This window comes from Heloderma suspectum, chromosome 6 (assembly GCF_057233095.1).
Source record: "Heloderma suspectum isolate Gila_16-S chromosome 6, 16-S_ref, whole genome shotgun sequence".
In the NCBI taxonomy this organism is placed as follows: Eukaryota; Metazoa; Chordata; class Lepidosauria; order Squamata; family Helodermatidae; genus Heloderma; species Heloderma suspectum.
Window position 1 is genome coordinate 40,367,713 of NC_139463.1, and position 64,304 is coordinate 40,432,016.

A 64,304-nucleotide genomic window follows, 5' to 3' on the forward strand; every position below is an offset into this window, starting at 1 on the left:
GATCGTTTTATTTCATATGGGGCTTTGGGGCATGGGAAGAAGCTGCTGCAAGATCTAGCTGGAGAGACGGCTTCTGCAGCCAAGTTTCTGTCCTGGGAACGCGCTTTTTCTTCTTTTTTTTTGGCAAGCGCTCATCGCCCGGGTCGCTGCCGTCCTCTCTCTCTGCTTCTGAGTCGAGGCGCGCTCCCAACGCAGCCGCAACCACGTTAACTTCCCAGAGGTCCAGCCTCTGTCCAGCCTCGTCTTGAACGCCTCCAGTGTGGGAGAGCCCACCACCTCCCTAGGTAATTGGTTCCATTGTCGTATTGCTCTTACAGTCAGGAAGTTTTTCCTGACGTTCAGCCAGAATCTGGCTTCCTGTCAGTTGAGCCCATTATTCCGTGTCCTGCACTCTGGGATGATGGGGAAGAGATCCCGGCCTTCCTCTCTGTGACAGCCTTTCAAGTACTTGAAGAGCGCTATCCTGTCTCCCCTCAGTCTTCTCTTCTCAGGGCTAAACATGCCCAGTTCTTCCGGAGTTCCAGCCCAACAGTCTAACTACTACGTCACACTGGCTCTGTTAAATATATATTATCCTTTTCTCCCAAAAAATGATGCTCTCCCCCCCCCCCCGCCCCACACACAGGTAAATGTATTTAGGCTCAGGGCAGCAGAATCTGACTACATTTTATTCCTGTCGTCATGACAGCGTTGTGATGTAAGTGAGTTTAAAATGCAAAACTGCACATGCCCAAGAGTATTTTTTTAATTATCAGGATAGGCAAACAGATTTTCCCTGCCCTCCCTCCCTCCCTCTCTCTCTCTCTCTCTCTCTCTCATATCAGGCATGTAGAACCAGTTGCGAAGCATGGAATGGCGGGGCGGGGAGAAATGTTAGTTGTGGGCTCCACGCGTGGCCGTCTAAAGGGCACCCCCATAACGTCATTAAGGGCGCAGCGAGGGTCTCGAGCGACCTCGCCGCACCACCGCACACAGCTCCCCGCTGCGCTCGCTGTGCCTTGGTTCGCCTTGACAACCTGTCCGTGCCGCAGCCTCCACCTCTTCTGGACCGCCAGGACATCATCTGAATCAGATCCGGACTAGCTGCGCGCCCGCCCTCCTCCTCTTCAGATCTCGCTCTGGGACGGCGGCAGCAGCAGCAGCAGCAGCAGCAGCAGGCGGCTCTCCCACGAAGAAGGGGCTGCGGGGAGCCGCGCTCCGTCCGCTGCCGCGGTACCTGCGCGGCGCCAGCCGCCCTTCCGCGCGGCCGCCGCCAGGGGCAGAAGGGGCGCTGCGGCTGCACGTTGTTGGGCGGCCCCGGCGGTGCCATCGGGGAACGTGGTTGCCATTGGCTCATCCCCTGATGCTTTGCAGACCCTGAACTGATTGGCCGAGAGGAGCCGGGATGGTTTTTCCCTGCTCTCCTCCTCCTCCTCGCGTGTTGCTCCGGTCATTATGATTGTCACGATCGTTTCCCCCTCTCCGACGCCGTCCTCTCTTGGGTGCCTGCTGGTTTCGTAGCGTCCTCGGGAAACAGAGGAGCAGGGACCCGGCTCGCTGCTGCGTGTCTTTTATGTTCTGATCGTTTTATTTCATATGGGGCTTTGGGGCATGGGAAGAAGCTGCTGCAAGATCTAGCTGGAGAGACGGCTTCTGCAGCCAAGTTTCTGTCCCGGGAACGCGCTTTTTCTTCTTTTTTTTTGGCAAGCGCTCATCGCCCGGGTCGCTGCCGTCCTCTCTCTCTGCTTCTGAGTCGAGGCGCGCTCCCAACGCAGCCGCAACCACGTTAACTTCCCAGAGGTCCGGGGTCTCCTGCGGAGCCAGGTAAAGCGATTTTCTTCTTGGGGAGAAGGAGAGAGCTTGCTTTTTGGAATTAGGCGAGGAAGGGAACCCAACCAAAAACCTGTTGGGTGTATAGCACCATCGCTATGGTGTTAACAACGTAGAGAGACAGTGTGGTATAGTGGTTAGAGTGTCGGGCTATTACCGGGGAAACCCAGGTTCAGGTCTCCACTCTGGATGGAGTGACCTTTGGCCAAGCCACTGAGCCTTAGCCTACCTCGCAGGGTTGTTGTGCAGATGATAGTGTGGAAAAGAGAAAATCATATATGGCACCTTGAGCTCTTTGGAAGAAAGCCAGTATAGAAACAAATTAATAATAATTACGTTTATATACGATTGTTGTTATTATTAGTGAAAGCTTCCTGCCCCAAGGAGCTTACAGCAGTCTGAATTTCAAGACTGCAGGGAAGCAAGGAAGGAAGAGCCAAGGGTAAACTTCCTCTTAAGTCTTGAACGGGCCTCTCTGACAAGGACTCCCTTAATAGCCTTAAGCAACTCACTTCATCCCCTGCGAGGGCATATTCTCTCAAACCCTGGTGGCCTTTTCCTTTCCAGTGAAGGCCAAGGGTGCCTCACGTAGGCAAGCAGGCTATGGTAATTTTCTTATCTGCAGAACTGGATTGGAGGGGAAACCTTTTTCCAAGGACAGTTAATAGATCTGTGTGGTAGGAGTGAGGCACTGCTGCAGTACAGAGCTCATCCCGCCCCCACTGTAAAACATTGCAGGACAGGCATAAAGAATCTGGTCCAAACATGAATCAAGATGGGCAAGACACAGTCAACCAATTCCTGCTCACTTTGCAATCTGCTTAAAGAAGGTGATGGGACCTGGCAGGCTGAATTCCACTGTCCACAAGGGAATGACCTTGCCTTCCTCCTGCAGTTCCTCCAAACAGAAAAAGGCCAAGAACTTCAGCTGGGTTCTTGCAAATGAGGACAGAACATGTTGCAAAACCCACAAAGCTGAGGGACTGGTGAAAGAGGGAGGGACAGAGAAAGATAACAGGGTGGAGGGCATAGAGACAACATTGATGTCTTTGAGTGGGATGGAAACACTGCGTATGGGTACGCCTGGGTGACTATATGAACTGGTACAAGCATGTGGCTTTATGAATGTGAAAGTGTATATTTGAGCACATTTTGGCATGTGCAACGTCATGTGTGTGTACCTGCACATGCCTGCAGCTGGTGCCTGAAAGCATGAGCACAGATCTTTGCGTATAGGCAAAGTGTCATAATAACAATGTGAACAAAATTATTCTATACAGTCAGATAAGAATGCATGACATACTGGCATATGCATTTTATAACTGTCGGACTGTGCGCAGAGGTTTTAGAAGTATGTCTCTTGAGAGCCAGTATGGTGTTATGATTAGAGGACCAATCTAGGATTTGACCTTGGGCCAGTCACTGTCTCTCAGCTGAACCAGTTTCACAGGGTTGTTGTGAGGTTAAATGGGGGAAGGGGAGAACCTAGTATGCCACCCTGAACCCCTTGAAGGAAAGGTGGGATAGAACTGTAATAATAGATAAATAATAAAATGCAAGGGTGGTGTGCAGGGAAGGGGTGATGTACAAAGTCATTTTGGGGATGGGTGAAGGGGCATGTAAAACATTATGAGCTGATGAGTATATGTTATTCATTTGGATGTCCACTCTGTCAAAAAGTTCAAAACTGGTATAAGAGAATTTAGCAGAGGAGAAATATAAAAACTGTATTTTTAAGTATCCTGTTTCTCTAATTAGATATGCTAGTGCTTATTTAGATCTTGTGTATGTGGGTTGATTCTAATGTGTGTGCCTGGCTACAAGAGCACATGGGAATGGTCTTGTGGGTACACACAGGATTGCATGTGACTTGCTCATACTGTTCATGAATTCACAAGTCCTATGAGAGAGTATATGCTCAGCTAAGAGCGGAGGCGTCAGTATGTGGCTATGAAGGTATGCATGCATAATATATATAGTATGTCCTTGCAACTGGGTGATTGTGAATGGGTTTGAAAGCATGGAGGTGTACAGCTCTGGAGATTAACATGTGCATATTTAGGGCTGCATGTATGTGCATGACTTAGCTCAAAGAGGCATGGGGTTGTATATTCCTTTGGCTGCAGGGGATTCAACTGTGCATGGAATATGGGTACAGACATACATTTCATAATAAGGGTGTGAATGTGCAGAGGTGTTTATATTCAGAATAAGTTAGGAATGCAGAGCCAGTATGGCAATGTAGACAGTGTTAGTGGAATCAAAATTTCAGGGCCAGACTAGACAAATAGCCAGTGCATGTCCCACCCGTCCCTGATTCCAGTTGGGAGTCTGACAGAGCAAAGGGTTAAAGCCCACCCCCATGCCACGGTCAAGATCTGATCCCCTTGCATATGCACCAGCTATTTAGTAAACAAAAGTCAGCTACCCAAGGCTGAACTACATGGCAAATGTGTAGTTTTGCCCTGAGATTTATGTGAGCATAGGCAAAGAGGAGTTCATGTGTGTGTGTGAGAGAGAGGGGAGTGGGAGAAGAGATTCAACAATGTCTGAAAGTTCACGTTTGGATATATTCAAGGTTTGGTCAGTGTATTTGAAGAGCATTCCTTGGGGTTACTCATGTTATACTTCACTATAGCTGTTGCAGTATTGTCGACACAGTGCCAAGTCACCCTTTTTATTTAGTCTTTATACACACTTTCCCCCTCTTTCTCTCTCTCACCCCCTTCCCCGTACACACCATCCATTCTTCCACACACAAGCACACACCCCATTCATCCATCTTCTATAAAGAGTACATAAGCCCATATAATTGTTCATTAGGATAGCCACTCAGTAGACTAGCCAGAAATAAAGGTCTGTTTGAAGAACAATCACGTGTAATTTGAAACATGTGGAGAGGGAAACGCACGATATATTGCCCCCTAAATAGTGCTCCTGAAAAGTTCAAGGTATGAGCAACAGTGACCCAGGTTTAAATCTCTGCTTCACCACGCAGCACACTTTATGTTCTTTGGTAAAACACTGTCTTCAATTTACTTCGCAGGTTGTTTCTGAGGTTGTGAGATAAGACCTCTCAAATAATATTTTGTGCACTAAAATGAGAAATAAGGAAGCAGACAATTGCAAGATTTGGAGTGTGTATGTAGAAGTGTTTTCATCCCACAAAAAAAGAACACAGACATCTGCCTTATTGTTCATTGGCCCATATAGCTCTAGTTTACTCTGATTGGCAGCCCACCTCCAGCATTTCAGGCAGAAGTCTTTCTCAGCCCAACCTCTGAGCCTGGGATTGAACCTTCTGTATGTAAAGCATGTGCTTTACCACTGAGGTATGGACCTTCCTTATAAGATGGATATGAATATGTTTATCAATGCATCATTTTGCACAGTTGGAACCTCATTGCTAAATACATTACAGTGGCTGTGCTGTTGGCCACTCTCCTGGGGTGAATAGCAGTTTGCCCCCAAGTGATCAGCTAACTGACAAATTGTTCCCTCCTCCTTCTGCACTTGCCCTTTAAGCCTGGGAAAGAGGAAGGAAGTGCCTGCAGTTGCTCAGAGAGAAAGAGAGAGAGAGAAGTGAGTGGCTCTCTAGGCTGCCTCTCTTGGCTTTAAAGGAATGGGACAGCCCACTGGTATAACACCATGTGGCAGGGGTGGGTGGCAAGAAGAAGAAAGAGGAGTGGAGGAAAATGGAGTTTGGGGGGTTAGGTAAATGCCCTCTCTGAATTTCGTTGGCGTGTGTTTTTTGTGTATGTTGTTATTCCTTCAGAGCAGCATACTTGGGGTTTTTCCACTGTGGCTGCAGTCCTATGCACACTTACCTGGGAGTAAGCCACACTAAACCCTGGGGGGGGGGGACTTACTTCCAAGCAAACATGCTGAAACTTGCACTCTTAGCCTCACAACAATCTTGGGGAGTAGAGATTATGTTGAGAGAGAGGGACTGACCCAAGGTTAGGAAGTTTCACAACTAAGCACGGGGTCTGAAACCAGGCCTCCACCACCCAAGGGTGATTTCAGACATGTCTTTTATGATGCAGTTGACCTGCCTCCTACATGGAATTTTACGGGGGGTGGTCCTGATGTTGCCATCTTCCATTTGTAACCCTCCTCTGTTTTTCCACCACTTCTTGCATCTTTTTTCTTAACCACAGAGAATCCCTTAAGGAGGAAAGATGGAACATCTATACAATGTCTTTTGAAGGGTAGTGCTAAGAGCTGTCTGTCTGGAAGTACCCTATCACTCTGTCCCCCTCAACGCACCGGCTTAAGTGCCTGAAGGGACACCAGTGGCATTTATGTCCACATCACACACTCAGGATCGGAGAATATAGCCCACCGCAGGTGTCCTTTTGGAAGGGAGGCAACATGGGGGCATCCATGCTATGGCAATTGGAGACTCAGGTGTTTCTGCGTGTGCACCTAAGACAGACCTAGAGGAAATGTGTGTGTGCATGCATGGTTTTGAGTGGGTACCTACAGGGATGTGAATGGAGGTGGATGGCTGTGAGTGGGTGCATATCCACGTGACAGAATGCGATGCCAGTGTCTGTGAACATGTGAGTGGATGGGAAGCATGAGGCTGTGCGTGTTTGCCCGGTGGGTTGCGTGCTGCTTCTGATGGACCAGACAGGTTTTATTGTCAGGGTTGTTTTGATTGTCATTTTGGTCCAGTCAGTTTGTTTTCTTGGAGGTGGTGATGGAGGTGGAAGCTTATTCCTTTGGCCTCTTCCCCTTCTGCCTCTCTGGGTTGGCTCTGCAAACTGGTGTGGGAGCTGTTCCTAGGGGAGGCTGTGCAGGCACATTTATGGGGCAGGGCTGGAACGTCAGTGGGGCGGTGCAGTGGGCAACACTCCAGGGACATGAAGAAAAAAAACACATGAAAGCCCATCAAGCAGTGGTGCCTTTGCTAGCTGTGCCTGAGTTTGCAGGCTTCACCTTTAGCTCTTCTCTCTTTGCAATACCTCACTTAGCCAAGGCTGCAACATTTGTTTTCTTCCCCCTCCCTCCACAACCTCCCACAGGCATTCTGCTGTTCCTCATGTTGGCACGTTGATTTGGGTTGCAAGCACGGTGTTTGATGCTCTTCCTCTGAGAAGGGCACCGTTTCTTGTTTTTCAAGTCATTTAAAAACAACAGCAAGAACCCACAGAAACAAGAGCAATGGAAACGGCATTGCTTGCTCATTCCTGCACCTAGGGAAATGTGTTTGCCTGCCTGTATGGCTCTGTATGGGTGCAACAAGGGGTTAGGGTTTGGAGGACCTTCACTAGAAGGAAAGGCTAACGCGTTTGGAGCTTTTCTGATCGGTGAAGGAGGAACCATTGGGGAGTTTCATAGAATTATGAACTACAGAGAGAATTAAATATATTACGAGAGCGGAAAGACCAGACTAGACCTGCCTTGCCCAACCTGGTGCCCTCCAGGTGTGTTGGATAGCAGTTCTCATCATAATGGGCTCCGGGTTGGAGAGGGCTATACCAGATTTTGGCCCAGTGGAGCTGATTAGCAGCAGGTGCAGGGCAGACAAAAGGAAGCCCTTCTTCTCACAGTTACATACTTAACTACTGGAATTCGCTGCCACAGAATGTGATGGCTTTAAAAAGGGTTAAGCATGGAGGATAAGTCTGTCAACACCTCTGGCAATTAAATGGAACTCTCCAGGTTCAGTGGCAGTGTACCTCTGAATATCAGGTGTTGGTGGGCAAATGTCATAGAATGGCGATCAGCCTCATCCTGGCTTGTGAGCTTCCTGGAGGCATTTTCCTTTTTTGCAAACAGGATGGTGGCGTAGATCAGGGGTGGGTGGAAGATCGATCTGGATTTACTGGTAAATCTGTGGGTGATTTGCAGTAGATCAGCAAGGATTCCTAATGTTTTATCAATAGGAACAACAAAATGACATAAACTATTCGGCTTATATGTGCTGGTGCAAAAGAGCCTGGAGAGCTGTTGCTCTGAATGTGCTCCAAGGAGGAATGCTTGCTGTACATGTATGCAGCTAAGCATCCTTTGCCGTGGCGCATCCCATTTCTGTACATGTGCACTTTTAAAAAAACCTCTCTCTTGCACATGTGTTTGCAGAGACAAAACAGCTTTGATCACGAACACCCACATATCCTGTCCATCCTTACATATTTGTCTATGTTGCACAGATGTCCCTTGAGCATGCTTTCCTTTTCCTTTCCTTTTTTCTTTTTTTAAAGTGGGGAACTTGGTGGCAAAAACAATTGTTTCGGAAAAACGTATCCTTCTTTATATGCACTCATGTGCATTTACGGTTTACGTATATACCAGTTCCTGCTCTGAATGCTGTGATCAAAGCAAGAACATCTGGAACATGTCCAGAGAAGGGTGATAATTGTGGTGAGGGGTCTGGAGACCAAGCTCTGTGAGGAGAGGTTGAAGGCGCTGGGTACGTTTACTCTGGAGAAGAGGCAATTAAGAGATGAAGGACAGATGCTGAAGCTGAAGCTCAAATATTTTGGCCACCTAATGCGAAGAGAAAAATCACTGGAAAAGACCCTGATGATGGGAAAGATTGAAGGCAAAAGGAGAAGGGGACGGCAGAGGATGAGATGGCTAGATAGCATCACCGATGCAATGAATATGGACTTGAGCACGCTCCGAGAGAGAGCACAGGACAGGAAGGCCTGGCGTGCTATGGTCCATGGGGTCATGAAGACTCAGACACAACTGAAAGACTGAACAACAACAACAAATGATAGCCATCTTCAACTATTTGAAGGGCTGCCACATAGATGATGTGCATCTATGTGCATTGAGCAGGGGGTTGGACTTGATGGCCTTGTAGGCCCCTTCCAACTCTACTATTCTATGATGGAACAAATTGGTTTTCTGATGCTCCAGAGGGAACTAGTTCAGATTACAAGAAAGGACATTTCAACTCAACATTTGGAAGAACTTTGTGACAGCATGAGCTGGTCGACAGTGGAACAGAGTGCTTGGGAAGGTTGTGGGCTCTCCTTTCTTAGAGGTTTTTAAGCAGAGGCTGGATGGCCACTTATCAGGGATGCTGAAGCGGAGGATTTCCTTCACTGGCAGGGGGTTGGACTAGAAGACCTTTGAGGTTGCTTCCAACTCTGTGATTCTGTAGCACTGTACTTTTGCAGCTGGAAACAAGACAAAGGCTTTGAAGAACCGCAAAAGTGGTATGATGAGGGCATCTTTGCTGTTTGTGTACATGCATGTTTCGTTTGTCCCACTCTCTCTTCTGGTCACACAGAGAGTTGTTAGAATTTTCCACATGATCCAGCCCATTCATTGTGTTCAGCATTGGAGGTCTTGCTTTGCATCCCAGTGTTTTCAGAGATCCACTTGCTGGGGTGCTGGTCAGCTCATTTTCTGCAGTGGCATCCAGGTTGTGGAGTTTTCTTCTGGGAGCAGAGGCTGGGTGGTCCCTTCATTACTGGCATTTAGTTCTCATTTTAGTAGTAGTCTTTTATTGTTATTGCTGCTTATCATTATTGCTATTATCCTATAATTATATTATTATTAATCTCTATGTGGTAGATTTATGTCGGGAGCCCCCTTGAGGGATTTTAAGCAAAAGAGGGGGGATACAAATATTTTAAATAAAATATCAAAGCTAGGGACAGATGACAGAAGGATGAATGTGCATTCCAGAAATAGCAATGTCTCTAACAAAGCACCATCAGATCTCTAAAAAACCAGTCACCAGCTTTCACTGCCTATAGGTGTACTTCCCAGTACATCCTCTTTCTCCCTCTCATCATCATAAAGACACACACATTCATTTGTGTAGGTGTGGGATTTGTAAGCACTTACTAACCTGCCACATGCTCATGTTCATTAGCCTAGCTGAGCCACCTGTCATGCGATCCCTGAAACATGCCTTTTAACTGGATTTCATAGTGGACTGGGACACCTTACCTGTTACTAGAGACGAGCAACGTGATCTGGCCTTCAGAACCTCCTCGGGACCATCTAATGCCAAGCTCAGCAAAGGAGCTGAGTTCTGCACAGCCCCTAGCAAAATCTGATTATTGGGCCAAAGTTTTGAACATTGCAAGCCGTTCTGGAGCACACTTCCAATTTGCATGAGGACTAGGGTGTTGAAGAGCCTTGAGGCACCCTGGGATTGTGATGGTGGTGGTGGTGGAATGCAAGTTTACCCTGCATTTGATGTCATGGAAGAAGTATAGTATACAGAAGATGTTCCAGATCATGTTGGCTCAAAGTTTCCTTAGGGAATTGGGCACAGTTGAATCAAAACTCCCATCAGCAGCATGTGTGTCATATGAGCTGTATGGATTGCTGTTTATAGTGCATTTGGACAGGCCTCAGACACGAGCTGGCTGAGTGCCTTGGTAGTTGTGAGCATCGAAATACAAAATAGGAACAGACCCTAGTCTGCCAATGGCTATGCTGGCTGGGGACAATAGGAGTTGTAGTCCAACACATCTAGAGGGCACCAGGGTGGGGAAGGCTGGGACCTACTCCAAAACAAGAGCATCCTATCCCTGAAGCATTTGCAACAGATGCCTCTTCCTGAAAAGCTCCTTGGAAGGAGATTATATTATCTTCAAGAAAAGGAGAGCGCCAGCTCTTTGCTCTTGCCAATCACTTGTGCTTTGCTAAGCGACTCATCTATATTGAGAATTCCTCCCAGGTTACTGGGCTCTGTCAGCCTTCAGCCGTGGCACACTTCACACCCACATGCTCATCCGGCTATGCGCTGGTTTCTGCAGCTTGAGTCAGGCTGGAATCTGAAGCATCAGTTGCACATGAGTAGCAGCCACCTGCCTGCCATATCATGCTTAGATCTGGGAGTGCTTTGGGGCAGGAACTTGGGTCAGCTTGGCATCTGGAGTGGCGCATAGCCAGGATTCTTCACCTAGTCACACTGCTGAGCCGCACTGCATCATCAGAGGCCATGGGAACATCCAGCTCTCTGCTGTCCTTCAGCTTTTTTAAAGGCTATGATTCAACCCCTAGCTGGTCCTGCAGCATTCACTCAAGGGAAGAATTTATGGTCCATGTCACTTTTGCACATGTCAACTAATAAGTCTGCTTTGTCCTGTTTAGGATCTGGCCTTAGAAAGGATTTTTCTTCCAGGTTGCTTTTACTTTTTTATTAACAGTAGCCATTCTCAAAACAAAGCTGTTAATAATGTGATTGTCACAGTCAGTGCTGTCTGCATTTAATTTCTCTCTGGCTTCACTGGTTACAATCCCCCACCCCCCAGTGTGTACTATATTTACCTGAAACTCTCAGTAACACCTCATGTACCTGATGGACTATAGTCCATGAAAGCTTATGCCATAAAACATTTGTTAGTCTTTATTTCTTTATTACATGTTTATATCGCCCAACTAGCAGATGCCCTCGGGGCAGTTCACAATCATAAAGAAAAACCAAAACAACCATAAGCTAACAACCAAATATAACAATGAAAGTATTACAGTATTTAAGGCACAATCCTATGTAAGTTTAGGCAGAAAAAGTCCTATAACTCAGCATTCTCCAGCCAGCATAGCTGGCTGGGCAGTGCTTGGGGTTGTAGGAATTTTTTGCTGTCTAAACATGCACAGGATTGTGCCCTTAAACATTATTAAATTTCCCGCTATCTTCTTAAATATTTTTAATCAGAGCACCAGTTTAGAAATCAAGGTGCCACAGAATTTAAAGTGCCATAACACTCTTTGTACTATTGATATAGCACATCTTGAGTTTTAAGAACACTTTGCATGCACTTAAGCCTGGTAATCCTTACAACAGGGATGCAAAACCTTGGGGCCAAATTGAGTCCCCTGGGGCTCCCCAGAAAGCCATGCCCCCTTCCCCTAATCCACCAATCATCTGGTGATTTCCTGGCTTTTGCATGATTCCTCCCCCCCCCCCTTCTAAAAGGTTGAAATGCTTCTCCTAAGGCTTAATTGCTGGCATTAAGAGCTATAAGCTAAAATATACTGATATTTTGGAGTTTGGCCCCTGCCCCTTTTGCCTTCGGCCATGTTTACCACTAAAATGCGTCCCCAGAGAGCTTCTCCAAAATGGAATTTGGCCCTCAGGCAGAAAGAGGTTCTGCAACCCTGACTAAAGGCACAATCCTATGCAGATAGGCGGCCGCCTCCGAACTCGGAGGTGACCGCCTATCCAATGCAGGGCAGGAGAAGCACGGAGGGGATTGTTCCTGCGGGAGGGCAGAGTGGGGGAGGAGGCTGCTGTAAGACACATAGGATGTGTCTTACATGCATTTCCGCCCTCCCTGCCCTGGAATGCCCCCTGGAATGCCCCGTTTTGGCCGCTCTGCGCTCCTCTTCTGAGCGCAGAGCACAGGGCTTCTCTGCGACGGGAGGGAAGGTCGGTTCCAGGAAAACCAGATATCCTATGGCCATCTAGCCGCTGACTAGTGGCCATAGGATTGCTCCCTCCATAAGGCAGGCCAGTGGTATTTAATATCCCCACACTGCAGATGAGAGCAAAGGTTAAGAGAGGGCGGCTTGCCGGAAGCCATCCACTGAGGTCATGGCCGAGGTGAAGCAAATTTGTACCATGGACTTCCTGGATCACACCTCACCATAGCCAGGACGCAGCGCCAGCACAGATTCCAACCAAGGCCTAACTGATTGGGCTGCTCTGTTAAGAGCTGGTGTAGCGTCGCGTCAAAAAGTGCAAAAGCCTGGAAGATCCTTGGCTCAAAACTCACCTGAGCCATGGGGGCCCTTGGTGGTCTTAAGGCAGCCACTGTTCTTTCAAGCCCATGGGCAACATCTGAGATATGGGGGGAATATTATAACGATACTGGCCTACTTTACTGTGGCGATGAAGATTACTGAGAAGAATTTACGGGAAATGCAGGACACTCCATTCCATTCATGCTCCTCCCCTGGTTTTCTGCCGCCTGCTAACTAGCACTCAGCATTTTGTGGTCACTGAGAATCCTCAATCCTCATTGGGCAGTTAGAGATCCTCCCTGCCATGGGGTTTTCCCATAAATTTTTATTTTAGCATTTCTGCAAATAGAGCTGTACTGAATTGACAAGGAGCATTTCTCAGCCATTTCAGCCACCTTAAAATTAGCTGTTTGGTTCAGCGATATTTGGGGTGTGAGGCAAAATTCTTTTGTAGGGAAGAGAATTGGTGCGGCTGCCATTTTGTTTTTCCCAGAACGCCCTGTTCTGAGGTGCTTTTTGAACTTTGGGAGATTCAAAATGGCTGCCTCTGTTTGCCACCCACTGGAGGCCATCCTCATAGTGGACAGCAGTTGAATATCTCCAGAAAAACACACACTTTTACAGAGTGGTCAGATCATTCCTACAGCAGCTCATTTAATTCGAGAGATGCAATACAGTTAGATATTCCTCAAAACAAAGCGCATTGACCGAAGCAGGCTTGTTAAAAATATAGAGTCGCAATGTTCCATGCAACCCTATTTTTAAACCTGAATTACTAGAGAAAATGTTTACTATAAATCTTTGGGGGAGTTGCAAGGAATTTATGTATTATTTTATTCTGTGTATATCTAATCAGAAGTAAGCCCCATTGAGTTAAATGGGACTTAGCCACAAGTAAACATGCTGAAGAATCAGAAAAATTATTTAGGGAAACAAACATAGGGGTCAATTTCATGAATTTTTGGTCTGATCACTGTTTTCCCCCAGCCCCAATGCAAACTGTGGCGTTCTTCCAAGCTGCTGGTATCTCCCCCTTATGGGGGAATGGCACTGTTTTGGCTGTGTAAGGATTGGCGCAGTCCCTTTCTTCCCTGTGTTGCTCCCATATTCTGGAATGCACTCCCTGTGGAGTTGCAACTGGTACCCACTGTCTCTGTTTTCAGGAAGCAGGCCAAGAGGCATCTTTTTAACTTGGCTTGTAAAATGGTTGCACAGTTTTTAAGGTTGTTTTTAATCTTTTACTATGTTTCTATTTGATTGTGTTTTTTGTTTTCTGAATTTTTTGTAAACCGTGTTGTCTGGCTTAAAAAAGGCAGTATAGAAATAACAATAAATAGCTACTATTATAATAGGTTGGATATATACAGTAGACAAGGGGTGGTGACAAAACTAGCAAGGCAAACAGACGTTGCTTGTTGCAGTGCACCATTTTGTCTCACCCAGCCCTCAGTTTGTTCACAGGCACTGTTGTCAAACCTAGTAGTTTAATCAACCCTGTACTTACCCAATAGCCCTTTTCCTTCCTTCCTGCCAAAGGCAAGAACAGCAATAGGATGGGTAGATTTTGCTCTTGGAGGAGAACTCTCCTGCTAAGCAGCTTCTTCAAGCCATGCTATCTGCCAACCCAAGGTAAGTCTCCTTGAGTTCAATGGGGCGTACTCTCTGGTAAGTGTGTATAGGATTGCAGTCTAATATTCAGGTTGCTTTAGAAGCCAGAGCAATGCAGGGTGTTGCAGAATAAATTAAGACAATATGAAACAGGTGGCGAAGAGCCTCCAGAAGTATCTAACAGTATGTATAGGGGGATATGCTGAAACAGTGATCCTTGGTGTGATAGTAGGTGTTATATATAACACACACACATATATATACAGACACACACACACAAGAGTGTCTCTTTGAAGTGTTTTAGGGTACTGAATTGAGAAAGTTTAGTTTCTCAGCTTTTTCTGAGTCGTGTGGACTTGTGGACCATTTCTTTACCTTTGGGGGGATTTGTGCAATTTCGTTCGTTTGCAAATGTGCACATTTGCAAATGAATAAAGTACGCTTACAAAAAATCCAGTTTTGTCAATGAGCAGATGACAGAATGAAAGACACCCGACAATCCACAAAACACAGATGGAGCTCATTTAACAAAATTCATATAACTGTAGGAATGGGGAACATATTTTGGATGCTGGGTAGAATTGCCCCCCCGCCTCAGCCCCTCTGCAAGTCGGATGATATCGGTGGGTATGGCTCCACCAATTTTGCCTTTCTCAAGTTTAGCTTAAAAAAAGTGATAGATGACAACTTCTGGAAAGAAAAAAATATTGTGGTGGGGTGGTGGAAACACAAAGCAAAAAAGAGCTAGAGAAGAGTTAGGAAGGCACTGATTGACTTCCTGGAATCCCACATTGGATCCCAGGCGCAGTCCCAAGACACACATTTGTTCATCAAGACTGCCAACTAATTGGCAGACCTGAGAGCCACTGACTCACAGGGCAGTGTTAATGGCTGTGCTGTATCTGGCTTCCCATGGTAAGCACCCTCTGTGGATGTGGGCAACGACCTTTCTTCCAGACTTTTGTACAGCTTGTTACTGTTGTTCAGTCTCGATGGGTGTTAGTGGCTAGAAGGTGCTTGCTTAAATGAGCATTGATGGCTGGTAGATGCTAGCTATTGCACACACTTTCTCAGTTTGGAGGGGATAGGTGAGCAAAGAAGAAACGGTTAGGAAGATAGAATGGGGCCAGCACAGGAGACAAAAGCTGCGTTGTGTAGCTGTCTGGCAAGAAGGAACCTTGGTGAGAGGGTTTAAGAGCATTTTGCTTTTGGGAAACTGATATAGATCTACCTGGTTGCTTGTAAAAGGCTGTCTTGAAACCTCCTACCACTCAGGGAAGTGGGGAACACAAAGCTGTCACAAGATTAATCTGTTTTCATAAAGCTTGCCAACTCTTTGGCTGGTCTGACAGCAACTCATTTTTAAAAGGTTGTGTTAATGGCCACTCCAGATCCCCAGACATCTGTCCCCAGCACATACTGCAGCTGAAAGAGGTAGCTGCCTCTGGCCACTTGCAAATTACCACTCTGGACCCCACTTAACAGGAGTAGCTGGACATGCCCAGGTTGCTGGTAAACACATTTATGGGAGATTTGGGATGAGGGAGCGGATGCTGTTTTGAGCAGCTCTTGTCCACATACAGAGGGTTGTGCTGGGTTCTCTCCAGTCTGGAATTATGGGTTAATCTGTTTATAGGGTAGTGGTGTGGGTCCCTGCCTTCATGAAGCACGATTGGACCTAATTTCTGGCTTCTTTTGAGGCACTGTGTTGTAGTCAATAAAAGGATAGATTTAGACCAGGCAAACCTAGGCTCATTCCACTGCTCATCCATGAAGCCTGACACAATCTCTTAACCTAAAATGGGATGATAAAGGCTGCAATCCTGTACACACTTACCTGGGAGTAAATCCCATTGAACTCAGTGGGACTTACATCTGAGTAGACATGCAAAGGGATTGCCCTGAAAGAGAATCTCAGCCACTTCTCAGGTACTTAACAGTTAGGTTCTTCATACATAAGGAGGACTTAATTTGAACTTTGCCTGACTAGGGCCTAGCCCCTGAATCCGTTCAAATGCTACAGCTCAGCCCTGGAGAATGAAGTCCCTTCTGAGCAAGTAGCTTTTTCTTCACCATTGATTCACTACACTCCCAGCATCTGAGGTCATGATCATGACACATAGGTAAGCTTTTGCCCTGGCACCTTTTGTTTCAGAAATGAAGTACGCGAAATAAGTGGATTTCTTGTTGCTATTTGGGGGACGGGGACACACACATATACATAGGAAGCTGCCTTATATTGAGACAGACTATTGGTCTATCTAGCTAAGTATTCACTACCCTGTCTGGCAGCCATTCTCCAGGGTTTCAGTTTTTTTCAACCCTACCTAGAAATACCAGGAATTGAATGTGGGACCTTTTGTATGCAAAGCAGGGGCTCTACCACTAAGCAACAGCCTGATTCCTCCCCAAAACAAAAGCTCATACTATTTGTCTGTCTAGCTCAGCAATAACGACTGCCTATGGCTCAACAGAATCTCTCTGGCCAAGATCTTTCCCATGATCTCTTAGCCTTCCCCAAACATGCTGCCTTCCAATGTTTTTGACTATAATTCCCAGAATTCCTGACCTTTGGCCATGTTGACTGGGGCTGAAGAGAGTTGAAGTCCAAAACATCTGGAGGGCATCTGGTTGGGGAAGGTTGTACTACCTGATCCTTTTAACTGGAAATAACAGGGATTAAATCTGGGACTTTTTTCCTTGTAAAGCCTGTGCTCTCACACTCAGCTGCAGCTTCTAAACAAAGCCTGTGATGAAAATGCATAAAAATAAATATAAACATATATTGAGTTTATCTAAAAATATATTGAGTTTATTTCTACTGTCTTTGAAGTAATAAGGACTATTTCAACTGTATTATATATTTAACATTTTTTAAAAGGAAGGTCTTTCCAGATAAATGATAATCCCTGCACATTCTGCTTTTGTATTCTTGATTTCATTTATCTGGATGTTTAAGCTACCCATTGAGGGTCACTTCTGGGTAGGCTGACCATACGTACCGTTTTAAACGGGACAGTACCGTTTTTTTCATATTTCCCTACCATCACGTCATTTTAATATAAATGTCAATTTTGTCCCGTTTTTAATTTTTTGTAAAAAACTTAACGTGTTTATCATAAAGCTCTATGCTAATCAATGCGTGCAGTAAAACTACTAGTGCAACGAAAGAGGAAGTCCCATTTACTTTATCCAGCCACGGCCAGACTTCTTGAGCTAGCGAGGATCAGACGCCGCCCCCTTGCTTGTCTGCAGTGGTGGGGAATTCAAGAGGCGGTCGCTAAGCCCCATTTAGCGTGTGGGAGCCAGGAGGGTGAGTCTTACTGTTATTTCTACCATCATTCCGCCCATAGAGATTCTTTCTCTAATAAAACTTTTGTTATCATCATACTTTTCCATGAATACAGAATACTACATAACCCTGTCCTGTTTTTGTTATCACAATATCCCGTTTTTGTCTCAAGGAAATATAGTCAGCCTACTTCTGGGATTGCTCCAGCTGGGAGGCTGTGATTATGGGAGGTGGTGAAAGATTCTCTTTTTTCCTTTGCAGGTGGTTCTTGCTGATAGCCTGATGTTCAAATTCTATATTTTTTCTGTCCTTTGCAGTAAAAAAAAAAAGAAAGAAGCAGCAGCGCTCTTGAATTTTTGATTCAGGCAGGGCCTGTGTGAGCACAGATAAGACCTGTTTCTGCTCCTTGCTAAGTTCAGTGCTGCTTCTTTTGCAGCTGGCCGCTGTTATCACAAGGGTAGCATTGGTGATCTCAGATGGATTTATTAGGCCACCAGAGGGTTAAGTTCCAATCAGCTGAATTCTGATAGGGGGAAAAAGCAAGCTGTGAGGGCTGCTAGCAAGATAGCTATAAATACAAGTCTAGCTTCTTTTCAAAACACAAAAGGAGCCATCACAGAAGGAAAAGATTTGACAGGGAAGTGCTGTGATCCTGTCACAAGAGCAGGTGTTCACATAGATGGGAATTAAGATGGGAGGGTGAGGTCAACGGAGAAAAGATGGGGGAATGAAAGTGTTACAAGAAAGAGGAAACACAGCATTTTTATTCAGTAGCATCAGAGGAAAACACAGTGAATTTGAATGATGGAGGATGCAATTAGGGGCCAGCAATTAGTGCTCAAATGATAGCGGGGCCAATGGGGACCCCAGCCCCTCTCACTTATTATAATCCCCTCCCACCAGCTACTGTTTTTAGAAAGCTGTGGGGGCATGAGTTGGCTAAAACTAGAAGTTTGTAAGAGTCCTGGGCAAAGAGCCTTTTAGTAGGCGCCTTCCTTTGTTGGTGGGCTTTGGTGGATGTAGTGGAAAGCAGCAATGCTCCAAGCAGCTGGGATGTGCCATTTTAAATGGCTGGGGGATGCCATTTTAATTTCCCACAATGCCCCAGTGTTGCTATGCTGTGGGGCATTGTGGGGAAGTAAAATGACAGTTCACCCAGCTGTTTGGAACACTGGGCCTTTAAAAAAGTTAAAAGGGGCTCAAAGGCCTCAATTATGGAATGCCCACCCTAAAGAGGCCTGCCTGATGCCTGCATTGCAATTCTTTTGGTGCCAGGCAAAGCCATTTTCATTTTCCTAGGCATTTTAGTCTGCTATTGCTTTTAGCTCTACTTAATGGTTTGAATGCTTAATTGCTGGTTTATTGTTGTTTTACTGTGAAATAATTATAAATTCCAAACCACCCTGAAAGCTGAACAGTGTGAAGGGTAGTATATAAATGTTTCAAACCAACAAAACCCAGATGGTGGTGGGACTCAGAGGAGGAGGACCTCCAATGAAGACCAGGCAGATTTATATGGTAAGTGGTGGGTCTTTTATTTTGACCTAGTGTGCCACAATGGCTAAGAGATTTACAGCAGTCCTATAGATTTCTGCTTACAAGTAAGTCTCATTGCTAGCAACGGAGCCTACTCCCAGGTAAATTTGTATCGGATTGCAGCCTAATCATTGTGAACTGGGAAGTCCCTTGTTCAGATCTCATCTCTACTATGAACTCATTGATAGCCTTAGGCAAGCCTTCCTCTCTTTGTTTCAGCATCTCCTGCCTCCCCATATGCTATATGGGGCTCGTAATACTGATCTGCTTTCCAGGATTGTTGCAAGGATTACTGAAATCATATATAGGAAATGCTTAAAGGGCTATAAATAGTAAGATGATGATGATGATGATGATTTTAACATCTTGCAGAACCTTGCAGAAAAGTCACTGGTTGAGTGATTAATGAGAACTAATGTGATGCAAGAGTGGCAGGCTTCAAATCCTTGCTCTACCATGAAACTTACCAGATGACCCTACAAGTCATTCTCTTGCAGCCTAACCTACCTTACAAGAGTGTTTTATGAGACTAAGGGCTTCTCCACACAGGACTTTTATCCTGCTATTGAGATTGGTTATTCATGGAAGTTTGCATGTCCTTTACATGATGTCAACCTCCTGTGCCTCTCCCGTGCTTTCCAACCATTTCCATGGCTTTATTTGAAACGGAGATAATGAGGTAATAAAAAATATGAATCGAATCCGTCTGTGTAAAGTAGGGATGTCAGAGAATTTCGCCACGAATCTCGGGGAGGCCGAATGCCAGTGCATTCGGCCCCCCGAAATTGGTGGCAAAACGGTCGGCCCCGCGCCCCCCCCCCCCCCGGGACGGGACTTACCTTGGGCGAATCCTCCTGGCGGCAGCGGCTCCGGCAGCGGTTCGGCGGCAGCGGCGGCCGGTCTTCCGACCAGCTGCCGCCACCGCCATTTCCAGTAAAAAAAACCACAATGTGATAGGCTACATAAAGATTTACGTAGCCTATCACGGCTAGATTTTAAAAAAATACCATGATAGGCTATTTAAATGTTTACATAGCCTATCACGGCTGAGTTAAAAAAAAAAAACCGTGCGTATGCAAATGGCGGCGCCCATGGGCGCCTCCATTTGCATTCCTTATTTTGGCACGTCTAGTCTACGTAAACATTTACGTAGACTACGGCGAAAATAAGGGGAACGCAAATAGCGTAGCGTCTACGCTATTTGCGTTCCCCTTATTTTCGCTGTAGTCTACGTAAATGTTTACGTAGACTAGACGTGCCAAAATAAGGAATGCAAATGGAGGCGCCCATGGGCGCCGCCATTTGCGTACGCGCAGTTTATTTGTTTTTTTTACTCAGCTGTGATAGGCTACGTAAACATTTATGTAGCCTATCACGGCTGACTGCAGGGACACAAACGGCGGCGGCTAGGGCCGCCGCCATTTGCAGCCCGGCCGGCCAGGATTCGGGGGTGGAGGGACGGAGCGCCTCCCCCCCGGCCAGAATTTCGGGGGGGAGGGACAGAGCGCCTCCCCCCCAGCGCGAATCAAATTTCGTTCAAGGTGACTTTCATACATCCCTAGTGTAAAGAGGGAGTTGCGCTATAACAGTAGCTCCATCTAGTGGCTTTATAATGAAACATATAGAACTTGCAGCCCCTAAAAAAAAAAGAGGAAGTGTGTGTGAAGGAGCTGATCTTAACCCTGCAAACAATCCAGAAACAGAAGCCCTAGTAAAGTTGCAGGATAGAAAGCGCCATGTGGAGAAGCTCTGAAAGGAGATGTCACCTTGGGCAGTTAGGATACAGATGTGAAAAAACAATAGGAGGAGAGGTTGAAGGTTGGCTGAAGTCATATCCACAGGCCTCAAAGTGAGGGCTTCTTTGTGAAGGTTTATTGTGAAGGTTTATTGTAGTGATGCAGTAGTGTGGGAAATGCACACAGCCTTACTATTTCACATGCTCTGGTGATCTTTTGCTGAAATTAGGCTTGGCATTGGTCCCATTAATGCCTCCTGCTCATGGAGGAACCAAGGATGGGCCTGCAGTTCACGTGTGCTTGGAGACTCATCAAGTAGCACAGCATCTTCAGATACTGACGCAAAGGGAACAGCACAGCCTTTAACTGGCTTATTGTAACTTCCTCCCTCCATGGAGACATGGGAGCTGTAGTTGAGTGAGGGGACTATGACTCTTTAATCAAGAATGCTCAGCGCCTTCACCAAACTACAATCCCCAGGATTCTTTGGAGGAAGCCAGGCTGGTAAAATGGATATAAAATCTATAGGCACTGGTAGTGTAGATATCACCCATGGGTGGGGAACCCCTTTCAGCCCGAGGGCGGAGTTTAATTTTGGAGCTGCTCTTGGGGCCTCACTCCGGTGGTGTTGGGTGGGGCTGAAGGCGAAGACAGCAGAGCCAATTAAAAAAAATAATTCCAGCATATTGTAGCTTAAGGGCGCAATCCTATGCATGTTTAAACAGAAGAAAGTCCTACAACTGTCAGCATTCCCCAGCCAGCATAGCTGGTGAATGCTGGCAGTTGTAGGTCTTTCTTCTGTCTAAACATGTATAGGATTGCGCCCTAAAGCTCTTATCACCAGTAACTAAACCTTAGGAGATATATTTCAACCTTTTAGAATGGTGGAAAACTGCACAAAAGATGGGAAAACACCAAATGATCGGTGATTGGGGGGAAGAGGATGTGGCCATCTGGGGAACCCTGGAGGGCTGAATTTGGGCCCTGGGTCTGAAGTTCCCCACCCCTGATTTAACCAACTAGTACTGCTAAGGTTTCTCACAGCAGTTTCCTCCTCCAACCCTCCTGCAAGTTGTTTTTGGCTACTGAGATCTGCCAGGAATGCAGTCCAAGCTCTAGTTTCCACCTACATGGTTAAACTGGACGGGCAAATGAAAGGGGCAAGGAAGTTCACCCTGGGGAATTAGTCATTCAGCGCCTCTCCCCTAGACAAAGGAGGCGAACAGGCTTGTCCTCTTCAGATAAGAGTCCCACCCTACCAAGTCAGCCCTTCTTGTTGATATACAGGACTCTTGGGTTTAGAGTGAACCAAACCGCACGTGAAAGCCACAAGGGCCATCTGCTTTTGCCCCAGCACGTCTAGCCTGTTATGATGATGATGGCTGGATGCTTGACTTTGAAAGAGCTGCTCTGCCTCTAATTCTGAACTCGCTTTGCTAAACCAGTGCCTACCCATCATTCCAAAATGGATATTTCTCTGTTACTGCGCAGCTGCAAAGGAAGAGGGAGGAATGGGGAGGAGTGAAAAGGCATCACAGAATGACAGTCACTAAGCATGCCTATCCCATGCCCACTGCAAACTGCGAAGTCAGTTCGAGGAAGGGACAGACAGCTCAGCAACTGTGGTAAACCTGCAGCAAGCTAAAAAATCACAGCAAAACGCCTCTGCAGAAATCCGCCTTTTCCCTGCGAAAACCATAGTTAGGCTGCGAAGTGGCGACTGCGTCGTATGTCCCGAAGGTCCTTGGATCGCAGCAGCCCCGGAGTAAATAGCTCATGTAGATGGGGCCTAGGTCAGACTATTATGCATCTAGACCAGTATTGTCTACTCTGACTGGCAGCAAGTCTTCAGGGCTCAGGTAGAGAGCAGTCTTTTCCATCGCCTGTAGCCTTATCCTTTTAATTGGCACGGAGCTGTGGTCCTCTTCCTGTGTTTAAGTCTTGGCCAGGGAAACCGACGAATGTGACAGCAGAGTTGGCCATCCATTAAAATAATGGGCTTCCGGCAATTGCAGTTCAGTATAATTAAGTGATGCACACTGGGGAGCGTGGGGGTGGAAGGTCTCCTCATATACACTGATATGGTCCAAACTGGCAATGGCTAATCAGGGAAAAAGTTATGGGTTCATGGTGAATAGCTCCATGAAAATGTCAACCCAGCGTGAAAAAGACTGTTAAAGGGCATTAGAGAAATTAATGGAAGGTAAGTCTAGCAACAGCTACTAGTCACAATGGCTATACGGAATCTCCGGGGTTTGAGGCAGTATGCATTGGATAGTGTCTCCTGGGAAGCAACTGTGGGAGAGGACAATTGCCTTCATGCCCTGCTTGTGGGCTATCCAAAAGCATCTGGTTGGCCCTAAAATATCTGGTTGGCCATCTACTTTCCTGGAAAAATTGGGCTCTCTAGCCCAATTCAGCAGGGCTCTTCTTATGTTCTTAGTGTAATATTTGTCCCCATGTGCTGGACCACAAATGAAGTGCCCCACCGATCAGACCAGAGGCCCATCTAGCCTAACGTCCTGTTTTCCAGGAAACAGGGAAGAGCCATAGCTCAGTGGTAGAGCCCCTGCTTTTCATGCAGAAGGTCCCAGGTTCGATTCCTGGCATCTCCAGGTAGGGCTAGGAAAGAATCCTGCCTGAAACCCTGGAGAGCGGCTGCCGGTCAGTGTCAACAATACTGGGCCAGATGGACCGATGGCCTGACTCAGTATTTTTTAATTTCATTTCATTTCTGTACCGCCCAAGAGCTGAAGCGCTCTGGGTGGTTCACAGAAATCAAAACCACAAAGTACAACATAAAACAATATAAAATATGAAAGAATAAAACCTAGCAGCAATGCAGAGATTTAAAATACAAATTTAAAACAACAGAGCTAAAAGGCTAGAGTGCTAAACTGCTGGGAAAATAAAAAGGTCTTCACCTGGTGCCAAAAGGAGTACAGCGTAGGTGCCAGGCAAACCTCTGTAGGGAGCTCATTCCACAGCCGGGGTGCCACAGCAGAAAAAGATATCTTTCTGGCATCTACCCGCCTCACTTCCTTTGGCAGGGGCTCCTGAAGAAGGACAGCTGAAGATGAACTTAGAGTCCGGGCAGGTACATATGGGAGGCAACTTCCTTTGTTCCACAATGGACATCCAGATGGTTCCAGGAAGACCACCAGCAGGGCATGAGGATACTAGCCCTTCCTTTCGCTTGCCACCTATCATTTGGTATTGAGTGGCAGATTGCTTCTCTTTAGGTATTGTAACAAATAGCCTTTGGATAGACTGCTCCTCCTCCATCAAGTTGTCTAATCCCCTTTTAAAGCCATCCAAGGAAACGGCCATCACCATATTCCATGACAGAGGATCCAGTGAAAAATGCACTGTGTGAAGGAATACTTTGTTTTATCTGTACTGAATCTACTGCTAATCAACTTGGTGACTCCAAGTTCTAGAATTAGGAGTGGGACACAACCTCGAGGGATTCCCAAGTAGCAAACACCTGTGACTGTCATGGGGCCCTCTTGGATAGTCCTTATGATGTGTATAATACCTGCTCCTTTTCCCCAACCCATAGGAGCAGTTCTTGAACTTCTTTTCCATACTTTTCAGTCAAAACAAGAGGGATGCATAGCCACCTGCAGCCCTTCGAAAAGGGTGGGAGATGGGGGCAGGGAGAGATGGGTGGGGGGGGTGAAATTGACTAGACCAAAAACTTGAAATATGGTCTAATCAGTTTCACAACTTCATCAATATGCAGGGGACTAGAGGAAGCAGCTACAGTTTGGAATTAGGCAGAAATGGTCCAGAGTCTTTCCCCTTCTAGAACTCCCAGTTGGCTGGGTTTCCGGTTCAACAACAACGTCTTGCTGCCAGTTACTGCTTGAGAACACTCACTATAATTACTACCTTCCCCCAAATTGAACCCTAGCTAGTTGTTTTACTGAATAAACGCAGCACAGACTGTGTAAAAAAAAAAAACAAACTACATATGACTAAAGTTAAGAGCTTCTCCCATCTCCTCCTCCTCCTCCACTCACAGGGTAAGAGACCTTTGTGAGTCTGATGGCTTCACAGGTCTAGTAGCTCATGTCTAAAATGAGGTGCCAGGGCTCAAGCTGAGATGCCTAACTTGGAAATAGGGATGCCATTCTCTTTTTGGTAGGGTGCCTATGCTTTTAATGGCTTCATGACTGTCATATGTCGAACACGTGAAGTTTTCCCTACACTTAGCGACCCTGTCTTTATTACTCATTTCAGGACTGTATCCTAGTACTGAAACAAGAGTCCAAAGGTGAGCATTAGTAGTCTGTGCCAGCTGTTGCTGAGAGCTTCCAAGATCTCGCTACCCACAGGCGTCTTTCTCTTTCTTTCTTTCTTTCTTTCTTTCTTTCTTTCTTTCTTTCTTTCTTGTCCTTTCAAAGCTACTTTCATCATCTAGAGTCAAAGATACAGGCTGTTCTGCAAATTAAAAGGAGACGTTGAGGAAATGTTACAACAGAGACACTTTCCAGAGTGTGAGGACCTTTCCAGATGTGATGATTTCTAGTGATTTATGTGTGTGTGTTGTACACATGCAGCAGTATGGTGGATTGGTGCGGTGGTAGAATGGATTGAACCCCCAGAATGCATGTTGGTGACTGGGCTGGCCAAGACAGCTGCCTGAGGCAAAGAACAAGATGGCGACCCTTCCCATTCCAAGTACAAAAACCAACGGGACTGCAGATGGGTCTGTCAACAGCATTGTTGATGGGACAACATCATTCTCCACTGCACCTGAAAGCGGCAGGCTATCTTAGGGAGCACAGAGCAGGCTGCCTGACACACAGTCTCTGCTTCAACATCTTGCTGCCACCTTCCAGCATCTGCTGCCTGAAGCAGCTGCTTCACTCTGCCTAATGGTAGGGCTGGCCCTGGTTGGTGGTCACATTTTTGGAACACCTCCCAACACGAGTTACTTCCTGCAAACAGAAAATGAGCACAGCAAGAGGAGGCTTAGCATAACTTCACACTTTGATGCATTACTTTTTTTTAATCTGCAGGCAATCCCCCCCCCCAAATGAATTGTTTGAAAAAGCTGCTCTTTCTCTGTAATTTGACACATCTAAATATAACTCCCAGAGCATGTCATATTCAGCCCCAAAAGGGAGGGAACAGAGGGAACCAAAAGCTGTGGCCAAAGTGATAGCATCTGAGAAAGAATGGATGCTTCCTCTTCCTGCTACCGCCTTTGTTTTTTGACCCAGCCCATGTCCCCCATTTTTCTTCTTCAGAAATTGCAATGAAATGGCCAGTATAGATATAGTACTTTTCTGTATTTCTATAAATGCACTGCATTGGTACTGGTTACTATACCGCAACTCTATAAACAGAAAAAAATGGAGCTACAAAAAGATTATACTAATGTAAACAATGAACAGGGACATACATCATCTTAAAACTGATCATTCCAGGAACTGATAAAAATTAACCACTTCCTTATAATTTGATTTCCATACCTCTGGTTTTCAGGAGCCCAAACATAATATGTAAGTTTATGCATTATAGCTATGCCCTGAATCCTATAAAACCAATCTGAAAGAGGTGGTGCCACTTCCTTTTTCCAATCCATACCAACTGTCATTTTAGCTGCTGTTAATAGGCTTGTGATCATCTCAGCATCAGCTATATCAGGGGTGGGCAACTTGCGGTCCTCCGGATGTTTTGGCCTACAACTCCCATAATTCTTCACCATTAGCTATGCTAGTTAGGGCTTGATGGGAGTTGTAGGCCAAAACATCTGGAGGGCCGCAAGTTGCCCACCCCTGAGCTATATCAATGCATCCTTCCAAATAATTTAATAATACTCTTAATGGTTCCTTTGGAATATTATAGCCTGTAATCCGTTCAATATAATATAATACTAACTGCTAAAAGCTTTTAATTTTATCATAGCTCCAAAATACATGCATATAATCTGCATGAACTTTTCCATATCTCTAGCAATGGTCCTGGGATAAATAATAAATCATTTTTAATTTATGTAGTGTCAGATACCATTGATGCACAGTCTTATAGAACTTCTCTTTCAAATTTGCTACAATCAATACTTTACCTATGTTTTCTCCTAGCCAACACCACACTCTTTTGTTATAGAAATGCTCAGATTCTTTTCCCATTTCTTTTGATAATGCTGAGGTCCTTTACTTTGCACTTCACTAAGAATTTTATATATTTTCCCAATTAATCCCTTCTTTACTGATGCATAGAACAGTTCTTCCTTTGCTGTTGGATCTCTAACAGCACCATCTTTTCTAATTAATTCAGCCATGGCATGTCTTATTTGAAAGAATTTATGCAGTTCAGGAACAAAAGCATTCATCTTATCCCTTAAATGTTCAAAAGATACAATCTCATTATTTTCCAAAACATCTTTCAACAGATGAAATCCATGAGCCATATCCTCTAATGTGTTCATTATATACACATGTAAATGGAGACAGTCCTGGACCAGGTTTTGTTCTGTATTTCCCCCATACTGCAGGTATTGCCCACACACATGGATTCTGGCTTACTATATCCATATCCTCCTTTACATGATACTGAACAATGTCCTTCAAACGGGGATAGGTTATAGTTTGTTCACATTCCTCCATACCTTCAGAATTTAAACAGTCTGTCAAATCTGCAATTCTGCATGCAGCTTAATATCATGGAAAAATTTGGTACACCTATGTGCAAGGGCTGCACATAGTATGTAATGCAATCATCTTCCCCTCCCCAGATAAAGCCCATACACAAATCTTGCCATGCTTTTAGTCTAGTTCATCTGATATTCAAAGAGATATTAATTAGTAAAAAAAGAAAAAGAAAAAAAGAACTCCTGGAAGAACATTAATTTTAACTGTAGATTTATGTCCCATCCATGTTAAATTCATCATGGACCATTGATTAAGATTTTTTTCTTAATCTCTTACCATGAAACAATTTCCTATGATTGATTTCAGCCAACGTACCAAGATTTTCCATTATTTGAATACTGGGATCCTTAATTTCAGATGTTTTCCATGGGAAGTTATATTCTTTTTCTATCCTGTCCTTGATTCTCTTTGCCATAGTAATAACCATCCCTTCTGATTTTACTGGTAGTGGCATTGCTTCAGGAATGGAGTGTTTCTACCAGCAGGTCTCTGGGTTGGCTAATTCAGAATTCACCACAGATAGGCCAGCTACAGTTCTGGCTCAGCAATAAGAGAGACATTTGGAAGGTTCTGCGTTCCCATGCTTTGGATATCACTGTGTGTTGCTTCTGGCAATTTAATTAAGTTAGAGGTCAGCAAGTGTAAAATGACAACTTTCTTGCCCTGGCTGATCTGAAGACTTTGCTTAACCAGCCTTCTGAAACAAAATAGAGACACTAGAGTCAAGATGTCTGAGGCATGCTTCAAAAATAACAGCGCAGCCGAGCTCCTCAGTATCAGTAAGGAAGCCATCAAAAATGGCATGCCCTGTCTGTAGCCCAAAGTGTTACAGTCCATTCTACCACTGCAGCATTTTCTACTTCATTTCTGCCAGATTTTGTTGCATGTCTAGGCTTCGCCTCTGCATGGGAAGAAATGCAATATGAAAAGCAGAATTCTTGGTATAGAAAGCCAGGTCTCTGGTGAGCGTTTTGATGTCTCCTTACAGCAGAGTTGGACAACTTGTGGCCCTCCAGATTTTTGCCCTACACCTCCCAGTGTGCCTCACTTTTGGCTATGCTAGCTAGGGCTGATGGGAGTTGTAGGCTAAAAAAATCTGGAGGGCCGCAAGTTGCTCATACCTGATTTACAGGGAGCAAGTACTTTGTACAGCTGCATTTTTCCCCTGAGTTCCCTTAATACAGAGGTTTAAAGAAACCCAACCCAGCTGAAAGGTTGCATTGTGTTATTAACCTTGTAACCTTACTACCAATGAGATTGCATCCTATTACTATCCACCAACCACTGAAGCTGTTCTTTCTCTCACCTGGATTTGTAGGTCCTCCCACAAACTATTTATGTGGTGTTGCTCCTTTTAGCTCCCAGTGTGTTCCACAGGTTAATTGTACTTTGTGCAGGAAAGGTGTTTCGTTGTATTTGCTTTCTTAATTGTATTGGTACTCTTGAGCTCTTGCTACAAGAGACTGAATAGCAGGTCCCTGTTGTTCATTTTCTCCATGCTGTCATTACTCTAGTTCTCCTTTAATAGTTTTAGCCTTTTAGAAGCTTGACTCCAGACTAATGAGATTACTTTACTTATTTATCATCTATAGCACTGTACGGGTAGGATCACCAGCTGTCTATAGGTAGGGTCACTAGCTGGCAGAACTGTTGGGACTTTAGCAGCAGCATACAAGCAGAAATCAGCAGGTGAAATCAACTGGCCCTAGCATGAAAATTCAGTGATGGGAAAAAGTATCACTTGCAGATTTATGCCTGTTCTGTGGCTGTTAAAGGCACAAGAGGTCTGGAAGAAAAAAAAAGTTAACAACTCTGTATAATTTGTTCCCACAATACCAAGTTGAAAGGTAAGCCACTATTATTCACATTTTACAGCTAGAATAATTGTGGTTAAGAGAAAGACATTTGCCCAAGGCCATCCTGTGAGCTTATATCTGAATTTGCAGTTGATCCTAAGTGACGCTTCCCAGGTTCCAGTATAAAAACTTCACTGTAGCTCATAGATTTTGCTCCACATTCCATTTAACTGGTTCTGCTGTCAAAATTAACACTGCATCTGTCTACCTGGCAGAAATATCTTCTGTAGTGTTGCCATGTTGCAACCAGAGATTCACACTGTAGATTTACAACTTTCCACTCAGGCAACAAAAACAGCCTTTTCTTCCTATTCCTTCTCCAGTCTTGGCATCCGCCCTCCATTCTCCCCTACCTGCTGTACTAAGCAGAATCCAGGGGTGATCCCCTGCAGGCAGAAGTGAGGCAAATGCAAGTCTGGAATAGGTGAATCAACAACATCTGTATCTCCTGCTTAACTCACAGTTGTTAAGTTACAAAGTGAATCTCTAGGGTGAAACCTGGTAACTCTGTTTTTCTGTCTAACATTCTTCATAGGGGTCCATTTCATTTGGCAAGAACTGAAACTGCAGCCAGACACACACAGCGTTGTGTTCATACATGTCCATAATAAACTTCCACCCTTGGCAAGTGATTAGAATAACATCATAAAACAATCCATTTGTAAGCACAAAGAAGACAATTGGATAATTATGAGCAGTCAACATGGATCATTTGAGGACAAATCATGCCAAACCTGATTTCCTTCTTTGAGATAGCAATGAGTTTGGTTTGTCATTAAAATGCAGTAGTGTAATATAAACTCCAGCGAACCTTCTAAAAAACACAATTCCACAGGACAGTCTGCATCGGCACAGAAAAACACGGACATGCTCCAACCACAGTCAAGCCCTTTTGCAGTAAGATGCTAGGCATGTTTACTCTGAATTGTATCTCTGAAAAGCGCTAATGGAAGATTGTGTTATATATATATACAGGTTGAGCGGGAGGAAAGTCTGGAGGCAGCAAGTATTTGTATTTCAGGAAAGCTGACAGTGTTCATTTTGAAAGTACTAACTTTAAAGTACTGAAAGTGCAAAAAAGTGTGTCAATACTTAGTAGCAACCACCCTTCAGTGTCTGTTGATCTTCTAGCCATCAGTATTACTGGAGGGCCATAATACTATAATTTTATGATTTATCATACACCCTTAGCAGACATTCCAACTTCACACTGGATCTCGGCACACAGATGGCACAAACACAGTACACAGTTTCACACTCCATGTGTCCTTTGTGTGGCTCACATTACAAAGTTCTCTTAGGGTGCAATCCTATGCATGTTTAGACAGAAACAAGTCCTACAACTCCCAGCATTCCCCAGCCAGCACGATTGGCTGGGGAATGCTGGGAGTTGTAGGACTTTTCTGTCTAAACATGTATAGGATTACTCCTTTAGTTATACAACATACAGCCTGTTTGTGCACACTCACGTTCATGCAACATGTGGATGTGTGCAAGACTGCCCAATTGCACAGATGCATAATATCAGCGTACCCATTTTGACACCATGCATGTGCTGTGTATGTGCATAATAACATCTTTTTCATCTTAACTGCAGCATCTGGCCAAATTGTATTACTCCTTGGTGTTTGCACAGTGGTACCAGCCAAACTGACATAAATGTGATGGAAAGCCGACTTTTCACACTGCACAATGGATATTATTGCAAGATGAGGCTTTTCAAGCTCCCCAGATCAAATCATTTGGAGTTTTCTCTCTGACTTCCTCCACATGCTTGTACACGTGTTGTCCTCCCTACCTGAAATTCCTCTCTTGTTTGTTCTACTGTAAGCTTCAAAACAGAAATATGCTCCCTCCCTCCAAGCCTCTTGGCCATGAGTCTCGTCCCTCCCTAGTGCCATCTGCTCCGAATCTGTCCCTTCCGAGGCTTGCAACGTACTCTCTTAGCACTGACACCTGCAAGGAGCCGTCTGGTCTATCAAGGCATTGTGTGGGATGACACCCGCTCTTCAGATGGCTCACTGGATTCAGAAAGAATTAATTAGGCTCAGAAAAGGGAGAGATGGAGGGAGAGAACTGATAACTATGGAGTCACTATTGTTGCAAAGAGGGATTGGCTGCTGATCGTTGGTGTGGGTTAGACCAGAACAGCTTTAAAGGTGATGGTTGAACTCAAGGGAGGGCAAAGGCTCAGGCATGGGTCTTTTCCATGGGCAAAGACAGGCCCAACCTCCTAGACCATGCTAGCCACTTGAATGGGTCAAATTACTGTCTCCACACTGCAGAAATGAAAGCATAAGAAGTCCCTGAGTTAGATCAGTCTAGCTCAGTGCCTAGCGGGGACTGTGGGAAGCTTGACCCAAATCCAAACCCAGGATGGGAATTTCCCAACCTAGTTTAAGTTTAACATTTAGGGTGGGCAGGGGGGGATCAATTTGCTACAAAACATATCAGTATATTCAAATAAGCCAAAATCAACAATTCAATAAACATAGAGTTCCAGGAGGAGCCAAAAGATGCTGGTGTCTCAGGAGAGCCACTGGAGTGGTCCTGCTTCCCTTCACTCTCTCTGTTGCAGCTTGATGGAAGAGTTGCTGCCATTCTGATTTCTCCCAGGCTGGATCTTAGTCGCTACAAATCTAGCTTTTTAAATATCCCCCTCCTTCACCTTTCCATCTTTTGTCTGATCCAACCACAGGAGCCGAACCAGTCGGATCATGGAGTTGTTATCCACCCCGCACAGCATTGAGATCAATAACATCACCTGCGATTCATTCCGGATTTCTTGGGCAATGGATGTTGGAGACCTGGACAGAGTCACTCACTACTTCATTGACTTGAACAAGAAGGAGAACAAGAACTCCAATAAATTCAAACACCGGGTGAGCCATTATAGCGGTTCACAATGGCATGCAGGGTGGGTGGGACAGGATATGCTACTGGAGCCTTCCCCAATCTGGCATTCTCCAAATGTGTTGGACTACAATTCCCATAATCTCCAGCCAGCATGGCATTGTTGTTTCTATATTGTCAAACCCATTAATGTATCAGGCAACAACTGGATCTCTTCCTTGGAAGGCTCTAGCCCTCCCCAACCATTTATGCTGATTGGGGATGATGGGAATTGTAGTCCAACACATCTGGAGAGCACCAGGTTGAGGAAGGCTGCTGTAAGCGATCCTATAGTAAAGACTTAAACTGGTTTAATAGTCATTCCTTTTCCCCAGACAAAGAATTTTAGCATCCTTGCCAAACGACATCTCCCAAGATTCTTTAGGGGGAAACCTTGAAAATTACAGAATCGATATAGATATACGTATAAATAGTGTTCTCTATGTAGAAAACTACCAGTAATCAAACCATAGAAAATAATAGGAGTAAGTCACACAGTCAAACTAGGGCCTTTTGCTCCTGCTGTTGTTCCTGCCAAACCTCTGAGGTACCGAAAACTTCAGTTTCAAAACTAGGTTCCAAAGAAACTAGTTCTCATTGGTTATTCAATTCCCATTGCACTTGGAGGGAGACAACCTTTTTGCTTTATACATCTCCAGAACTGTTAGCCCAACAGCAATTATAGTACCTTTAGGATGCAATCCTATGCATGTTTACACAGAAAAAAAAAGTCCTACAACCCCCATCTGGCCGGGGGATACTGGGAGCTGTAGGACTTTTTTTCAGTCTAAATGTGCATAGGATTGCGCCTTTAGTCCACATTACCTATAGTCTGGTCCAGACTGTAAAGTAGCCTTCCCCAACCTGGTGCCCTCCAGATGTGTTGGACAACAATGCCCATTATCCTCAGCCAGCATAGCCAGTGGATTCCTCCTATTATAAAACAGGATAAGGGGGAGTAGCTATAAAAGCAGTTTCCAAACCTGTCTCCCTCACAACAAGAAATCCCTTTGGGAAAGGAATGTTTAAACAGAGTCTTTCTTAGAGTCAGGAGAGTCGTGAAATGAATTACTCACATCTTTCTCCCTTGAAACCGAGTCACTAATTTGGATACTGTTTTAACAGGGTTGGTTACTATGGCAATGCTATTTAATGTTTAACATTATTTTTTTTCTCTCTCGCCTTCGGTTAGAAGGTTTTCTTCCCTCCGTTGGTGGTTTTTTTTTTTTGCCTGTCTCCAGCATTTGCCGTTGCCACAGAAACGGCGCTGCAGTGCAGTGCCGCTTCTGTGGCCTGTTGAGGGGCAGTGTTCTCTCTTAAAAACAAAAGATTTTTCAAGCAGACTCATTGCTTTTGTGACCAGTCCGACGGCTTCAAAACAGTGTCGTTTCTACCTCAGTTTAGGCCTAGTGCTTTTTGAGGTGATCAGCCTGTACCACTTCAGACCTCAAATGAGTGCTCACGTGACTAAATGTTCCTCCATATTATACCTGAATCTATATCCACACATGGGGCCGCGGTGGCTTAGTGGTCAAGACGCTGAACTGCAGACCGGAAGGTCGGCAGGTCAGCAGTTCGAGACCCGAGTGCTGCATGACGGAGTGAGCTCCCGTCTTCAGTCCCAGCTCCTGCCAACCTAGCAGTTCGAAAGCAAGAAATTGCAAGTAGATAAATAGGCGCCGGACCGCGGTGGCTTAGTGGTTAAGACGCTGAACTGCAGACTGGAAGGTCGGCAGGTCAGCAGTTCGAGACCCGAGTGCTGCATGACGGAGTGAGCTCCCGTCTTCAGTCCCAGCTTCTGCCAACCTAGCAGTTCGAAAGCAAGAAATTGCAAGTAGATAAATAGGCGCCGCCTCGGCGGGAAAGGTAACAGCGTTACGTGCACCTCGGTGTTCAGTCATGCCGGCCACATGACCACGGAAGCGTCTTCGGACAGCGCTGGCTCTTCGGCTTAGAAACGGGGATGAGCACCGCACCCTGGAGTCGGACACGACTGGTTGGGGGCACCTTTACACGTTTTTATATCCACACATAGACTAGCATGTCTGAGAGAAGGCTAGACTTTCCCCTGACATGCTAGTTTTCTATGGGCAGAGATTTGTTTTATTTCTTTGGTATGGTTGCACATTCGATCATGTGAGCCCTCATGTACAATTTGAATTGGTACCGTGGTTTGCCACTTTGGTGAGAATTCATTTTACCCAGTATAGACTTTGCGAAGGCAGTGGAGAGGTGACAGGGTAAAACACTTAAGTTAAGGGGGACCATTCTGAAACCTGAGTTTTCAAACGGTAAGCAGCAGCCCATTAGTCATTTCTAAACTTAAACAAAACTGGACGGCGGGGGACACTGCAGGAAAGACAATGCGAGTAAAACACTGCTATATTTCACAGGAACATACTACTTTACTCATCAATAATTACTGATAGCAGTAAATATTGCTGTGTATCACAGTAATGAAGTACTGTTCTAATGAGCACTATCCTTCTGTGTACTTTTAATTTCTACAGTGCTCTCCATCTTCCATCTGTGAGCGCTGTAAGTAAAAAGCCTGCCAACAGATGTCAAATGAAAATAGCCTGCCAACAGATGTCAAATGAAAATAGGTGCACTCTTTTTTACGTTGAGTGGGGCAGTTTTCTCAGCATTGTGAACAAGGCATTGACACAGAGGCTGTGATGTTGTTGTTGCACACAAACGATTTTGGAAACCTTCCCCCCCCCCGCCCCCAATGTACCACCTAATAAACAATCACACTCTTCCCAAATCACACTTGAGGTGATGGGGCAGTGGGGCCCTCATTTGTGGGTCACTCCTCACAAATCGAACACGTATCAGTGAGGGTTCTCTGTCAGAGGCATTTAATTCACCCATGTCTTTGCCAAAGAATGTTATCCCTCGCTGAATTTGAGGATCTTATCACTCCCTGAATTTCAAGCCTGCCACACAGTTTAAGAACGACTTCTGTAATCTTTTGTTCAGATAAAGATGTTTCCTTGATGGGGCACTAATGGCTAGCCACTGGAAGACTTTGTTTTGATAGCTGGTGGCTACAAGCTACTGGATGCCTACCAGCCAGGGCTAGTGTTCTGCCTTTGTGTGAGTGTGTGACCAGAGAAGAGCAGTTTGGTAGTTAAAATGTAGCCAGCAAAGAAGACAGAAAACTGAGTTTTTGTTGGAAACTGGCTGCAGAGGCAGGGGGAGTTTCCAATGGGATGTCATTTGCTTTTGGCGACCATATCCAATTTTAAAGACTAGCAAAGACCACAGTGGTGCTTGCCAGCTTCCCTATGATTCACTTGTATGTTTGTAAATAAGCAGGTATTTTAAAAATGCCATCAGCTTCCATTACTCTCTCTCCTCACAAGAAAACTGAACCTGTAAAAGTCTCCCCTCCCCACAAAATATGCACAACATCCTCAAAAGGTGAGGCTATTTAGAAGTCTATACTTAACCCCATCTCACTGAGCTTCAGTTCTCAGTGTGCCCTGGAGAATGGAAATGGCTATTAATTTTGGGTGCTTCCAGGTATGGTTTTAATCCTGCAATTACCCTGTCATAAAAATTTAGTGGGGGGCAGGCAAAATTGTCTTCTGCTTGTAACGCTCCCATGTTTCCCCACCACTTCTTCTACCTTCTTTCTTTCTACAAAAAAACAGCAAAGGAGGGAAAGAATAGCTGCACAGTGTCTTTTGTTTGGATGCATGAGGAGCCATCTCTCTGGAAGTACCTTCTATAGTATGGATCAGGCATGAGCAGAAGATAGATCAGAATCTACTGGTAGATCACTGGATGATTTTCAGTAGTTTGGCCAAGATTTCTGATTCTGTATTGTTTAACTGTAGCAACAGCAAAAGGGCTTCTCCCTCCCCTTCTAAATTAGGCTGTTATAATTCCTAATCCAGGGCCCTCCAACCTTTTTGGATTTGTGGGCACATTTGGGAATTTGAGAAACTGCTGTGGGCACCACCACAAAATGGCTCCCATGGAGGATGTGGCTAGTCACATAACAGCTGCTGTGGGGGCCTGGCTAGCCAAGATGTGGGACAGGGGAGGGGAGAGAAATGGTCGGGCTAGAGGCTGAGAGGGGGAAATGGAAAGAGTTGCTTCCTGGCCTGCCCAGTCTTCTTCTATCACAGAGACCTTTCTCCTTTGCGCTCTCTCTCTCTCTCTCAATCTCTCTCTCTCTCTCTCCATGTCTCTCCTTCCAGCCTCTAGCCTGGCTATTTCCCTTCCCCAACCCCTTTCTTCCCTATTTCTCTTCCTTTCCTGTCGCTAGCCTACTTCTTTCTCTCCCTAGCCCCTAGCCTTGCTCTTTTTCTCCCACTCACCGCTTTATCTTGCTGTTTCTCTCCCAGCCTCTAACCTCATTATTTCTCCCCCATTCCCAACCCTTTGCTTTCTTTCCTGCTCACTGAACAGTGGCAGGTTCAGGGACAGGAAGCAGAACCTGGTGCCCTAATGTTTTTCAATTTATTATTGTTATTTTTTACAGGAGTAGGGAGTGAAGAGCTGTGTGGGCACCATTAGAGGTGCCTGTGGGTGGCAGGCACAGTGGAGACCCCTGTCCTTATTTATTTGTTTGTTTGTTTATTATAAGACCCATGCAGCGCTGTGTAGTAATGCAGATTTGTACTTTTATATGGAAATTATATCAGTGTATGGATAGGTAACTAGCTCCACCTCAGGTAACTGAGCCACCATTTTGCATTTGGCCCCATCCATCTCCTAGCCACTGTTTTTGCACCTGGCTCCAGTTGGTGGATCTCACCATCCTGGTAATAAAAACAAAAATACCAAAGTTGATCCCAGAGGTCTACATGGGTGCCAGTGGAGTCACTCTTATTTTGCATTAACAGTCCTCACAATCCAATCTGGATGAACAATAGATGATACTGGAGCAATGGCTTGAGGTCTCATGTGTTCCCCATCAGTTTTGAGAGGCCCACGCACCCACTCACCCACCCGCCAGAGTTGCCGTTCTTTTTGTCATGCCTGTAAAAAGAGGGGTCCTTTCAGGAGAGTTGAATGGACCTACTGCTGCCAGCATGCCGATAATTAAATGAAATAACCAGACAATGCACTTTGATGCTGTTTAGGATTATTTGCTCAGGTCTAATGCACTGTAAATGAAACCATTGAGACTATGAGCATCTCTACACTAGCCTAAAATCCCACATTTAAAAGGGGGCTTTCTGCTTCCATTTTAAATGCAGGATCACGACGGACTCCCTTTACACATGCTTCCTTTTCTCCCTCCCCTTTCCCTCCCTCCTCCCCCTTATCTGAGTTTTCCATATGTTCCATTGATCTAGCTCCTCTTCTTGAGGCTTTTCTTTTTCACAGAGGCAACTCAGGCAGAACCAAGCATGGTAATTTGATAGCTCGTTATCTCTGATCTATTTAAAAATGGAATAAAGGTCATTTAATGTGGGAGGCGCCCTGGAGGTTCATGACGTCATCTAAAGGGCCCGCAAACTTCCATGTGTGAGCAGTCTCAATAGCAAGATAAAAGCTCCATGTGAAGAAATCCTATGAAGGAGGCTAAAAGCTTCTGCAGGGCAGAGGGGAAGGCCAGAAGAGCTTTCATCCGGAGTGTGAATTCCATGCGCTTTCCCTCCAACTGCCAATCACTTAGCAGTGTTCTGGCTTTTGTGCATTTCTACGAAGGCTGAGTTACTGGCATTAAGAGCTTTATCCTAAAATATGCTGGTATTGAGGGTATTTTTTTGTATGTTGGCCCTGCCCCCTTTTGCCTTCAGGCTCGCCCCCTTTTGCCTTTGGCCCTGCCCACCACTGGAATGTGGCCCCCAAGAGCTTCTCAGAAACAGAATTTGGCCTCCAGGAGGAAAGAGGTTCAACACCTATGCTGTGGTCTCTGCACGGTTCTCTTCCCTTGGTTAACTGTGGGCTAGTGATGCATAGCAAACTTCTCCCGGGCCCCAAATCAAGTCAGATGACTGACGTGGCTCAACTCTTCTCTTTGGGCAGGATGTCCCTACCAAACTGGTAGCCAAGGCGGTTGCACTGCCCATGACAGTGAGGGGTCACTGGTTTCTGAGTCCCAGGACAGAGTACAGCGTGGCAGTGCAGACGGCAGTAAAGCAGAGCGATGGGGAGTACCTCGTGTCTGGTTGGAGCGAGACCGTGGAATTCTGCACAGGGGGTGAGTGTCCTGCACAAGGCCTTGAGCCTGGGCAGCCTACTCGGAGGCAAGTTGATAGCTGCCTCATGTGGTAGATGTTGTGTGCCATTATATACCAGGGATGTCCGTCACCGGGAAATCCGGCCCTTTTGGGGCTCTCTGGATGTCCATGGTGCCTCTGACTTGGCTGGCATTTATGAGCTGAGCCATGGGGTTCTTCCCAAAAACCAGGAACTGGGTGTGTGTGTGTTAAAAATATTTGCGTAAATAGCAGTTTGCGCAAATTGGTGGGAAAGTGAGCTGAAGTCCAGGGGGCTGAGTTGGTGAAAGTTCGGCGAGCTTCAGTCTCTCGCACCCGATGGATTCTTCCGGCATCCTTATTCAGTACATCTGTATGGGAGACAACATCAGCCTAGGCCATGGGGCATGATCCACTGGGAAGTTCTCTGGTGCTAACCCTGTTGAAATACCCTTCAAGAATATGAAGTATCTGTGTTTTTACTGGTGAAGATATAAGGAAAAGAGTGCAGGCAGGGTCCTACCCAATTTGCTCACTAAGGAAGACACTTGCTTCACCTTCCACCGTTTAGGCCGAGGAGTGCAAAGGTATTGGAATAACTCAGACTTTCTCAACCTGGCACCCTTCAAATGTGCTGGATTACAGCTGGGTATGATGGGTGCTGTAGGAGAAGGCTGGTTTCACTGAAAAAGCACCAGGCACTTATTTCTAGAATCAAAATTACATTTAAATAAATAAAATAAATGAAATTTATTTTATGAATATTTAATTCAGTGAAATAATGTAACATGTTTAAGGGTGCTTCCAGACAAGGCTTTTAATGTGCAGTTACCCTCCCTCATTCACAGAATTTTGCAGGGGTTCTGGCCAGATGATGTTGTTTTTAATTTATAACCTTCCTGTGTTTTTCCTAGCTACTGCTGCTTTCGCCTTTTTTCTGACCAGAAAAAAATCTATTAAGGAGAAAAAGATGGAATAGCTGCACAATGCCTTTTGATTGGTAGTGCTAGGAGCCCTCCTTAAGCTACGTGTTTTATATTCTGGCTAAAGCTACCTGTATTATACTGTGGCTATTCTGCAAGGAGTCCTCTCTCTTTAGCCCTCTCACCACAAAATATCTGGCTATAGCTCTGTGGTCGCTCAAGAACACAATAGGGCTCTTCCCTGTTCAGCTGCTGGGTTGCTTGGCAGGGGAAGGACTGCAGGGTTGAATATCCTTTTCCCCCCAGCACTTCCCAAGTACTGGAGACATGGCCTTCTCCATGGTGGCGCCCTGGCTTTGGAATGCCCTCTCCCAAGAGGTACGCGTAGTGCCAACCTTATTATCATTGTGGCACCAAGATAAGGGCTAGGAGCCCTCCATCTGGAAGCACCCCAAATCTTCCCTTGGCTGTTCAGTTTCTCCATTTACCTAAAAGCCAGTGCCTTGTCCAAAAACAGTTGTATAATCAACTTCAGAAACCCAACCTGCATATAAAAGAAAGGGAATCACACAACAATGTGTGATTGTTGTAGATTTTGAAGTTAAATAGCAAGGGAGATGAAAACCACTTGTTTGGGCTGGCTAAAAGGTAGGGCCTGGGCTGATGGGAATTGAAAAAGCTGAGGGGTGCTGAAAGGTAGTAAATCCAGATTTCATGATGGAGTAAGAGTTGCTGAGTAGGAGGCACAGGGTGTGCCATCCCAACACGCCCAGAGGGGGAGGTGACAGGGAGGGAGAACTGACTGGAGGCAAAGAGGGGAAAATATGCAAGCCAGGTGCAGTGAGAGAAGGTGGTGTACTGGAGGGGGTGGGGTGGGGAGTGAGATTTGACGTGTGGCAAACAGTCAGAGGTGAGAGAGCTGCACTATAAATCACCCATGCCACTTAATATCCCATGCAGACTATGCAAAGGAGCATTTGGCCCAGCTGCAGGAGAAAGCTGAACTCATTGCAGGGAGGATGCTCCGGTTCTCTGTCTTCTATCGGAACCACACCAAGGAATATTTCCAGCATGCCAGGTAAGGGCCTCCAAACCCCCAAATGGCCATGGTCACAAGTGAGTGGGGAGTGGCAAAATCATTTGCAGACAAAGGCTGAAAACCCAGTGCCTTTCCACCCATAATTTCCATGTCCTGTTGTCACAGATGCTGCTTATCCAAATCCCTCTCTTCCCTCTGACAACTGCAGTGAAAGGTGACAGTGGTGAGAGATGACATCATGCAAAGGGCTAGATTTGGCCCAGGGGCTTCCTGTTGCCAATCCTCTATTCTAACGCTTTCCCCAGCACATTACTCTTCTGGTCTGTCCTTAGAGCTCATAGAGGGGCAGTATAACCCTCGGAAAGGACTGGGAGGTCCAGTCGTAGCCTCCTGTTCTTCGCCTTTACGATCCGTATCTTGTCTTTAAAGTGAAACTTGTTTCAAACTCTCCACCAGAGATGAGGATACAGGGCAGGTATCTGTATTCCCTATAATCCCTGTTTTGTTCAAAAGGCACCCGTTCATTACATCACATTTTCATCTCACCCTTCCTCCAAGGAACTCAGAGCAACATACATAGTCCCCGCCCCTGCCCCGGCCTCCATGCTTGTCGTTTACAACAACCCTCTGAGGTAGGTTAGGCTGACAGGAAGTAATTGGCTCAAAGTCACCGTTCAGAGCTTCATTGCTTGACTGGGGATTTGAACCCAGACACCTCTGATCCTAGTCTAAGGCTCTAACCACTATACCACTCTGTCTCTCAACACATATATTTTTATTACATTTTAATCCTGCCTTTCTTCTAAAGAGTTCAGAGCATGATATATAATTCTTCTCACCTGACTCCATTTTATCATCACAACAACCCAGTGGAATAGGTTAGGGTGAGAGATAGTGAATGGCTCATTGAGCTTCATGGCTGAGAGGGAAATTGAACTCAGGTCTGCCAAGACTTAGTCCCACTCTTTAACCAGTCACACCATGCTGGTTGTCACTCTTCCTCTTCCTCCCTCCCGAGCTAGGCAAGGCATTCAGAAGCACAAAGGGCAGGGGGTCATAGGTTGTTTCATCTGCTCCAGAATATTGGTCAGCTGCTCCCACCTTCCCGGGATCACTTGCTGTCATGGGAGCTGGTGACCCCAGGTGGGGACACAGGGGTGAAGGTGGAAGCCCCTATCTCGGGTTAGCAGAGAACATAACATAAGAACATCAGAAGAGCTTCTGGATCAGACCAAGGGTCCATCTAGTCCAGCATTCTGTTCACACAGTAGCCAACCAGCTGTTGACCAGGAACCTACAAGCAGGGCAACCCACAGCACCCTCCCACCCATGTTCCACAGCGACTGGTGTACATAGCCTCACTGCCTCTGGTTCTGGAGGTAGCACATAGCCATCAGGACTAGTAGCCACTGATACTGGTCAGTGATACACTGATTCTCCTCCAGGAATTTGTCCAACCCCCTTTTGAAGCCATCCAAATTGGTGGCCATCACTACATCCTGTGGTAGTGAATTCCATAGTTTAACTATGTGCTGTGTGAAGAAGGACTCTTGTGTCTGACTGACTGCGTCTCCCTTCTGTCCAGAATGAATGGTGGGAACTTCATGAAACCGTACCTGAAGGACAACAGTGGCAGCCACGGTTCGCCCACCAGTGGAATGCTGCATGGCATCTTTTTCAGCTGTAATACCGAGTTCAACACAGGCCAGCCCCCTCAGGACTCCCCGTACGGCCGGTACCGCTTCCAGATCCCTGCCCAGCGCCTCTTTGGCCCCAACACCAACCTCTACTTTGCGGACTTCTACTGCATGTACACCGCCTATCACTACGTCATCCTGGTGCTGGCGCCCAAAGGCTCTCCCGGAGACAACTTCTGCCAGGAGCGCTTGCCCCAGCTGGACATTTCCTGCAACAAGTTCCTGACCTGCTGCGTGGAGGATGGCGAGCTCGTCTATCGTCACGCCCAGGATGTCATCCTGGAGATCATCTACACCGAGCCAGTTGACCTCAGCTTAGGTGTGCTGGGGGAGATCAGCGGCCATCAGCTCATGAGCCTCTCGACTGCCGATGCCAAGAAAGATCCCAGCTGCAAGACGTGCAACATCAGTGTGGGGCGCTAGAGACTGGAGGGGGAGGGGAGGGGAGAGGAGGGGAGGGAGGTGGTGTGAAACATGAATGTGAGAGATCTCTCTGAAGTGAAGGCCCTTGGTGATGGAGATGGCCATCTGAGAACCGGGTCCCAGCTGGGGCCAGAGAGAATGCTGGAGAAACAGGCTCTTTGCTACATCCCACCAAATACACCTCCATCCATCTCTTTCTCTTTTACTCTCTCTCTCTCTTGCATTTATCCTTAGCCAATGTAAATAAGATCCCGAACAGGCAGAGATGGATCCGGGCAGCTTGGCAGGGCCTGCTCTTCTAGCAAGATAAACAGGCACCTGCCAGTGTCGATTGTGAAAAGGTGAGCCCTAGATTTCCTGGGGTTTCTCTACAGGAAGTAAGGCTGCTTGTTTTCTATTCCTTCGCCCTGTTCAAACTCAGATGGACATTTCACTTTGCACACACAGCAAATCGTCTGGCCAGTGTGATAAGCGATCCAGCTTCCTAAACAGGACACCCTAACTGGAACGTTTTCTGCTTCTGTCCTCCTATTTCCTTTGGCCCCTTCCTGTATGCCAGGGGTGCTGAACCTCAGGCCCAGGGGCCGAATCCGACCCTCCAGGGTTCCCCAGATGGCCACGCCCTTTCCCCCAATCCTACTCCTTTCTCCCAACCACTGATTGGTGGTTTCCCAGCTTTTGTGCAGTTTTTTGCCCCATTCTAAAAGGTTGAAATGCCTCTGCTAAGGCTTAGTTAAGAGCGCTAAGCTAAGATATGCTGGTGAATTACGTATTTTGGCCTTGTCCCTTTTGCCTTTGGCCTGGCCCACCACTGGAATGCAGCCCCTGGGAGCTTCTCCAGAATGGAATTTGGCTCTCGGGCTGAAAGAGGTTCTGCACTTCTGTTTTATGCTGTCCCGTTTCTCTTCCTGAGGGCTCTATGCATCTTCTGAGGGCCCCTGTCATCTTCATCTACAGCATTCTCTGCTCACTTGGGTATCGTGGGGAAGGATGGAGGGGAAGAATCTCCTCTCCTTTCAGGAAGGCCCTGGATGCAGAAGCTTAGCTGACACTGAGACCACCTCCACCAGGTTTTGTAAACAGCTTTGTGGTCTGCACTGGGAGAAAAATATCTTCAAGAGGATGCCCTGGGATGGTGTCATTGGCTGGAACTCCTGGCAAGAAAGGACCCAGAAAAGAGGTCACCTGGAGCTTTTTTCCCCCTTTGCTTTGTCAGGGTGTGACACCCTATTTCTTCACATCCTTTCTTTATTTTGATGAAATAAAAGGTGGGGGGGGGGAATGGCAGGTCCCAACAGGTCTGTGGCTCTGTAGAGGAGGACTGGAATGTTGGTTGGTGGCAGCACCACAGATGAATCCAGCCCATCTCCCCTGTCCGTCATGCCTTGCTTGGTGGCTCTACTTATCTAGGCTGGCATCAGATTTGCCCACATGGGCCTAGGTTGCATATCCTCATGAGACCACCTTCTGAGAGGGAAGGGATTCACTCGTTCCTGCTGGAATATGGAGAACAGAGACATACATGCAGTTGGATGTAGCTTTCCCCCAGCTTCTTTCTCTCTCTCTCTCTTTAGCCAAAAGCAGCCTCAGAGGCTGTGATGTTAAAAAGAGGGAAGGCATAATAGCAGGAAGGGGCTACTGAACCCTTTCCCCTCTTTTTTCCTCCCCATGACGGGAGTGCAAAGGCATAAGCACTCCCTCCTCTCACCATTCATTTGCTTCCAACTGCAGCCTTCTAAGCTGCTTTTGGTAGCTGGGAGGTTCTTGCAAACATCGGCCATGTAACGGCCACCTCGGCTCCAAGGGATAATGACTTGACCACGGCCGTGCAACAAGTCAGTGGCAGAGGTGGGATCTGAACTTCGGTCTCTTTGATCACAGGCCAAATGTGCGCCCTGGTGGTCTGAAGCCAATCTGTGGCAAAGTAACTGCTGAGCCCGCAGTGGCTAAGAAGAGTCTAGGAGGGATGGGAAAAACGGGAAGCTCAGCTTGGCCTGAAAGGCATGAGCAATTCATGAACAGCCGCTCCCACTTCTGTTCAGTCTCAACCTGCCCATTACTTCACTCAGCCATTAGAAACCTGCTCTGCTGAGACAGGCCAGACCTGCTCTTGGCAGCTTCTAAACCCACCCACCCCACTCTTCTCTGTGCTCCAGGCTTAGCCTCCTTCATTGTAAGTAGTTCTTCTTTGTTTGGGTTTTCTTGTGCTGTGTGTGAGTATTTTACCTAACAAGAGGCACTGCCTGCAAAAAGCACCATTTTTATACAGGGCAAGGTGGGGTAAGAGGGCTTCAGTGTCCAGCAAGCAGCAAAACCAAGGGGTTTATCATAGCTGGTGGGCAGTGTTCAGCTCAGAGGGTCCAACGTTTCCTTGGGCCTGCTCTGCAGTGTGTGTACTTTGCCATTCAGGTTGGTTTTCAGATGGTGGCCCTAGGAAGCATGGGATTCCTTGGCCAAAAAATCCACAAGTGGTGGACAAGTTCCTCTGAAAAGCAGCTTGTCCATGACTGCCCATCTTCCCCAGCAACACATGTCTGAAGGGGAGTGCTGGGTGTGTTCGTGTGGGAAGGTCCAACAGACATGGCTGGGGCTTTAGACCGTAGCTTCCAAACCCTCTGCAATGCATAGAGATTCCACAGCAAAAATGCACTTGTTGCCTCTGCAGCCAAATTGATTTGGAAAGGATTCCGAGATGCTAGAAAGTCACGGTGAGCCTCTCAGAGATCCTGAGAAGGGGGAGCCAATGACTTGCCCAATGGGAGAGCAGGAACTTGTATGTGGATCTCCCACAGCCAACTCCATCACTCTGTCCACTGCCCCACTTTAACCACCATCTTCCTGCAGTTGGCTATCTATAGCCAGCTTTTGGAATGGAGCACACACTTCCATCAGCAAATCCAAATAATTTCAGAAGCAAGATTTCACTTTGGAGTTGGGCTGGGACAGGACATATCTGGAATAAGGCTGTTCACCATATTCTTGATGTTCCCACATAGAAAACAATCCTTAAAATAAGGAACATCCAGAAAACTGGAGATGGGATCTGCAAGGACAAACTGCTCTTTGTTGAACTACGAGGCAAACAGAAATCCTTTTTGCAGACAGTAGAAGCAAATTCACAATCTCTTGCATGGGCGATATGGGAGGATCTGCGGTCCCCCATATAGCCCATGTACAATTTTGAAGACACTCATGCATCACCGTTCATAAGCTTGAAATGGCAGTATGGTACATCAGTGGTCTATATGCAATCCTATCTCACAACAACTATCAATATGCTACATCAGGTTTCTGCCCTCCAGATGTTTTGGACTGCAACTCCCATCATCCCCAGCCAGCATGGTCATTGGCTGTGCTATACCAAAGACATCCAGGATACAATCCACCTCCTCTGTATAATCTCCATTTCCAAGTGGTTCCATTACAAGCCTATCAGCAGGCCTTGGTGGATTGTACCCTAAGCCTGAATCCAATGGCCCTTTGTTAAATTAGTGGCATATTCCAAGAAATCTAATAAAGAATGTGTGTTATTTACTCCTAAAAATGGAAGAGACATCTCCATTTGGGGAAGGGGGCAGCTTTGCTTTCAGGGCCATATTCAGCCATGTTTTTTATTCTCGGCAGCATTTTGAAATGCGCGAGTGTCCAGATGTTGAGTGCAGCCAGTTATTGTAGTGTTCGCTGTGTGCTGTGGCAGTATTGTGCGGTAAATGCTGCTAGCATGGAGTAATAAGAACCCTGGCTTTTTCTATACTGGCTTTTAATTTTTTCTGCCCTCTCTCTTCCCTGTCGCACTGCATATTGCAACCTTGCTGGCTGAAAAAGTGCCACTTGCTCCCACCCGGGAATGCTGCTGTGTGTACTTAGAGACTGTTGATAGGTAAGATCAGTGGTCCTTGGCTCTCCCCGGCTTTGTAAATGTATGCTAAGAAACCCTGACTGCAAGAGATGTTCTGGATTTGCAAGAAGCTTTCTTCAACAGGAATCTTTAGAAAATAATTTCAGGAGGAGCTGCAGGATTTGCACCTTTCTCTCTCAGCAAGAAGAGAGCCTCTTCCATTTAATTTCCTGTGTGAGACAGTGTGGAAAGAAAGCATTTAACCAGCGAACAGGCCTAGAAAGGTATTAGGAAGTGTGACAGGCAGCCTTTCTGTGAGATGGGCCAAGGATATTGTAAACTGTGATTACTGCACACACAGAGGGATGCAGAAAGCAAAGGGTGCCTAAAACCAATGGTTTCCCCTGAACAGAGGCTGTGAAGGGTACTTTAGTCTAAAACACCTCATGTGTTAAAACTATTTCTGGACTGTGTCACTGGTGGAAGAATTATAGGATTGGAACTTTCCTCTAAATAAACTCTCTCCTGCACATCAAAAACTGATTAACAGTGCAATCCTATACATGTCTACTCAGAAGTAAGCCCAATTGAGTTGAGTGGTGCGTACTCCCAGCTAAATGGGTATACGATTGCAGCCTAAATTGTGAAATAAATGTTGGCCCACAAGTAGCTGCCTTAAATTAATGTATTCAATTTTATATAGGGAAGGCTGGACAGAAGAGCTGGAGAAATTAATTGTATACACACACACACACACACACACACACACCAATTCAGTACTAAGAATGTAATACAGGAATCTTGCATAATTGGATTGAGAGGATAACTTATTGATGGAGTTGATTGGTTGATGAATGGTAAAAGATTGAATACTGTTGATGTCCCAGAAAGAAGGACAGATGGATGGATGGATTTTGGGGAGAAGAATTCTAGCCTTAGGAGGAATCATTGGAAGCTACCTTATATACCTCATCAGACTCTTTGTCCATCTAGCTCACTATTGTTTACTCTGAGTGGCAGCGGGCTGCTCTCTGGGGTCTTGGGCAGATGTCTTTCACATCATTTGCTACCTGATCTTTCTAACTAGAGGTGTGACAGATTGAACTTTGGACCTTTTGTATGCAAAGCGTGGCTCTGCCACTGAGCTATGGTCCTTGCCCTGCATGTGATCCTTACATGTAGTCTGAAATAGTTCAGGAACAGCTTTACCATATGACAAGCTGCTTGTCTGGCATGTGCCTAAGTCACAAACCTTGACTCCCTTGACGCTATAAAGAACAGGTTATCAGAAAGAGATACAGCCTTTCTTTCAAACGGATAAAGGAATGGTAAATATGTCACAGTGAAGATCCAGTTCAGAAATACAGAAGACTATAGAGGTAACAGCATGTCACACATCATGGGGAGAAAAAGTAGTGACAGCATATGGCTGTGTTCTGGATATCACATAAGCCAACCAGCACATAAAGATTAACCATTAGCCTGCTCTCGCTATTCTTTGTTCATGTGACAGGTAAATTAGAACTTGGCAAAAGTGCGAATTACTCTTTGAAAATACATGCCATAAATGGAGTATCTTAAATGAAATTACTCTTCTCGTTCATGAGTGCATTTAGGTTTATGTAATGCATAAAATGCAGGTTTGGAAGAAAGAGTGGGAATCTCCCATCCTACTCCCAATACTTTTTCCTATCTTGCAAAGCATGCTTAAAACAGCAAAGGGTTAACCAGCCTATACCCAATGCCCTTACAAACACCTTTAGGGGAAGGGCAAAGAATGTGCTTTGCATGCAAAAGATCCCAGGTTCAATCCCCAGCACCTCCAGGTAGGTCTTGGAGAGACTCCTGTCTGAAGTCCTGGAGAGTCACTTCTAGTCAGGGTAGACAATACAGGAGAAGATGGTCCAGCGGTCCAACTAGTATAAGGCAGCTTCCTATGTTAATCTGCAAATGCAAGTTGACATCGATTCCAAATCCAGAACAGTGGGGTAGCCTTCATTCAGAGTGAATTAAAAAAATAGGGTAGTGGTTTTCAAACTTCATTATGAGATATGCCAAGCTTCCCCAGAGAGGTAATTGGAGATCCCTCGATGAGAAGATCAGCGATGGAGGACAACCTTTCCTGACAGGTAGCTGGCCTGCCACTACTCCTTTCCCTATGCTAAGAAGCTGTTGGAGTATGATGGCTGTGGTTTAGAGCATACTTTCATTTCACATGGCCAGGTCCCCAATGTACCAAATATGTGCTGTAGGGTATGCCCCAGAGTCTTTGGCAACATGTCGGGTTGTCTGGCACATGGGCTGACGTCCCCCTGCCATGTGGGATAAGTTCCCTGAATCTAGAGATCTAGGAAAATGTGGTCTGTTTCATTGGTGCCAATTGGAGCTTGTCAGGTGAACTTTGGGGAAGTGCAGTTGTAATTGGACTGCAGTGCAGGAGAAAGTATTAAATCCCTCTCCCCACATGTTGTAGTCCTAAGCCTAGCAGCTGTTATTTAAGTCTGAAGGTGTGTGTGTGGGGGGGGGAGAGGTGAAATACATGAAATGCATCTAGTTCAACCCTTAAGTTAGAAGCTGGTTTTCCTGGGGAGGATATTGAACTTGTCTGAGAATCAGGATAACCATCAGTCTCTGACTGTGAGTCAGTCATCCCTAACCTGGTGCCTTCTAGCTGTATTGGACTTCAGTTCCCACAATCCCCAGCCATCTGGCTGAGGATTATGGGAACTGTAGTCCAGTACAGCTGGAGAGTACCAGGTTGGGGAAGCTCCTGAACTGTACCATTTAGAGAGCGGCAATTCTTAGGACAAAGGTAATGTCGCCTTTCTGGTTGCAGCATCAGCAAAGCAGCCTAAAAGGTTGGCTATCTGTTCAGAGTCTCTGCCCACAGCCCTCCAAACTCCTGCATGTGGCTGTGAACTTCAGCATGGCTCTCGCACAACAACAGCCCAAGCAGCAACCCTGGTCCCAAGTGGTGCTTTTCCAGACTATATACGATGCACGCTGTAAAACAATATCCTAAGCAAAGACTGTGCTGTGCTTACAGTGTGTATCAATAAACTACAAACCTGTGTTGAACTGCCTCTGCTATTTCACTGTCCACAGCATCACTGAAGTGTGTTTTAACAGCTGGAAGATTTGGGGCTGTGCATCAGTGAACACATTGACCAGGGCAGGGTGTATGATAGTGAGAGTCATATTTACAGGGGTGGGGTTGCTGATTTTCACAAGTGCCATTATTGAGAGAAGGCCATTATTAACCTTTAAGGGCTCCAACACAAGCTGAGCAATGACTGTTCTTTCACCACCACCCTCCTAAGGACCATAAATACAGTCTTTGGCTGCCACAGAATGCCTTTGAGGTTATCAAAGTTTTGTTGTGTCTCTGGAGTGGAGGAGGGAGGCAAACATTTTGGGCTGTGGGCACATCTGGCAATTTGAGAAACTGTCCTGGGCACCACCACAAAATGGCTTCCATGAGAGGCATGGCAAAGGACAAGGAACCTGATCAAATGACTGAGTAAAAGGCAGAGGTGAGGTCTGAGCCCCAGCATACTAAACTCCTTTGAACCCACAGTTTTCAGTACCAACAGAAACCTATTTCACAGCAATCCCAACTGCAAGTAAGAACATGGGGTTATGTTTTGGTTTTAAAGTGGAAGGGGTAGGACACCTTGGCAAGCATCAAGAAAATTGTCTGGGGATGCATTGGTGCCTATGGGTATCTGGACATGTACACAATGAAGAGCTCGGCTCCCAACGGTGCTTCAGAGGTTGGTGGTTCAGCATTGTTTCAAGCAGGAAATCCTTCAAACTATATTCTTGCTATTTTCTAAACACCCCACCAGATATAACCACTGTGCTATTGTCGCACGATTACTTATTTCGAGATTAAACAGGTGAGATGCAAGCAAGTCTAATTCTCCAGATGCTTCCTTCCACTCATACGAAGTAGCAATGTTAGGCACCTTATTAATTGTAATAATACGAATGCGTTCTGGAACTGCTCCTGGAGTGACACCTAAACTACCAAAAAGTACGCTGTAAGAAGTTGTGCTGCAGAGATGTGTACTTTTTAGCAAGTCGTGTGAATTGAGAAATTTATCTCTGCCATATGTGATGAATATTCAGTGTGTAGGATGGCCATATGTTCTATTTTACAGAGGATAGTCTTCTATTTGAAGGCATCCTCTATTTGAGGGGCAGTCCTCCAGTCCCAGTCTGCTTTAAAGAGAAGAACCCTAAGAAGGGAAGTTGCCCATCAACAGTTTCTAACCTAACAGCAAACTGAGCAGGCACACAGGTGAGCGGTCTTCACTGCTGTGGTGAGATGTACTTTATTTCTACAATTTCAGCAAATTGTAGTCAATTTGCATATATATATATATATATATATATATATATATATATATATATGCGTATGCCGATATTACGCAAATCTGTGCTCTCTTTTGTCCTGTTTTTTGGTGATGGATTTCCTTTGGGGAGGGCCGCGGTGGCTTAGTGGTTAAGACGCTGAACTGCAGGCCGGAAGGTCGGCAGGACAGCACTTCGAGACCCGAGTGCTGCGTGACGGAGTGAGCTCCCGTCTTCAGTCCCAGCTCCTGCCAACCTAGCAATTCGAAAGCAAGAAATTGCAAGTAGATAAATAGGTACCGCTTCGTCGGGAAAGGTAACGGCGTTCCGTGCACCTCGGTGTTCAGTCATGCCGGCCATATGACCACAGAAGCATCTTCGGACAACGCTGGCTCTTCGGCTTAGAAATGGAGATGAGCACCACACCCTAGAGTCGGACACGACTGGTTGGGGACACCTTTACCTTTACCTTTCTTTTTCCTTTGTGGGGTTTTTGATGATGCATAAGAGACCACCCTAGGTCTGTGCTGAGGGAAGATTATGATGATCTATTTATTATACACATTTGCATACTGCCCTTCAATCAGATTCCCAGGGTGGTTTACACAGAAAGAAAGAAAGAAATTACAGCCAAACAGTAAAGTTACAAATACCATATAAAACATAAAAACTAACAAGATGGTGGATCTTGAAGCAGGATAAAAAAGTCAACAAGATCCAATTAAGACTAAAAAGCTTGGGAAAGTAAACAGATACTCATTTGGCACTGAAAAAGCAGCAATGTAGGCACCAGGCAAGTCTCTCTGGGGACGGCATTTCACAATTGGGGCACCACCACTGAGAATCTATAGGCAAGTACATGCTCCATGCACCTTCGTCCTAAGCCATAAAGGGCTTTTTAACAGTCAAAACAGCACTTTGAATTATGGTAGCTCCTCTCCTTGGACTTACAGATGAAGACAAGATAAGATTCATTTCAAAGGAGTTGCACAGGAGGACTTCCTCGTATTAGTGGCAGAAGGTAGATTGTCCACCTCTGGTACCACAATGTCTCAGTGAGCTGGCTCTGCCTTTATTGTAACACATTATCAAGGCTTACATAGCCAACTAACAATCACAGATTGGCTAAAGGCCCATCTAGGCCCATATCATTAGACGCAACCAGAAGGTGTGTGTGTGTATATATGTAAGTCTCTTTGTAACATCAAGCTTTTCAAGCTGTTACGTTTTAAACAGCCACAATTTCAGCAACGTGATGAGAGAGACATTTTAAAATTAGTCATCTGAAATGCTGCATTTCAAAGTTAGAGCAAGAACGATGCCTGGCAATTAACCTAACAAGGCTTGGCACGTGTCTGGAAATGTACTTAGTGAATTGTGTGAGGCACTGGGCAAGAATGGAGAAGGATTGTTTCTGAACCTTGGCAGAGTTTTAGCTTGGAATGTGGGCAATTTATATCCCCGGCCTTTTCAACCCCAAACACACACGCCCCTGTAGATGCTATTCTTATTCTTTGACAGTGGTTTTTGCTATATAACACACATGCACACACACACACTGCAAATCAGACAAGCTGTGCAAAGAGAAAACTGTTGAAACAAGAAGCCGACTAAATGGCAATTAGTCTCCAATTACCCAACATGCTCTGTGCCATTATTTTCCTACTTGGAATATGAAGTGTTAAGTACATAAAAATAAATGAAAAATTTGCTGCATTTTCTGTTCATCCTTTCCTCTGGAGGGGCTGGTAAACATGCCATTTTCAAATACATCATTTTTCAATAGCAATCCAAATAAGATCAGTTGTACAAAGTAGCCCTAATGGCTAAAAAAAACAAACGAAGAATGTGAGTCACTCTCCCCACAACCAAAAAGGCTGCAAGAAATGGATGAGTGCCCAAGGATACATGACATTCTTTTTTTTCCTTTTGCCATGTGAACTATTATACCATGGCCATGTCACATATCACACAGTAGCAACAATAGGTTTGCCGTTGAGAGCTTTTCTACATGAGGAATTTATTGTGCGTTCATGATTCCTTACTTACAGTTGTTTGTGGATTCAAAAGTTTCACTTTTGTTTTTTAAGAGCACTTTCCCTTTTTTTTTAGAGTGGGGAAAATGGGTATTATTTCTGAAAGTGAAAGAAAAGGTATTTTCCGAATTGTGTAATTGTGATATTTAGCGATAGCACAGCACCTCCTAGAGGTTATGTAGTGGAAAAGCAGGAAGGGAAAAACTCTTCGTGTAGAGCACGGATCTCAGTTCTGCAATGAAGCTGAAAGTAGATAAGAAAAAAAAAACCCTCACGGTACTAAAAACTGTAGACACACTAATAAATTTTAGCAACCCAAAGACCTGTGCATGATATGCTGACAACCACTCATCTATTTCAACTTTTACAACTTCTACAATCAATAAAAAAGCAGTACAATGCATAATCATTCCTGATGAACTCTTTGTCGTTTTTATTCCTCCACTCACACACACACTTACAAATCAATGACATATATGTGTTTTCTCCCACATTTGCTACAGATAATCACCCGAGAAACATTAGTTACACATCACTGATTCAGCACCAGAGAACATTCATATTCCCTTAAATCTCCGGTTGCAGCTGAAAATAAGACAGCCCTATACCTCTTCCCCAACCAACTGGAATTGACCAAGGGCTCTGGGTATATCACAGGGCAAGCAGGGGAAGTGGGTGGAAGACGGACAGTGGGTGCAAATGGGCAGGTGAAGCTGCAGCTGCCTACCTCCTGCTGCATTGCTGGGACACATCAAGATACAGGACTGTTCTTTGGCTTTGAACCTGGCAACCTTTGTCTATGCCTTCCTGTGGAAGAAAGCATTCCTGGCTGGAGGTAGCGTCGTCCCAAGCTATTCAAAACTCTAAATCAGCCTTGACCTCCAAATGTATGGGACTACATCTCCTATAATCCCCAGCCAGCATGGCCAATGGTTAGGGATGATGGCAGTTGTAGTCCAGGTTCCTCATCTCATCTTACAATTATTGATTACCGTAGGTGCTCCCCCCTCTGTAGCTGCCCATGACAGCACCCCCAGTTGCTAGGCAACTGTGACCCATGAACCATAAGCAGTTCTCCATGCCAACCGAGATACCCAAGCCATCTTGCTGCCCCAAGCTATTGTGATGCCAAGAGGTGCAGTCCAGGATCTTTTCCTCTCTCTCTCTCTCTCTCTCAGGTTATGACTGTAATAGCCACAGTCAGCATGTTTAGACAGCAAAGTGGTTTTCAAGGAAGTGCAAAGCAGACAATGAACTGAACTTTCAAGGTTGTTACTTGAAATCGCAGGAGCTAAAACACTTGAGCTGAGGTTTGCATGGCAACTGGTTTTCTAACTTGCATGCCATCAAGAATAACATTATCATCACCAGCACTGAGCAAAATCACAGCAGCGCTCTCACAGCCAAACTTTCTATGGCAGGGATGGGGAACGTGTGACCCTCCAGATGTTGTTGGACTGCAACTCCTATCATCCATCACCATTGGCTATCCTGGCTAGGGCTGATGGGAGTTGCAGTCCAACAACTGTTTGGCTCCCAGTTTGTTTCTGGGCACAATTCAAAGCACTGGTGTGATTTTTGTTAGGTTGGGGTTGTTTTTTTTTTACCTTTAAAGCCCTGAATTGTCTGGGATCAGGGTACCTGAAGGACCTCTATATGACCCAGAGGTGGGGGGAGATAGAAAGAAAACTGGATGGGAGGGGAATGGAATGGAATATCCTAGAAGGGCGGGGGGTGGCTGACTGAACTGGAACAGTGAACAGAAGCGCTCCACACTGCAACATTTTGTTGCAGGTCCCTGCTGTTTGAGACTAATCTGAGTTCAGTTTTCTGTGTGTTGTTGTTGTTGTTGTTGTTGTTGTTCAGCGACTCTTCGTGACCCCGTGGACCATAGCACGTCAGGCCTTCCTGTCCTCTGCTCTCTCCCGGAGTGTGCTCAAGTTCATATTCATTGCATCGGTGATGCTATCTAGCCATCTCATCCTCTGCCTTCAGTCTTTCCCAGCATCAGGGTCTTTTCCAGGGAGTTTTCTCTTCGCATTAGGTGGCCAAAATATTTGAGCTTCAGCTTCAGGATCTGTCCTTCCAATGAGCAGTCAGGGTTGATTTCCTTTAGGATGGACTGATTTGACCTCCTTCAGTCCAGGGGACTCGTAAGAGTCTTCTCCAGCACCACAGTTTGAAAGCATCAGTTCTTCGGCGCTCAGCCTTCTTTATAGTCCAGCTCTCACAGCCATACGTTGCTACTGGGAAAACCATAGCTTTGATTAGACGGACCTTTGTCGGCAAGGTGATGTCTCTGCTGCTTACTATGCTGTCTAGGTTTGCCATAGTTTTCCTCCCAAGGAGCAAGCATCTTTTAATTTCATGGCTACAGTCACCGTCTGCGGTGATCTTGGAGCCCAAGAAAATAAAATCTGTCACTGCTGCCATTTCTTCCCCTTCTATATGCCAGGAAGTGATGGGGCCAGATGCCATGATCTTCGTTTTTTTAATGTTGAGTTTCAAACCAGCTTTTGCACTCTCCTCTTTCACCCTCAACAAGAGGCTCTTTAGATCCTCTTCGCTTTCTGCCATTAGGGTGGTATCATCCACGTATCTGAGGCAAACAATTATGTGAAGGAAGAAAGTGTGTAATGATGTTTGCTCTCTTGCCAACACTAGAGGGCCTCCACTTCTAACAGAGGACAGAAGCCATTTATTTCCAAGTGAGCCAAGGAACCTGAAAGAAACATCTTCCTGATGTGACACTACCGGGAATCTTGAATGGATTAACGTGAATCACAAATGAGTGCTGTAATTGAGTGACAGGCCTATCGGGTTCCTGTGAACTTTTTTTTTTTTTAACAATCCTGTTCCCTGTATATTTATTAGCAGCCTCACACATGGAAATCTAGCAGTCAAAGCTTCTCCTGTGTCTCAGCACATCTCTATGCCGGGCAAAGTTTTGCCTGCTCATTTTCCCTGCATCAGGTTGATGGTAAAGACACAGGAGTGCTTAGAAAGTTGGCAACCCTCTACAGGACACCCCAAGGAGGGTCAAAGTCTGCCTACTCTTTGCTTTATAGCCTGGTAGGCTCAAGCCAAGGCCTCACCTGGTCCAACCTATGTATGGCTTACTAGACCTAAGACGAAGCCCAGGTTCAGACAACATGGCACAGCATGTCATGGGTTATTTAACCTACAGTGTCCGCAGGATATCCAACCCGTGCTTGGGGGTTGTTGTGTTGTGCGAACCCGGCGAGTATGTGTTATGCGAAGGCTAAACAATGATCTGTTTTAGATTTATGTGAGGGTTGTTTAACCCTCGCATAACCCACGCTTGCTGGGTTCGCACAACACAACAAGCCCCAGGCGGTGCTTGCATATTAAAAATGGCAGCTGCACGCACCCTGCACGTGCTGCAGCCTCACCGTGGGGTTAAGGACCCATGGTGTGCTGTCATGTCCTGTGGACTGCCCCAAAGAATGTGAGTGGTTGCCTAGCAACCACCAGTATGTGCTTCCTCCATTTGGAGTAGGCCTCAGCTGAGTTTAATATAAGACAGTGGGAGGTTGCAACCTCCTCCCTACCCCTTGAAATATGGGTATCTGAAGTGGTTCCTGGACAGCAGTTGGAGGAGGAGTGTCATGTGGACAAAATCCAGCACCAAGCCCAGACCAACGACTTTAGGTTGCCAGGTTGTGTTTTGTTTTTCTTTTAACGTGTGGAAGGTCTCCTGTGCCTTTAACAGCTGCCTCACAGGTAGAAATTTAACAGGTGCAGCTCCCCCAGCATGGAGATGCGGTGCTGAGAGAAGCTTCCCCTGCACGTTTCCGTCGTATAAAAACCAAAGACGTGCTTCCCCGCCTTGAATTTGGGGACCCCCAGCAAATTACTCCTAACAGCACAGTTAAGATTTCTTATAGCAGCGCAGCCTCCTGAATATGTCGGGTTTTACAGTGCTGAGCTACGCAGTCAACCCTCAAAGAGGGGGAAAGTTCAGAGCAAAGAAGCTGCAGGCCAAGCTAGAACAGGACACCCATGTTGTCTGCGTTGTTGTTGTTAGTAATTTCATTTCTGTACTGCCCAATGGCTGAAGCTACATGTGAAAGAAGACAGGAAGGAGCCACAGGCAAAAATCCCCTCATCTAATCAGGCTATGCTCCAGCACCTAATGTGGATGAAGAAAGCAGGGAATTGGTTTTGGCTGCTGCTGCTAAGCAACGCAGCAAGTGTGGTCTCTGCTATTCCTCAGTGGGAAATAAGGACACCTATTTGTGTGACAAGCAGGTGTGACAAGCAGGGCAACATTGCTCTGCTCAGAAGATTTGTCTTCACACTGAAATGGGTTCCTTGTAGGCCTTGGGTGGCCTTGTGTCCTACTTTACGGAGGACATCCTCTATTTGAAGGTGTCTTCTGTTTGAAAGCCTGTCTGCTGCCCACCCCAAGTCTAGTTCAAAGATAAAGAACCATAAGCAGGCAGAGCAGGGCTCTCAAAGTTGCCACTCCACACTTAGCACCCAGACAGCAGACTGAGCAGGCACACTGGTCTCCTGGTCACAGTCTTCCCTCACTATGGAGAGATGTACTGTATTTCTATTTAAATTATAATGATTTCTACATTTGCACCTCTCCATATAAAATAGCACATGAACGTTTTACACAAATTGGTGTCTTCTTTTGTCCTCTTTTTGGGAATGTGTAATTGGCTGCCCTTGATGGATAGCGATTAAGATAGAGCCCTGGTTCGGACGTCATGACACTCCATGGTTAAACCTCAGGGTGCAACAGCACGTGCCGTCCACCATGACAAATATGCCACACCTGGCCGGTGGTTGCTATAGCTTGTCATTTTGTCTGAACCCCAGAGGCGGGGGTGGTTTGAGGTATAAACAACCCACAGTCTGTTTTAGGGTTATGGTAGGGTTGTTTAACCTTCGAATAACTCCCGCTGCCCAGGTTTGGAACACACCCATGATGGGCTATTGTGTCATGTGAACTGGCCCAGAGAGACAGACAGATGAAGATATCATTACAACTTTGCACTGTCTTGAGTATTTTGGGTGCATCTATCTCTATGGTTTTGCCAAAAATGCATTTCAGGGATTTGATATGCAACACAAGAAATTAGAAATGTAATGCTCTTTAATGACTGTTGATGTTTCCTGAATGGGCAAGTCTCCTTCCGAGGTAGGTTCTTTTCAGATTGCTGTTTTTCACATGCCCAGTTTTTGAATTCTTTGCAGTGACAATGAAGAGAGGGAGAAAGAGGGAGAGATGAAAGCCCCTTGGGAACTCAGAATCTCTGGCTGGGGATCTGCATCAGGGTAAGAATCTGCTACCTTGAAGGAGTGCCTGCTGTTTGCGTGGCTTGTATTTTTGAAAAAAAGCAAAACAAACATTTCAGAGGAAGACACCTTAAGTCTCCAGCACTCCAAAGGAAAAGGAGCCTGCAATCCTAAACACGTTTACTAGGGTTGTGGGGAATCTGTGGCCCACAGGATAACTACTGCTCCCATCATCCCTGACCATTGGCTATGCTGGCTAGGGATGAAGGGAGGTGAAGTCCAACAAACTGTATAACTGTAGCTAGGCTATCTCTGTCCAGATAAGGGTGTAGTTGGTATACCAGCCTAAGCTGACAGAAAGTGCTCCATGCCACTGAGTTCACCTGTGCCAGAACTGTCACTTGAGGCACAGGTGAACTCAGTGGCATGGAGCACTTTTTATCAGCTTAGGCTGGTATACCAACTACGCCCTTATCTGGACAGAGATAGCCTAGCTACAGTTATCCATGCTCTGATAACTTCTCATCTGGATTACTGCAATGCGTTATACGTGGGGCTGCCTTTGAAAACAGTCCAGAAACTTCAGCTGGCCCAAAATAGGGCAGCAAGATTGTTAACAGGGACTGGCCTGCGAGCTCATATTACGGCAGTACTTTTCCAGCTGCACTGGCTGCTAGTCCATTTCCGGGCCCGATTCAAAGTGCTGGTATTAACATTTAAAGCCCTTAATGGCTTGGGGCCAGGTTATCTGAAGGATCGCCTCCTCCCATATGTGCCTGCCCGGACCTTAAGATCATCGTCAGCAGCCCTTCTCTGTGAACCCCTGCCAAAGGAAGTGAGGCGGGTGGCTACTAGGAGGAGGGCTTTTTCTGCTGTGGCACCCCGGCTCTGGAATGAGCTCCTTAGTGAGGTTTGCCTGGCACCTACATTGTATTCCTTTCGGTGCCAGGTGAAGACCTTTTTATTCTCCCAGGCATTTTAGCATTTTAGCTTTCTAAACTTTTAGCTTTGCTGTTTTAAATCTGTATTTTAAACTGCTGCACTGCTGCTAGGTTTTATTGTGATTGTATTGTTATATTGTGGTTTTAATGTTCTATATATTTTAAATTGTTTTATTGTGTGGTGTTTGGTTTTAATTTTTGTGAACCGCCCAGAGAGCTTCGGCTATTGGGCGGTACAGAAATGAAATAAATATAAACAAACAAACAAACAAACAAACAACATATGGAGGGCCACAGATTTCCCCTCCCTTGTACTAGGAAGTAAGCCCCATTGGGCGCAGTGAGACTTACTTCAGGAAGCATTGTTATGGGGACTATTGGTACAACTAGATCAGTATTGTCCACACCAGATGTCCTCAACCTTGTTGACCTGTGTACACATTTGAGAACCTGCTGTGGGCACCACCACAAAATGCCAAATCAGTGGATGGCTGCTTTGGCATCTACCTCTGGTGTCTAGGGATCTTAGGCTGCATCTTATTCAGCAAAAACTTTTGCTTCATGTCTGTTGGACACTGCAACATCTCTTTAATATGGGATTGGCTAATTCAGCTAATTGCTGGCAGTGCAATGCAGCTAATACTTCTTTTAAACATATGTTTTGGCAATGTCCAGTCATTGCTTCTTTTGGGGATACATTACACAGATACATTTTGTCCTGGAACAGTAATTAATATTCACTGATGTACACACGCTTTTAAATGATTTACCTGCTTCATGGAAATTAACAAATGGTCAGTGTTAATTAATTCTTTGCACCCTTTTGACAACTAAAAAACTCATATTGCAGCACTGGAAGTATAAACACTTTGGATATTTGGTCCACTTTCGTTGAAGAGGGAGGGAAGATTTGCAAGTGCCCATGGGTGCCACATTGGGGACCCCTTCATGGGTGCTACATTGTGGACCCCTGGTCTGCACCATCCTTCCCAAACCTGGTGCCATTCAGAAGTGTTGGACTACAACTCCCACCATCCCCAGCCAGCATGAGTTATGAGCCAACATATCTGGAAGGCACCAGGTTGGGGAAGGCTTGCTACACTGGCTGTCCAATGTTTCAGGCATGGGTCTTTTCCAGCCCTACCTGGAGACACCAGGGATTGAATGTGGGACCTTCTGCATGCAAAGCAGATGCTGTACCACTGAGCTAGGACCATCTTCCCCATCATGCATGCTATTGCACTGCAAACCCCTCAAATGTCTCCATGCTCAGGCTAGTGAGGAATGCATAACATATAAATAAGATACAGACCCACTTTCTCTGTGGCATGAAAGCTGCTTCCTCATCACGGTTGTTTATGGGTTCTTTCGACAACACTGTGACCCTCCAGTTTCACTTCTGTGTCGAACAAGTACTTTCAGCAAGTGTTTTTAGATCATTTAATTGTGAAAGCAAAATAAACCACTTTTTTCACTTGTGTATTTGCACCATTCCACTATACCACAGTGCCACCTAGAGGTTATGTAGCAGAAAAGCAGGAAACAAGTCTTTTCATGTAGTGCTTGGATCTCAGTTCTGTGATGAAACTCAAAGTAGATACAGTGGATTAACAGCTGATTAACAACCTCATGTAGAAAAACTTATTGATTCCCTTTGCCCAGGACATGCCCATGTGCAGATACTATGGGTACCAAATTTTTTTATTACAAGGTGCCAACTCTCCATGCATTTTGAGCTGGAGCACTTGACAGGAGTGTCAAACCTCAGGCCTATAGGCCAGATCCCTGTTCCCCTTACATTGATTGGTGGTTTCCTGGCTTTTGTGCAGTTTTCCCCCCATTCTAAATGGTTTAAATGCCTCTCCTAAGTCTTAGTTACTGGCAGTGAGAGCTTTAAGCCAGGGGTGGGCAGAAAATAGATCTCCCAGTGTTTTGGACTTCAATGTCCAGCATTCCTGACTATTGGCCATGCTAGCAGGGCCTTCTGGGAGTTGTCCAAAACATCTGGAGACTTTCCTTTTTTTCCTCCCTCTCTCAAAGTACTAGAACCCAGGGTCATCCCATGAAGCTGATTGGTGGGAGATTCAGTACAGATAAAAAGAAGTCCTTCTTCACAGAGTTAAACTATGGAACTTGCTACCACAGGATGTAGTGATGGCCACCACTTTGGATGGCTTTAAAAGGGGGGCTGGAAAAATTCATGGAGGAAAAGGCTATCAATGGCTACTAGTCCAGATGGCTATGTGCTACCTCCAGTACCAGAGGCAGCCTATGTACACCAGTTGCTGGGAAACATGGGTGGGAGGGTATTGTTGCACTCGTGTCCTGCTTGTGGTTTCCTGGTCAAGAGCTAGTTGGCCACTGTGTGAATGGAATGCTTGACTAGATGGACCCTTGGTTTGATCCAGCAGGGCTCTTCTTATGTTCTGATGTTCTTTCTCCCCCTCCCTGCCTTAAGTGAAAATACGCTGGCATTTGTGGCCCTGCTCCCTTTTGCCTTTGGCCCCCAAGAGCTTTTCTGAAACTGAGTTCAGCCCTTGGGCTAAAAGAGGTTTGACATCAAGCACTATTGCCCAAAACATGTTGTGAGGACCTCACAGCTTTATAAAAAGATGTTTGATTCCTATTACAAATGCTTGTTGACTCCACAAAGGTGCTGTGTACTGAATGAGGCCATTGGTCCATATAGCTCAAGTACTGTCTGCTTTGACTGGCTACAGTTTTCCATGATCTCAGACAGGAGTCTTCCCAGGCCCTGCTGTGCGATCTCCTTTTAACTGGAGATGTCAGGGATTGGATCTGGGACCTTTTGCACTCAAAGCATTTATTCTACCACTGAGCTATCTATCCCCCAAAGTCACTGGTTGAACTTTCTGCAGGCTTCATGCAAGCATTACTTTATCTTACACATGAGCGGCTGATTACAGCTCCAAATGTCCTGTGCTGATCAATGCAAAGTAAAATAAACTGTAAAAGAAATTAACCTCGGAACAGCGATTTCAGCTAACATTTGTTTATAATAGAGGATAAAAGAGTCTCAAGGAAGACCATGCACTCTTGGATCCTTTCCCACCATGAAACCTGGCAACCATCTTTGGCTTGAGCCTTCTTGCTGCAGCCATCCATTTCTTCTGAACTGTACTCCTCGCATGGGGCACATTCTTCCATCTCAGTCTCTTCTTGGTCCTCTGTTTCTTCACTCCATTGTCCTGCTGGTTGTTCTGGTCTTTGACATTTTTCGCTCATGAGCCCACAGCCACTTTCTTCGTGGAGGGATGGCACTTGGACCGCTGTACTCTTGTTTTTCCATTTCCTACACTCCTGGGCCTCATCTTCTAACTCTATGCCGTCCTCATCATCCAGAAATATATTTAAAGGCACGTCTAGGTGGATGCCTATAGGGAAGAGTCTGCGTTTCTTCCGGCAAGGCTGTGCAGCAGAACTACATTTGACTGTCATTTTGCACCTAGCCCCTGCATTCTTTTTTTTCCGATGTTTCCGTCTTCTCTTTTCTCCTGAACATTTCTCCTTTAGGAAAGAAGTGCTACTACACCAAGATGAGGTGTGGCACTTACAGCTGCCTTTGTGGTTTACATTACTCCTTGGAGGGGAACATGAACAATTCTTCGACTCACACACTTCTTTTGTTTTGGTCCAAGCATAAGATGTAGAAGGACCTTCACAGTCACTCAGGTCCTCCTCTGATCTTTCCCTCTTTCTGCCACAAGATGTCGATGGAGCTGCACAATCAGGTGCTTCTCCACATCTGCTTTTGTACCTAATGTTGCATGCACGCTGGTTCTTCTTCGGGCACTTCCGCCCACGTGGAGGTGAGCGGGAGCAAACCACTTGTGGGCCTTGGGTTTCAACTGGTGTGCGGTAGCTCTGTGTGATGAATTCGGCCATAGAATAGGTGACCCCAATCTTCTTGGAGAGCTGCCTGGGGGTGAGGCCCAATTCCCGCCACCTGGTCTTATCAATTTCCATTCTATTACTACTTATCGGCTACCCCATGTTCATGGCCACCTTTGCTCTCCATGGCTTGTAATGGTCCACAGGGAGCAGGGGCTCTGTGACATCAGCAGCATCAGTTGATGTCATAAGCATTACTACACTTTAGACTATCTTCATGCGTGTCATATCTGAATGAAATTTTTGTTCAAGCCAAGTTCATGGCCTCTTGCTGTAAAAGAGAAACCCTTTCATGAACCAGCCTGTGGATCCTTAATATGAGAGGTCCCACCACAATGCTGTCATATCTGCATGAGTGTGGATGAACTACATCTTGGCAATCCAAGAGGTCATAGCACATGTAGCAACCAGTTAATTGAAGGAATGCATGTTTGTTTGTCAATGAGGCTTGAACAAGAAAACAACCTGGTCAATTGTGCCACATGTGAATTGTGCTCCAGGTGTCAGCATCAAAGCATCCCATGTGCTGGATATTTAAGATTCAGACTTTATAGCAGTAACATGGATGCTACTGGAAATGTGGTTGGCATAATGAGTGGGCCCGTTTATCAAGCAGGTCTATTCTATCATATAGAGAAGCTTCATACCAGCTCTAGATATTATGTGGAACATGTGAAGTTGATGTGGCTCTCGACATGGTAAGTGGCTTCCATATTATAGCAGCCATTTGGAGCTGACATTGTGTGGAAGCATTTCCTGTACCTTCCATGCTGCTCCTGTCACATTTGAAATGGGCCCTTTCTTTCCCTCATAGAAGAAGTTGCAATAGGTAAGCAATAGTAGGTGATGGGGAATTAATTCTTTGCCCTTCCATTCTGATTGCACTTCCTTGGTAAAACCCTTGCATGAGATTCCATATATTGCTCTGTAGGGTGCAGCTGCCATAGTCTGGTTATGGGTGGAGTTCCCGGCTCAATCAACCAGCCAGGGCTGCCCATGTACAGCCCCAGTTAAAGAATTAGTGATATCACAGCTATTCTGCTTAGGAGCAGGGATCTGGAACCAATCCCCCACTTGCTTCCAGACAGATGATGGGTGCTATAATCCCCCACCCCCCAACCAGCCCTGAAGTGCAGAAACAGCCAATGCAGTATAGTGCTGGGATCTCCAGTGTGGTGCCTGTGGAGCAAATGTATTTGCAGACACCTGTCTTTGCACCTGCCAGGCTCCCTGCATTTCCTGATTTTTTAAAAAAATATATATTGTTTTAACTAGGAGGCTGGCATGATGCAAAGCAAAAGGCTACCCTCCAGGACCATCTTTATTTGTGTTCAAAAGGGTGATTTTATGGTTTGGCTCTCAGATTCCACCTTTCCCTTGTGCTTAGGTCCTTGGGCAAGTTACTTTTCTCTGAGTTTTACTGGCTTGCCTTATGTGAAATGAGTGTTTTGTGACTGGCCATGCCCACCATGGCAGACATTTTATGAAAAAGCCCTCCTGACAGCATTTTGTGACCCATGACTCTGAAAATTTCAAATGTCCACACCAACCTCAAAAGCTGGAGAGAGTGTTGGACTAGAACCAGGAAAATCTGGATTCATTATCTCTGCTCAGCCCCAAAATGTATTGGGTGACCTTGGGC

The 64,304-nt window shown here is 45.7% G+C and overlaps 1 protein-coding gene and 1 non-coding gene across 3 annotated transcripts; both read left to right on the forward strand.

The window, feature by feature from the left end:
* Window positions 1-1,115: 1,115 nt before the first annotated feature.
* PHYHIP (phytanoyl-CoA 2-hydroxylase interacting protein) lies at window positions 1,116-45,847 on the forward strand. Of its 2 annotated transcripts, none has more exons than XM_084808190.1 (5): window positions 1,116-1,803; window positions 31,869-32,052; window positions 38,054-38,228; window positions 40,110-40,227; window positions 41,774-45,847. In XM_084808190.1, the coding sequence occupies exons 2-5, from the start codon at window positions 31,888-31,890 to the stop codon at window positions 42,306-42,308; spliced, it is 993 nt and encodes a 330-aa protein (XP_084664316.1). In that variant the 5' UTR covers window positions 1,116-1,803; window positions 31,869-31,887; the 3' UTR covers window positions 42,309-45,847. The 2 variants fall into 2 exon arrangements, with proteins under 2 accessions (XP_084664316.1, XP_084664317.1); XM_084808191.1 differs by lacking the exon at window positions 1,116-1,803 and adding an exon at window positions 18,502-18,895.
* TRNAE-UUC (transfer RNA glutamic acid (anticodon UUC)) lies at window positions 23,196-23,264 on the forward strand. Its single transcript has one exon. It is a non-coding gene; the product is annotated as a tRNA-Glu (tRNA).
* Window positions 45,848-64,304: the final 18,457 nt, after the last annotated feature.

What these genes read in the sequence shown, in the direction of transcription:
- PHYHIP (XM_084808190.1), top strand. Translation starts at nt 31,888, where the DNA reads ATGGAGTTGTTATCCACCCCGCACAGCATTGAGATCAATAACATCACC. An exon ending in CCAATAAATTCAAACACCGG is followed by an intron (nt 32,053 to 38,053) that starts GTGAGCCATTAT and finishes CTCTTTGGGCAG; the next exon opens with GATGTCCCTACCAAACTGGT. An exon ending in CGTGGAATTCTGCACAGGGG is followed by an intron (nt 38,229 to 40,109) that starts GTGAGTGTCCTG and finishes TATCCCATGCAG; the next exon opens with ACTATGCAAAGGAGCATTTG.